General features: G+C 33.1%; 1 protein-coding gene across 1 annotated transcript; it reads left to right on the top strand.

Moving 5' to 3' along the window:
* The first annotated feature begins 22,575 nt into the window (after positions 1-22,575).
* GABRG1 (gamma-aminobutyric acid type A receptor subunit gamma1) lies at positions 22,576-63,922 on the top strand. Its single transcript, XM_037529247.2, has 9 exons — positions 22,576-22,808; positions 37,037-37,185; positions 41,501-41,568; positions 50,792-51,012; positions 51,855-51,937; positions 55,096-55,233; positions 55,357-55,509; positions 58,077-58,288; positions 63,442-63,922. The coding sequence occupies exons 1-9, from the start codon at positions 22,705-22,707 to the stop codon at positions 63,709-63,711; spliced, it is 1,398 nt and encodes a 465-aa protein (XP_037385144.1). The 5' UTR covers positions 22,576-22,704; the 3' UTR covers positions 63,712-63,922.
* Positions 63,923-72,089: the final 8,167 nt, after the last annotated feature.

Here is a 72,089-nt window from a genome sequence, read left to right as displayed (position 1 = left end):
TATATGACGTTTTGTTTTTCTTTCAAGTGCTTTACAGCTTTATGTTCTTTCTTTGTGCACAAATTCTTTTAATCATCTGGATTTTTTTTTTTTTTTAGAGATTTTGCTGTTTATTCCAGTGCTATTCATGAAATAAGCCATTTATTTAGTCATTGATTTTAAATGTCACCTTTATTATGTTCTAAATGTTGTCAGCAGTTTATTCTCTTTTTGAAATATCAGTTCTTTTTCACAGGTTGTCCACTTTTTTCTGACCAAAATAAAACATTTTACGTATCCATGACCTTAAACATATATGTAAACTCTTGGAAGAATAATGTGTGGTTGATTCTTGTTAATTCCTAATTTTCTTATGAAGTTCCAAGTGGTTATTTACATATTTTTTAGAATAAATTTGCTGAAATAAAAAATACAGTTGGAAAATAATGGAATCATAATATGATGTGCTAAATTAAAAATAATGTTCACTAAAACAATATTACATATTTTATTGAATCGTGATTCTGCTTTAGTTAATTCTATTTTATAGCCATTAGTAATTTTGCTGATACTTGAAGGAGGAAAGTTTTTAGCTGTACAAAGAGAGAGAACATTCTAAGTAGAGAGAGCTAATGAGCCAAGGCTTGAAAGTCTGAAAGTGCTAGATGAGTTTGAAGAATCATACAAAGCAGAATAAGATAGATTAATAAGTCAGAGTCACATCCTAGAGATGAATTTTAATAATTGTTATCCATTTGTAACTGAAAATTCAAAGAGCTAAGAGATGTATTTAGAAAAAATAAACTCTTAATTCATACTAATTGACTGATTTTTCTATTGAGGATACCATAACCTGAGATTTTCTTTACATTTGTAGAGTGGAAACTCATACATTTGTAGAGGCTTTAGTCTCTAACTCCTAAAACAAGCACAATGTTGTAAACCAGCATTACCTTGATAAAAATTTATTGTGTTGAAAAAATATTTTAAATTATTATGCTGAGATTATCTGAGGCCAGAAACTACAATAACAATGTTCAACCTATCTTGTCTTTCCTTTTTTCTACTTTAATTTATATGTCTCACGTCAGTATTGTGGAAATAATTATATTTTGAATAGGATAAAGTTGAACACTATGTACTAGTACTTAGCCCCTTGCATTTTTAACTTTTAACTAACCAAGATTATCTGATGATCAATAAACTTTTGTTTCCTGACCTAAAAATTATTCTGTTTAATTTCTGTCTCTTACAAGTATGACAAGTAGGCACAAAATAATTTTTGTCTAAATAGGTGACTGCAAAAAAAGTCTAGTGTACAGTAAATATCTAAGTTATATTATCAAGACTGCTGAGGATCAACCATAACAATAATTTCATTAGCAAAATTTTAAGAGAGAGCATAAATATTCATATTACTGCACTGGAAGATTAAGATTAGGACTTACTAGGCAAACTTTAATACAAACATTTGAACCTGAAAACTCTAGAGCTCTAGAGAAAGTTTCTATGTTGTTTCCTTTTACAGTTATAGTACAGTGTTCAACTTTATCCTATTCAAATACAGTTATTTCCATAACATTGACAACATGAGACATATAAATTAAAGTTGAAAAAAGGAAAGACAAGATAGGTTGAACATTGTTATTGTAAATTCTGACCTCAGATAATCTGGAATTATTGATTCATTACTTCAAAATTGTACTTTAAAATATGGATTTTTGGAGTGTTTTGAAATGTAATTTCTTTTTTAAAACAGCAATGAATTGTGTTTTGATATTAGACTCCTAGGCATAATTGTAACTTTTAAGATTTAGAAAGAACCACACAAATAGTCAGAGGTTTTGTCCTGATGAAACTAATAATAACTGAAAATTGCTTGAATAAGAGGAAAAACTATAGATATAAAAGAAACTTTCTTTTTCTACGTTTTTTAGTGAGAATTGCATTGGCTACTTTGGCATAAGTCAATATCTATAAAATTCTGAAAGCAGAAGGTATAGTACTCATTTCTTTGGAACAACTTGGGAAAAGTCATTTATTTGGGCATTTCTTCAAAGAATTGCCAAAAGTGTGGGGTAAAATCTTTAAATCCAAAAATTGATAGGTGGTTTTTTTTAAGTGACAAAGAGTCATTGCAGCAGTGTGGGTCATGTTTATCACACAAAGAATCCCAGGTGCTTCCTCAGCAGCTGGAAACCTGCATGAGCTATGAAATAAAATATAATGCTGAATGGATAAATTAAAAATGCAAGGGGTTGAGCACAGCACTGTGAAGCTATCCACAGCCTCTACAGCACAAGTTTGATCCCCGGCCGACCAGGGAGCTACCCACATGGCACAGCAGACCTCTCCTGTCTTGCCTGCTGCTCCTTCAGCAGTGTATTTCAGTCAATCTGCCTGTTCTGTTCCCTACTCTGTCTCTGGTGAATCCTCTCACCCCCTGCACCTCTGACCTGTACTCCAGTTCTTGTATGCATAAATAAATTAAATCTTTAAAAAAAAATAACCAAATATAAGATGGAATCTTTGGTAAAGAAGAGGGAGGAGAGATTAATATGCTTTAAATAGTCATCTTACTTATTCATTCATTTTATAAATAAGAAAATTTAAGTAGAGCTAGAAATGCTTCAACCACAAGTATGCATAGATGGATACATAATATATATTAATATAGATATGTAAAATCTATTATAAACACATATAATTATTAATATATAGCATATACATTATATTAATATAAATATGTTTATATACAAGTTAATATATAATGCCATATTATATATGTGAATATATAAAAATGTACATGTGTATTTGTGTATGCATCAATGTATCAGTCTCTCTGTTATCTGTCTGTATGCCATTCATATCTAAAAGATAGTTGATGCTAATTAGATATAAAACTTTTTCTTTTTTCTCTTATTGAGTCCTTTATTTGCCATGAATATTAAATAAAATCTTGAAATGAATTAATATTTAGCTCCCATAACAGCATAAGTTCATAATGTGATTTAAAGAGTACGACTTTTACTCTTTCTCCTCGCATATATTTTTATAAAGAAAATTGAGTTAACTTTCCCAATGACTGAGGGACTTTTGTGTCTCGAATATTATAACCATCTCACTTTTTTCAGAACATTTATTCTGAACAAGTACCTGCATTTCTCTATATTTCACAAATTACAATATAATATTTTTTGTATTATTTGAATTTGTATCTAGGGATGTTGAAAGGCCAAGAGCTTAAAAGAGGAATACAGTGAATCAAAGAGCTAAAGAGATATAAAATTTAAAGGAATATATTCATTTGATTATGCTAACCTTTCCCCACAGACCTCGAATAAAATTACTCTGGAAAGGAATGGATATTCAGAGGTTTTAGGTTGTGAAGAAAATGAGGTCAGTATATAAACCATAGTTAAATGCATGCATAAAAGTGATGACTTAAAATGCAGGTACACTTGCAGAAAGCATTTATCAAGTCTTACAGAAAATTTCTTTCTAAAATTTATAAGCATTTGATATTGTCTATTTGGAGAGTATTTGGTTGTATTCCCATGCTGAAATAACTCAATAAATTATTATGAAAATGTATTCTTTATAAGTAATCCAAATTCTTCACTATGACTCATGCTTATTTGAAGAGATTTGAAACATTTTCTTGTTAAATTCTGGGCCCAAAGATGAATCCAATTCATGTTTATTTTTCCAATAATAAGAATATTACAGATTTTTCTGAAGACAAGACCATTAGATAAAGTTTCTTTTTTTTAAAGATTTATTTATTTATGCATACAAGAACTGGGGTACAGGCCAGAGGTGGGAGCGGTGAGAGGAGTCACCAGAGACAGTGGGGAGCAGGCAGACTGACTGAATACAATGCTGAGGGGAGCAGCGGGTGAGTCAGAAGAGGTCTGCTGTGCCATGTGGGTTGCTCCCTGGCCTGCTGGGAAATCGAACTCATACTGCAGAGGCTGCGGACAGCTTGATAGGTTGCGTCCTAACCCCTTGCACCACCAGGGAGGCCCAGATAAAGTTTTTTTCTTGCACTAATTCCAAACTACTATTATGCCACGAGCCAGAAAATATAGAAATTTAAGTGTTTTTTTAATGTAGACTAGGAGTAAGAATTATTCTTATGAATGATAACAAAAAGTGTTAAAAATTATACAATGCTTTGAAATATCTTATTGTATGAACTTAAATAATGAAGAATTATTTTTAACCGCTCTCATATGCAAAACATTTCAAGTCAACTTGGAAAATCATTTCAAATATCTTTGTTGGTGTTCATTTATGTTACTCACATATATTTACTTCTACTCCTTCCCAAGATTGATATGGATGTATATCTTGGTTTACCTGTTTGAAAGCATGTTTTTTTCTGGATGGAAGCTTTAAAACCTGGTGTATGGTTAATTGTGATTTATTCCTACTGTACAGTAACCCTGAGAATATGGAAGGGTAGAGCCCACTGGCCCTGGTTTCTGAATTTCTACAAGGAGCAAAACTCTTTACTGACTTTATTGACGATGGAACATCCATCAGAAATGTACGTATTATCTAATTCTGGTATTGTTTCTGCAATATCATCTGGAATCTTATAACTGATATACTGCTACTTGAAAATATATTGGAGGTTTGGATATAAATAACATTTATGCTTATTTAAGAGCACAAAGTTGCTGATTAAAATGATTGCCAGTAGGTTTATCTAAAAAAAAAAAAAAACAAAAGCATAGACTTGTATGGTGCATTATACTACAAAACCTAGGAATATATTGTTTTTATAAATGATAACTAGGTTATTTATACCTGATAATTAAACATTTAGTATAGTACAGGGGGGGAAATAGGCACTTGATAAACATCTTTTCTTTTTTCTTTAAATTTTCTGGGTAAGGATCTTAACTATTTTATTTGAGCAATAATTTAGAACTTAGCAAAATAAATATTAAGCAAAAATTGAATTGCAAGGTTGTCCTAATTCAGTCCTTGGTTTCAAAAGGTTTTGATTTTAATTCACAAAATAAAGCCCTAAATTCTGAATAATACACTTTCTTTAATAAAAATTAATCATATAAGATAGATTTGTATATACTGATCACTCACAACATAATATAAATTCTAAATCATACCTGTGTATATATGCCATAAAGTGACTGGTACATCTGTGCAAACATGTATGTCAAGTTTTCTGCTACATGTTTATACATGTAGTGTTCAACACATATTCCCTAAATGCTTGATAAAGTGCCAGGTACTATGATCAGATTTAATTGCTGCTGTCCCATAAGTGTCATTTTTTTCTACTACATTTTCTACTACTGTATTTGTAAAAGAGGTCTCATTAATAATCACATATATTTTAATATTCAAACTAGTGCCTGATACATAGAAATGACAGAAAGAAGGTATAAACCTGGTTGGGTTTTAATTTAATTACATGTTATAATTTTCCAGTGATGAAATTGCACATTTACACCCAGGAAAAATCCAAAGTCTGACAAATTGCTGTTGACACTTTAACATTGAACTTCATCATTTCACAGAAATACCACACTATCGGTCCCCCTTTTTCCTATTAATTCTGAATTCAATCACAAGAGTAAATGTCTTGTCTCTATTCTGTACAAATAAGATAAAACAAAAACAATACCAGAACTCAGCTCTCCTAAGACTAGCCTAAAATATCCTTCGTATTTCTATACTCTAATATTGTGAATCAAATATTCTTATTTTACAAGTGGTCAGTTGTTCACCAGTACCTCTGCAAGTGTTTATTTTTCAATAGGTTCATCAAATTCTATATTAAGCAATATCATTCTTTCCTGAGACCCTGAAATGATTTTTTTGTTATAAACCTTATTTTGTATTTATCATTCATTACATAGTATTATGAATTCCTTGGTTTGTATCCACAAATTGTTTCTGTAACTAGATTTTAAGCTCATTGATAGTGTGTTTTGTATACAACCATAATAGTTAATGGATATATATCAATTGTCTTTAATAATTAATTCATTTAATTTACCTTTGAAAAAAAAGAATTGTCACTTTGATTTTGAGAATTACTTTCACGAATGATAAATAAAAGCAAGATTACTGAGTAAAAATATTCTGAGATTTTAAAAAACAGATTTTATATTATTTAATATGCAGAAACTTTTAGTTGCTTTCAACATTCCATTTTGGGAAAACTAGTTAAGTAAGAGAATCGCGCTCTCCTCTCCAATGCCCAGCCTGTAGTGAAAGCTTTGGTATTTATATAACATCACTAGAGCGAGGTTATTTCCATTTTGGCATGGTAATATTTTCTTAAAACAAAGGAGAGTAGTGCCTCCATGGTGGCGCAGGTGGTTAAACGCTGCCCTGTGAAGCTGTCTGCAGCCTCTGCACTGCGGTTTCCATCCCGGCCAGCCAGCGAGAATCCCACATGGCACTGCAGACCTCTCCTGTCTTGTCAGTTGCTCCCCTCAGCAGTGTATTTCATCAGTCTGCCTGTTCTGTTCCCTGCTCTGGCGCTGGTGAATCCTCTCACCTTCCTGTGCATCTGGCCTATACCCCGGTTCTTGTACAAATAAATCTTAAAAAAAAAAAAAAATAAAAAAAAGGAGAGTAAAAGATACATCAATATATATATATATATTTTTAAAAAGATATTATTCATTTATTTATACAAGAACTGGGGTATAGGCCAGATGTGCGGGAGGGTGAGAGGATTCACCAGAGACAGAGTGGGGAGCAGAACAGGCAGACTGACTAACTACACTGCTGAGGGGAGCAGCAGGCAAGACAGGAGAGGTCTGCTGCGCCATGTGGGTTGCTCTCTGGCTGGCCAGGGATCGAACTCGTGCTGCAGAGGCTGTAGATTTCTTTGTAGTGCTGTGCTTAACCCCTTGCGCCACCAGGGAAGCCCCATCAAAATATATTTTTGAAGAGAAATATGGTTTTAAAAGAAAGAAGAATGGCTGCTTCAGTAAGAGCAAGCTACAAAGATAAGGTGGTGAAAGACTGCATTTGTTAGAAAGCAAATAGAGCCTGCATGATGAAACAATGCAACATGTGGTTGCAAACTTTGACGCAAAATAAACAATGGAAAATTGACAACTTGGGGATTCAAGGAGCATTAATACAATTTCAAGTCAAAGTTTCACTGGTGTGTGTTTGGAGCTAAAAGTGCATTTTGGGGGAAAGCGTGTCTTTCCATCCATTTGCATAAAGATTGGAATTGAAATCAACTATGTTAAGAATAATAAATTCTCAAATGTTTTGTGGATAAAAGGGCCCTCTATTCATATCTCTAAAAGTAAAAATGTCAGTGGAAAGAAGAAAGAGAATTGTCATAGTTTGTAAATGTTAAGCTGAGCACTCTAGGTTGGTAGGTGGTGGTTTTGAAACCAAAGGAATTTACTTCCTTTTTTTTTTTTTTTTGTAGAATGACTGGGTGTAAGCCAGAGGTGCAGTGAAGTGAGAGGATTCCCCAGAGGCAGAATGGGGAATAAAACAGGTGGATCTACTGAAATATACTGCTGAAGGGCTGTGCCATGTGGGTCAGTTCCTTGGCTGGGAAACAAAATCAGGCTACAGTGGTGATAGTGCTGAGAATCCCTAGGCTAACAGGGAGTTCTTCCTTGCATTCTTATGAATCCTGTCTTGGAATATTCACAGGAAGAGTATATCTACAAGTCTGCTGGACAGAATCTTAAGAGTTTATAAAGATAATTACTAGGTTTCAGTAACATACAAGCCTGATATCTCAGCAATATATTGTTTTTTCAGGACTGTGTCCTTGAACATGGCTCTCACTGTGGAAACAGTGGGCAGGACATGGGATAGAAGGAGGAAACTCAGATTGCTCAAGCCCAGTTCTCAGGTCAAAGGCAGTCATATCCTCTGGATGATCTTACTCAACTACAAAGACCAACAATCCAATTGATTAAATGCTAAACATTAAAAGGTGAGTTTTATGGGGGACAAATATAGTTATGTTTGGTAATGAATGCAAACCAGACTTCTTGTGGTGATCATTGCACAGTATATACTGAAATCAAATCATTATATTATATACCTGAAACTAATATAACATTGTGTTAATTACATCTCAATTTAAATAAACAGACAGAGGAGAGGAGAGGAGACATGAGTGCTAGAAATCACATACTCCCCCCTCTTTTAAAAAATAATTTCAGGGCCTCCTTGGTGGCACAGGTGGTTGAGTGCAGCACTGTCAAGCTGTCTGCAGCCTCTGCAGTGTGGTTCAATCCTGGCCAGCTGGGGAGATACCCACATGGCGCGGCAGACCTCTCCTCTCTCACCCTCTACTCCCCTCAGCAGTGTATTTCAGTTGTCTGCCTGTTCTGTTCCCCACTGTCTTTGGTGAATCCTCTCACCCTCCCACACATCTGGCCTGTACTCAGCTCTTGTATAAATAAATAAATCTTAAAAAAATAATTTCAGATTGATATTTTGAAAGAAATTTTGAAATATTTGGTATTAGGAAGCTCGACCTAATTTTGAGGAGTTTAGAAAGATGATAGAACAAATTAGTTTCCATTAAAGAAAAAAGCTCACTACTAAATCTAGCACAGTAGGAAGTGCTTTCAGAGAAGGGTTATAAGGCGATTTGATCAACTTCCTTTCTCTTGACATTAACTAAGGACAAGTATCACCCTTGATAATTATCAGCTAACTGCTCAGATTCTCCCTTGCCCAGAACATATCAAACAAATGTCGTCCATCTTAGAGACTGTTCAGGCCTGAGGCTGTTACATCTTTAGACTTTGTAGATTGGATTCCTGATCTTCTTAGTGTTTGGAAGCCTAACCTGTACCTTTGCTTTACTTAATCACAGCAGATTAAATTTCTACTGTGCAGTTCTGCCTCTTTCACCTTACTTCCACTTCTACCAATTCACAAAACTTCTGAACTCTGACTGCTGTGTCTTAATGTTCAACTATCAATGCTCTTTCATACTGTGTCCCCAATCTCAAGATGATGGTGGTGCTTCAAACAACAACTGGTCTCCAGTCAAGTATCAAGTTTTATCACAGAAGACTAATGAAACAATCAGCAATTTGATTGCCCAAATAAAACTGTTCATGGTGCTTGATAACAGCACTGTTTTTGCTTTCTTTTAAATATAGAACAATTACTAGGAAAGCTCTCCATATTTTTTTTATTGTCATAATTCATATTTGATAAAACATAGTAGAATGTAATGATAGTGTCAGCAACAAGATTAGTGTTTAACATTAATACTGTATAAAAATTCCTATGGAAATGTGGCTTTAAATAGCTTTTCCATTGGGCCTACCTGGTGGCACAAGTGGTTAAGCACCACACTATGAAGCAATCTGTAGCCTCTGCAGCAGCATGAGTTTGATCCCCAGCCAGCCAGGGAGCTACCCACATGGCGAGGCAGACCTCTTCTGTCTTGCCTGCTGCTCCTTTCAGCAGTGTACTTCGGTCAGTCTGCCTGTTCTCTTCCCCATTCTGTCTCTGGTGAATCCTCTCACCCCCCACATCTCTGGCCTGAACCTGAGCTGTTGTATGCAAAAATAAATAAATCTTTTAAAAAAATAAATAGCTTTTCCATTTGCCTAAAAACAGAGATAATCCAGTTCACCAAGAAGGCTGGTCTCTAAAGGTGTGTGCATGTACTTGAATAGAATGCATTGAAGTTCCTATGTTTACAAAAAGTAGTATTGGAACTTAATAGTAAGCACTAAATGCAAGATGGTATGAAAAGAAGACTGCCCGAATCCTCTCCCACCAACTTGTCATTCTTGTGACACAAATTTTGTATTATATTCTCTCCCATCTGGCCACGTGTATCGATTCCTACTATTTGCAATGTAATTTCTCTCCCTTTTATTTTTATAATGCAAAAACATTGGCATTTATATATATTTTCAAAATGATGGGGGGTTCTTTGCCTAAGCATAACACCTGTGAATTATGTTTCATAGATCAATCCTAAACTTTCATCTCATTTAACTATTTCCCAGTCTCTGTATTACCATTATCATGTTACCTCTCTTTATTCTTCCTCAGTCTTAGATTCCCCACTTAGTTATAGGTCAATTTTTCACTTCTGCTATGTCTATGGGGGTCTGTCATATTGATATCTAAAATAATAAAGGCTAGTTTTTCCAGTAATCTGTTACCATTTTTTTATTTAAACAATATTAACTTTGCAAAAATACATCATTGGAATATGCAAGAGGTTTTCTGATTAAACTGTATTCTGTTTATTATATGTTTTTCTATTTTGTTCATGCATGTTTTTGAATGTGTCTTCTTTTAATTGTTTTAAGCATATCAGTCCCCTGCCTTTCACCATCTTCTGGCCCATACATGCCATGTACACCATTGCTTTTTTTTCCTTTTTGAAAACTCAGCTGATAGCTGACATAATTACCTATAGATTCCATGTTAGAACTCTTTTTTTTTTTTTTAAGAGTTTGTTTTTTTTTTTTTTATAGAGGCATTTTTATTTATTTATTTATTTGTTTGTTTGTTTGTTTATACATGCACTGGGTACAGTCAGAAGCGCGGGAGTGTGAGAGAATTCACCAGAGCCAGAGCGGGGAGCAGAGCAGGCAGAAGGACCGAAGTACACTGCTGAGGGGAGCAGCGGGCGGCAGGAGAAGTCTGCGCGCCTCCATGTTAGAACTCTTTACCTTTCCACAACTTAACCTGTAAAGAATATTAACAAATTTTCAAAATTTTGGCAGTTTAAATTGTGAAACACAGTATTTACTGTCAGTTTACATATGCCTCTTCTTATTACCTTTCAATTTGAGGGTATTTTTGTATATTTATAGGCTATATTATTAAATAGGTGAAATTCTGTTCTATTAACTTACTTAAAAACTAATTTAACTCTGTGTACATTCCATAATAATGCATTTCATATATTTTGACTTATAGTCTATCACTTGTGGTTTTATTTTGGTTAAAATTTCACATTATACATAAGAAGACCTCTTTAAAATACTTTGCTTGCTTTGCTGTGTATTCAAATTTATTCCTGTTGACTTACGTGTCCTTAATTAAAGAGTCATAATTGTCTTTTTAAAGTACCTACATATTTAAAAGTGTTTCCCTGGATTTGCTATAAATTTGTTGCCATTTTCTTTTATTTAACTTCATTTATGTTCTGTAGAAAGGCTGCTGACATTTAAACATCATTCCTTTGTCTGGCCACATGTATCGATTGCCTACTATTTGCAATGTAATTTCTAGTCTCTCAGTTCATCTTACAAGTAAACAGTCTTACTTTTTTTTTAAAAAAAGATTTATTTATTTATGCATACAAGAACTGGAATACAGGCCAGAGGTATGGTGGGGGGAGGGTGAGAGGTTTCACCAGAGACAGAACAGGGAACAGAACAGGCAGATTGATTGAAATACCCTGCCAAGGGGAGCAGTGGGCAAGGAGAGGTCTGCTGCACCATGTGGGTAGCTCCCTGGCCAGCCAGGGAATCAAAATCATGCTGCAGAGGCTGCGGATAGCTTCATGTGTGGTGCTTAACCCCTTGTACCACCAGGGCACAGTGCTGTGCTCAACCCCTTGCGCCACCAGGGAGGCCCCCGAACAGTCTTACTTTTAAGAAATTTACACATTAAGGCCTCTCTGGTGGCACAAGGGGTTAAGCACCACACTGTGAAGCAATCTGCAGCCTCTGCAGCATGAGTTTGATCCCCGGCCAGCCAGGGAGCAACCCACATGGTGAAGCAGACCTCTCCTGCCTTGCCCACTGCTCCCCTCAGCAGTATACTTTGGTCAATCTGCCTGTTCTGTTCCCCACTGTCTCTAGTGAATCCTCTCACCCCCCACATCTCTGGCCTGTACCTCTTGTATTAAAAAAAAGTTTAAATGTCAGCTCATGTGATTCATCTAATAACAGTTACAACTCTTCCTTTTCAATAGTTATAATGTGTATGATTATTTCCTGTCAAATACCTTCCACTTCACTTAAATTTCTCTGTGAATCTTATATTGTTCTATGAAATAAAGTTTTAAGGGAAACTTGTAGCATCGCATTGAACAGCAATATTATTGAGTCTATCCTTAAATTTCTTTCAGTTTAACATTCTTAAAAATATTAGAACAGCACAATTTAAAGCATAATTAAGGATATTGTTATTAACTGAATTTTTACTCTATATAGTCTCCATAAAACCAGGCTCTGTGTTTCATTTAATCTTCTACCTAAAGATTCTCCTGCTGTATGTGTAAGCACAGGACAAATATATGAAACTTATTCATTCAAAATAATTGTTATTATTCACTAATTACATAAAATAATTATACTACCAATCACAAGATGATTTTTATTTCTAATGTATAAAATATATGTTGGATTTAAACTGTACATATGAAACACAGAGGAGATTTTATTTCCTTGAAGTTAATAACTTTGAAAGAATGTTTACCTTCAATTTCCATAAAATTAAACAATGTTTTCAAATGTATTCATCACACCTTTTATTAATACAAAGGGCACTAATACAGAGGAACTCATGCATGACCTCATTCGAAGTAATTTCCAAATAAAACACCTTCTATATAATTTCTTAGTAATGGTAAAACTTTTACAGAAATTTAAAAGTAACTTTTCATTAATACTTTAAAGCTTTTTTGAAACAAAATATTTACTCTGCAACTTTTCTTTACACTCAATAAATTCAACTGGCAGTATAATATTTTGATGAGATTAAGAAAATTATAAAGCAGCCAAAGAGTAAATTGAGAGAATCCTTTAATATTGAATTAACTTTCTTATATACTTCCGAATAGCTACCACTAGGTTAGACACTGAAAAGATGTTACACTAAAAATGAGTCATATAGTTATAAGAATAAATTTGTTTAAAAACAAGTAGGAAAGGCGAACAATAGTTAAATCATAGTAAGTCAGGCAAGCTAAAAATAGAGAATAGTGTGTTATTTTAACTCAAATATTTTTTTATTTTAACTCAAATATCATAAAATATTTTGCAAGTTATAAAATGTATACCTTGTATACATATGTGTACATATATCAATAGTATTTTCATACCTACTCTCTGTTTAAAGATCATATAGTAGAATGGGTGGTGTTCAAACTGTGATCTTTGCAGCTCTTATTGAGATTGATTAAGAGTAACTATTAGATGGAATGGATTAAGAATATCAGCAGTGGAATTAACAGGTAGGGCTCCATACTCTGTGCCCCTAATTAATACAATTTAGTTCTATTTTTCATCTGGTTCACTTTCTGGGACTTGTGGTATGTTTTCATCTGAGAACAGACTCTATAACTGAAACCAACAACAAAAAAGTAAACTAAATATTTAAAAACAACTGATCTAATTCAAATTCTACATTATCAGTTAAAGGAACTCAAACCTTTAAACATCCTTTGATTAATCCCAATGTTACAACTTAAAACCAATTTCTAACCCAGGCTCCAGCTCTTTTGTGCAGTATCATACTTTGCCTCATTTTGTTAGTCTTTGATCATTCTACTCAATTCAGTTTGTTTCAGTAAAGCATATTGTGCCTCATTCTATATTCCATGTATAATATTAAGCACTGGTGACTGATTTCTACCCTTCCAGAATCACAGTTTATTTAGGTGACAAGCAGTGAACAGATTTTTCAGAGTATGAAAGTAAATGCTACTGTGATGGGTGGCATACCCAAATAAAACTGTTAAAGCAGAAGTATTAGCGAAAGTTCATCTTTAATCCCTTTTTATATATATATGTACATTGCAGTTACCTAAATCTTGAATCTAACATTCAGAAAATATCCACACAATCTAGATATCAATATGGAACAGTATCTGCATGTTTTCGCTCAAAAACTTTGAAGTGACAACAGAATTTATTAAGTACAACTAAAGCTATTCTCATTTACATTTATGAAAACTGAAACTACATGTTAATTACTATACCTCTTGTATACACAATGAAATATTCACTTTTGTTATAATTTTCTAGTTCTTCTTTACTTAATATTAAGTAATAACATTTAACTCATATAAAAAGAAGCTGTGGGTCAATCTGTTTCCTTCCTTCCCCTAGCATACACCATATTATTCGTTTTCATATCTGCCAGTCAGTGCTGAAATGTTTGTATTTCATTTCAAGGTCCTCATTACTAAATTTTTGCTCCCCTCCCCGCCGACTCTGTACTATGATGCTTGATCTCTGTCTTTAATCTGAATAATTATGTCTCTGGAGTCTCCTTTATTCATGTATCCAACATGTATCAATGCTCTTCCTCCTAGTAGTTGGAGATGGATTGTTCTTTATTCCTTTTGCTGAAAGATTTTCTCTATTCGACATAACATCAAGCTCCCATTTGCATAGATGATGTTCCTAGTAAATTATCAACAATGACTCAGGACCTGACAGTTTTGTCGTGTAGTAGTCAATATCACATTGGTCATGTGTGAACTAAAGCTCAAAGTAAGATTAAATTTTCAAAATTTGCTCCAGATTTCACTGAAAACAATGTCTTATTAGGAAAGATATTATAAACTAAATGAACTCTTCTCTGCTTTGAGTTACATGTAATGCTAGCTTCAAATATCTTTGAGATATTACCAAGTGTCTATTTTATTACCAGAGAGTGACTTAAAGCTTCAGAGACCATGGTTCATATTTGCTTATATGAATGATTTTTATTTTCTAGTATTTCTCTGTAGCCACATTTATGGCTTGTACTGCCACACCTGATAAATTATGTTACTTCTATAACATTCTGATTATTTAATCTTGTCTTTGAGTAAGCCTGTGATCTCTTTAATGAGAGGCTTTAATAAGTACACTTGAGCTGATATTTGTGAGATTGATTTTTCAATTAATAGATTCTGATACTCTGAGTATAATTTGTAATCACAATGTACCAGAATGTACCTATGCAGCTAATAAATTAGAAGGAAGAAAGAAAAATACTGTGGGGATATTCTAAAATTTAGGTAGGCAGAGTAGCGTTAGTTATTTTTGGTACACAATTGCAAGTTTCTTTTATGATCAAAAGCTCAAGTTTGTTTTTTTACCATTGAGATACAGTTTGAAATTTCATTCTTTGATGATTTGCTAGCATTATGTTACTTAAATGAAGCAAATATGCTCTTATCTTTAAGCAGCTGCTTAAATCCTTTTGAAGTATGGTGGAAAGCAGTAGGGTTTTGGAATTAGAAAGACTCAAGATTTAAATAATGACTAAGCCATTTAGTAGCTGTATAACCTTAGGCAAGTTATTTAACATCTCGGAGTTTCCACTATTCTATCCATAAAATAAATATAATAATATTAAGTGGAAGGTTTTATCTAAGTGTTGAAGAAAAGATAAATCCATGCAAATAGAAAAGAAATTGTTCATTTAGTACATGATAGAGTAGTATGAAATATGTCCACTGATATTTTCTTAAATTCAATAAATTGTTTTCATATACCAAGCATCTATTTTATTACCAGAAAGTGACTTAAAGCTGTAATTGGTTTAAGATAGACTTTTTTTTTTTAAATATCTCAAACTTTCTCAATTGTGAGAAATACACAGATATTTGACTAGGAAGTCAACCTCCTGAATAATAAAACAGGTCCTGAAACAGTAACTGGAAGACTGATTTTCGGGCCACCTGTCACCACTAAATGCCAGTAAAGTAGACACAGGAATTGAATCTTTAAAGTACACTTAAATCAGACAGCCAGGGGGAGGGGGTATAGTTAACACCCTAAAGAAATTGCCTTAACATTTCATTTCCAGCTGCCTTTTTATAATGAGTTGGACAAAGACAGTCCAGCAATAAGCAGGCCTTCACTGCTGCCAGGAGATTTTGATGTCCAGCTCCCAGAGATCCTATGGTCTTGGCCTCGTCCCACTGTGTTGAGGCTGGTCTTCAAATAGCACTGGCTCGCTGCACTCCTCCAGATGTGTCCTGGGGCTGGAAAATTAACTCAGGGCAGACAGGCCATAAACAATGTGTGTGTGCAGGGCCTCCCTGGTGGCACAAGGGATTAAGAAGCAACCTATGAAGCAATCCGCAGCCACTGCAGCACAATTTCCATCCATGGCTGGTCAGGGAGGTGACCCATATGGCACAGCAGACCTCTCTTGTCTTGCCAATTGCTCCCCTCAGCAGTGTATTTCATTAGATCTGCCTGTTCTTCTCCCCTTCTCTGTCTCTGGTGAATCCTCTCCCCCCCAACCCCCCCCCCACCTCTGATCTACACTTCAGTTCTTGTATGCATAAATAAATAAATCTTAAAAAAAAAAAAAGATGACTTTATCTTCTACCAGGGGGACACTGATCAATTCAATCTATACTGTCCTTGTATGGCTGACTAACCAACTTTAAATTCACACAGACTTCAATTACTGAACAGATTAAGGCAAAATGTACCACAAGGACACCAAAACCATGAACCTCTTCACCATGTCAGTCAGCAGCAAATTCTTGAAACACAATTATTTGAGCTATAAGTAGGGCTGATGAAATTATCTCAAAGTATCACTATCCTCAATTCCACTTAGGAAAAAATAAAATCTGTGAGGCTATTCCACATATAAGTTAATGCACAAAATAACATTATTTTACTTTGTTTCTTAATCATGCTATATTCTTTCCTTCCAAGAGTACAAAGGCTTATGGTAATAACACCGTGTTTAAAATTTAAATAATTTTGGTTGTGGGTATAGAGAAAAGATCAACATATATACAAATCAATGGTATATGAATAAGTACTTTAGAGAAGTATTATTTTTAACTTAACTTTTGAGGGAGATTACTAAGGATCTCTTATAGATGGTCAAATACTTGCTGAATCATTGAGACTGAAATGGAATGTCTTCCCAGAAAAATAAATGCATACAAAATTAATATATATTATTTGTGTAAAAAAGATTTTGAAGACTGTAATACAATCCATCCTTTCATTAGGAGGTCACAAAACACTAAGCAAAGGATCAGCATTATGGGAATAAATACATTAACTTATAAATTATAAATTGCTAAATTCTTGGAAATATTTTGATTTTACTAGAAAAGTGATAAATTTAGCAAAGTGGTAATATGAGTTCTCTTAAATATTTGCTGAGCAAATGTATATTGAAGGCCTTTTGCTATTGTATTTGGTATTAAAGTTTTCATATGTAGGTCTTCATACCCTTTACATAAATGTATTTCCTGAAAAAGCATTTAAAATATAAATTTTAAGATTTTTTAACCTACTGGAAAGCTGTTAAATTGACAAATTTGGAAATAACATTCAAAAATTAATGAGTCCTGGGTAATTTTTCAATGTTTATAAAAGCATAAAATTATCTAACATGTTCTTTAAATTAATTGTTCTTTCAGGAAAAAATTTTCATGTGATAAATTTATTCCTAAAGACCATGGCAGATAATTCCATGTCTTCATAACAATTTGAAACATTTGTTCCAGCAGAATAATTGAAAGGTACCTTTAGTAACAATAAAGGAAACATTACCAACTGAACTACCAGCTTCAAAGAATAATGCTGTACTACTAAAATAAAAGTTAGTTTGCAGAGAATAATACATAAGTGCTCATATTTCTTATGATGGGAAAAGAATTATTGAAATTAATTAGTTGTAAAAGCCCAAATGATTAATCAAATATTAATTACTAATCAAATTAACTGCTAATCATATACTCAATTTAGGGAAATATTTACAATATTATGCATATGTGATGTATAAATTTGTAGATGCTTTCCACTCTCCATCTACTCTACTTGCAAATTATTTTAATATGAATTTGAGCTCATTTATTTCTATATACCTGGCTTATATGGCTCATAATTTGTTTCAGAGATTGCCCATTTTCCTGTTCTTTTTCATTAACCTGGACATCCAGATAAATATATTCCTCTTTTTGCCCATGGGATGTGAACCAATTTCTCTAATTGTCTTTCAAGTTTTTTATTTTGAATAATATCAGTGCAATATTCCATACTTCTGAGGGGCTCAGCTTGTCCCAAATCCTTGTATGATGAGAAATATCGCCTGATATTAGCCCTTTTATATCCAAATCTGTACACCTAAATCTGAGACACCCAAATCTGTGTTTTTATGACTTATATGTAATTATTTCAATAGATAGATAATAGATATGTAATACACAAATTCACTTTTCTTCAGGACAGGGTATCCACTATTTCACAAAAACAAGAGTCTCTGCCATAGTGATTTGTCATTTAGGGATAAATAGCATCATGAAAAATACCAACTGCTATAAATGAAACACATGTACAGTATAGGCAAAGTACAGAACTTTAGATGCAGATATCATATGACAATTCCTTTATATATGTGGGATCTGTCCATAATAATTTAATATAAAAATAAAAATGTCATTGTAAATTAACAAATTAGATCTTATTTATTCTAAAACATTTAGATTCTAGTCATCTTGGAAACTAACTGACAGGACATTTCCAGAATAAAATATTTTAGGCTATATATGAAGTGAGTGAGTAATTGATATAATAAAGCTCCATGAAGACCTTTAGGGTTTTCATTAAATGTCAGGCATTGATAAATCTTCAAGTGCTGGACCTCTTGCCTGCAAGTGGCTAATGTCCTAAATAGGTTTAAATTCCTTTGAAACATAGCTGCTGAAGGGGAATTCTTCAGAAACTGTTCCCCACCTTGGCAGTTTTATGGAATGATACTTTAAAATAAAATATGAAAGGTTTTCATGACAATGATGCCCTAGTATGTAGTCACTGAAATAATCATGTTGGCTAGCCTGAGGGGAAAAAGGCATCCTTGAAAGAAATACCAACTATTTCCTCTAAAGCAGAGATGATAACTCATCTCTTATCTGAAAGACAATGTCACCCAGCAGATCAAAACATGGGCTCTGAAACCTGCCTCCCTAGCTTGAAATCCAAGGTTTGCCACTTATTTGCTGTGAAGTCCAGGAAAAATACTAAATACATTCTCTTTAGTTTTCTCAACTGTAATATAAATGAAATACAATAGAAGATTACCTCACAGGATTAGTGGAAGCTTTTAGTAACTTAAAATAGCCAAATCAATTACGGTATCTTATGTCAAGAAACTATCAGAACTATATAATTCAATATTCTATTTTCTATCATGCTTCTCTCTCCATTTCTTGGGAAAAGTTAAGTACTCCTTCGTCATCTCCATTCCAGAAAATAATTAATCTCCATTGCACTGACAACTTTCTTCAAGAAATTGTTTAAAGTGTTTTAATGAACTTTGCCACCTTTATTTTTCTCTGTGTAACCTTTAGAAAATATATGCTCCTAACCTCTTTATATGTAGGACCTTGTTGGAGACCCCTAAGGCATAAAAAGCTGAGACAAGGAAAATATCAGGGTCATGGCTGGAAGACTGGTCATGGCTGAAAGACTGGTCAGCACGGGTTGGAAGACTGGCCTGTGTATAGATCAGGATGTTGTTTCTCGTGCCAGTGAAACAGTGTGAGAAAAGAACAATTTGATAATGCAGAACCTTGATGGTGAATGTGTGCCAGAAATATGCTGAATACTTAGAAATAAGAAAATGAACCACTGTTCTGTGGTTCTCCCCATCCTGTAGCTTGCATTGTAACTTTGTTGTTTCTGCTAATAAAAGCTGTGGTGTGCTGAGAAGAGCAGGAGAGCAGAGCAGATCAAGAATCTCTCTCCCCAGCTGCCCTCCCAAGTTTCTCAAGACTCAATGCCCTTGTCCTTTTGCCTCTGGTATCTGTGACAGGACCTGATCCACTGTAAGGTAATCCCTGTTACATTCAACATGTCCCAAAATACACTCCATTTTGTTGATGCTGTTCAGATCAAACCTTGTAATTAGGAGAAAATAATGATGACGATTATGGACTATAAATCGCAGATGCTGTGATAAAAATTAATGTGATCCATAAAAAAAAAAGTTTGTGAATTCAGCCTGTGTAAGGAGGAAGGAGGGAAATGGAGCCTTCAATGACAACACAAGGAAATCATCAGCTGCAATGAACATGAATGCCTGTTCTTTTAATTCCTATCACAGGGCTTCTTAACTTTGACATTATTGACAGTTTGAGCTCTACAATGCTTTGTTGTGAGACACCATCTGTTGCATTTTAGAATGTATATTAGCAATTATGAACCCTACACAGAGATGCCAGTATCACCTCACTCCCCAAATTGTGACAAGTGAAAATACTTCCAGATGTTGATAAATGACCCAAGACATTTGTGTCAAATTGTGTCAAGTCAGAAACCATTGCCATAATGGAAGACAGAGAGCTTTCCCTATAACGACTACCCTAGAGCAACTTTTGGTCTTCTAATTATCTAAAATTGTAAGACTCCTGGTCTATTTTCCTTGAGCTTCCTCAGTGAGATACTATGTACTTCTGTGAGTACAATGTAACTTCTTGACTTTTTAAAGTACTCACAGTATGTATCAACAACAACACAAAAAACTTTTATTTAATCAAGTGAAACAGATTATTAAGGTGAAGGTATGACTAATATCCAAAATTACCATTTCTTCTTCAAGTTCTGGAAAGTTCAGATTCCTTTTACACAATTTATAGGGACTTAAAATTAAATATCATGGCAGAATAAGCTCAGTTTCCCAGAAGAAATTTATTATGAAAGGAGAAAAGTTCAAAAATAGAGACTGAGAAATGGCCAGATAAGAGTGCTTGTAAGAAATAAATAAGTTCAGAAATATTTCAGTACAAAATTACTCCAGTATGGAAATTACTCTAGTCCTTTTTCTTTCACAGGAGAAGATAGGCAAGATGTAACAACCCAAGGGTATATTCACCTTTCCTTTCCATTAATTTCCCTTAACTGTTCTTAGCATCTTTCAGTTACATATGAAAACAATAAGACCTTAGTGTTAACTATGATTGTCTAACACTAAGCAGCATCATGCCCCCATTTATATGAAAAATCTTACCTAATCTTAGCAAACTGTAAAGAGTAGCTGGGCAAGTATTTGTTATTCACTACATACTTCAAGCAAATTAATTCCTAGTTCACTGGCTAATCAGATCAGTGAATTAGCGTGTGCATCCAATGAAACACTTAAATTGCTATCCAAAGTACATTTTTAATTGAAACAGAGAAAAAACTACCCAGATTTATATTGATATCAATTTCTAAATATATTCACCAAAATTATTATAATGAAATTTTATTGTTATATAAATTATTTGATATGAGCTACTTGGACTAATATGCTTCATGGAAGAGAATACTGCTGTCTAGTTAAACTGTAGTAGGAAAATAAAAACAGGGACGTAAATGCGTATTTGCAGAGGAGACTAAAAAGATGGAGAATCAAAGAGGAAAGAAAAACCCAGCACTGCACCATCTGTTATTCTGGGCAAGAAAATATCAGTAACCTTGTTACCCCCATTCAGTTTCCTTAAGTGATTTCAGAAGGTAGGGTAGCAACAGTTACCTTATTGTTATGCAGAAACAGTTACTTCTGCTTTGAACTGTTCGCCTGGAGAAAGACTCTCAAGTAACTAGGAGGTAAATTGCAGTTCTCTCTTGAATCTGGTCAATTTCAGGTGATTGTGTGTTGATTAATGTGACAGCCAAAGACCCCAACCCCAGGCGACTTCGGTGGGAAGCAAGGATTTAGGAAGGCATAAAGGCAGAAGATGGCTGGGCAGAGCCAGCCGGCTTCCACCAGCACCACTGCCTTCCCCTGTACAGTTGTTCAAGCTGCCAGAGGCTTTCTGGTTGCCATAGTAACTGTTGGGCTGTGTTGCAAACTCAGAGCAGAGCCTCTGAAGTTAGGGACCAAACACTGGAGTGAAAAAAAAAAAAAGAAAAGAAAAGAAAAGAAAATGTAAAGGCAACTAGGGAGGGAAAAAACGTAAAGGATCACCTTTGTAATAGGTTAACAGCTCCTCTGGCTAAGAGAACCTTTTTAAAATCGGGTTTTTGTTTATGTTGTTGTGGAATGAGATAGTTCTTTCCCTGGTATTATTCATCAGTGTCGTCTTCTGGTGCCCGGAAAGAGACTGCAAATTCTCTCACTCATAAAGGCAGCAGAAGTGGGTTAGGGAACGTAATTACCAGGAATGCACCGAACCAGCTCATTCATTCATTCGATTATATATTCCGTGTCTCTTGAGAACTCGTTCGTGCCGGGCATTGAGAAATGACACACCGTCCCACACTCAAAATGAACGATAATTAACAAAAATTAGGAGAACCTTCACGTGTCTGGGCGAATCAATTACACATGCCAGCTTCCCGCGGTCTCTCTTAGAAGACAGATTCAGTATCCAAGGCGGGAGAGGAAAGAAGTAGCGGCTCCCTAGAGTTACCCCTGGGAGGGATGCTCAGAGAGGAGGGAGTCCGCCTGTCTTTCCTAGGGAAGGACTATGTCAAGGCCACTCAACCGTTTCCCCTCGCTGGGAGAAGAGGTTTGTTTTTCTTTCAGAAAGACGGAGCCCTTTTCCCTACTGGGCTAGATTGCTAGTAGGGGACAGCCCCGCCTCGTTGGCTCTTTGATTGGCCCAGTCCCTTTTTAGCTAATTTATGCCGGCACCCTCTAGCTGTGATTGGCTCCCCTGCTCAATTCTGCTGGGAGTCGCATCCTACCTGGTTGGGAGGTGCTTTGCTTTGCTACACTCCTTTTTCTCTCGTACTCACCGGGCTGCAGCTTAGGTGGGAGACAGACTTGCTTAGAGAACTGAGCAGAAAAACAATCCCGATGGGCTTTTGGAAAGCTTTTCTCTCCTCCCATTTTCTTCTGTGGAGTCAAAGTAGAGGGGTGAGGCTGATGTTCTTGCTACTGGCCCTGCATTTGGGCAACTGGTGAGTAAATTCAAAGACTTAAAACTATTCTTTGGCATCTACCCCCTTCCCAATAATTTCCCTTTCTTTTTAAAAACCTAAATTAAGTAATTTGCATTTTCTGGGGCACATGTGCAATATTTATCATCATTTTATTTTCTAATTAGATGTACTCATTTTCAGATAGAATGAAATCAGTCTTATCTGTGAAGCAGAAAGGAGAGTTCAATTGTTTTTGACTTGAAACACATTAGTAACTAACTAGTAAAGATTCAGTTACTGGGTTTGGGAAAGGGTAGAATTGATTTTAACCATCACTAAATCTGGTGAATGAATTGCCACTGATGAATTTCCAAATGATTCTGCATTTTAAAGACAAAGTTAATTTAGAAACTTGTTACACAGCCTGATATGTATAATGTTGTTTTGTATACTAATATTGCCTACTCCCACATCTTACCTTTTTGCTTTTCTGAAAAAAAGCAAACTTTTCAATAGGAATGATTATGAATATGGCTAAAACATCTGTGAAAATATGTTATATTTAAAGACAGAAATAATTGTATATATTTTATTGAGTCTAGTCTGAATGATTTTTCTTTTAATTGGCTGTATACAAGTAAATAAAAATTGTATGGTGATATGAATATATCCTAACTCTCTCTGTGTGTGTGTGTGTGTGTGTGTGTGTGTGAGAGAGAGAGAGAGAGAGAGAGAGAGAGCAATTTCTACCCCCAAGCCTACAATTTAGCAGGAACAAGACTTGGGCTGTAATATCTTTTAATTAAACTTCAAAATTATCCTGGTAGAAAAATAAAATGCTCAGGTATTGCATCTGGATATAGGAGTAGTGGGTGTGAATGGAGTTAAAATATATTGATGTGACATACACACTGATTAGGTCTTGGATGTACTACTTTATATCGTATAACTGTGCTTTATATAATTGTGCATTTAAGATTATATTATTGTGTTTTGTTATACTGCTTAACACTCAAGAGTGAAATGCAATCATATGAATAGAAACATGCCTTTATAACTATTTGCATTATTGCTAAAATGAATTATGAGGGTGATTATTTTAGTATATAGTTACTATGAATATTTTGCTTTTAATTCTGGTGGAACAAATGAAAGTATGCTAAGTAATATTAGACTTATAGCAGAAAATGTTTGACATTTGATGCATTTTAAAGAATACTTTTAATTTATTTACCATTTTGCCTTAGAAACTTAAATTTTCTGCTTATGCAGAAGCTTGATTTATTATTTCATATGTAAATAAAATATGTATATATCATATAGAGTCATAATGACTTATTTCTTTGAATGTATTATAAAAGCATAGAAAATATGTTGGTACAACATATATCAGTGTTCTCTTTCATCTTCATAATATTACAAATGAATCTGTGTTTTCATAAGTGAAAACTGTTTGACCCAGTGTTTTTGTGAAATAACAACCTGTATGCTTTCCTATCATCATAAGTACAAGTTTCCCATTTAAACAACAAATGGGCAAGCTGTTTAATGTAAGGCCTATCATTTATGTAAAGAAATATTTTGTTTTGCATAATCTTTTGTTTGAAGACATATCTTATGATCATTGTAACTGGATCCAGAACTGTCTTCAAGCTACTCAGAGTTAAAGACCTGAGTGGTATATAGTGGACAAAGATAGACTTTGGTAGACTCAAGACATGCTTCTATGACTTGAACTGAAACAAAATAACTCAATGATTGCTTCACTGACTTTTCTTGGTAGTTTTCAAGAAGGAAATTCTAATTGGGAATGCCATATACTTTTTCAAAAAACATGTGTGAGTGAATAAGAGAATGTGAAAATAATTATGCAGTTAAAAATAGATCATTTCATCATAGTACTATAGAAAACCTGAATTATTCCAGCTAGTAAATCTTTTTAAAAAGCTATATGTTGCTGTTATTATTAGCTCTTAGAGCTTCAATTATGAGAGTTTGTGTTCACTTTTTAAAGTAACTACAGATGTGATGAACTTTTCATCCTTTTTGTCATAGTTGGAATTAATTGATGTCAGCATGATAAACACTTCACATTCTTAATGCCTTATGCATGCCTCTTGAGGGACTATTCCCACACTAGCCACGGATGGTTCTGTTTATAAGAATTTTGATATGTGTTGTAGCTGGTTTCTAAAATAAATCTTAAAAGTCATCTCTTTGAGGGTATATCAATTTGGAAATTATTATTTCTATATCTACTCAGAAACAATGCCTTGTTTCATCATTAGTTTCCACTAAGCATAAAGGAGAGATACTACATTGATTTTTATATTGCTGAAATATGAAAACCTATTCTATTCTTGTCACTAAAAGCTATAGCCATTGTTCCTGTTTTTCATTCTCCAAAAGGTCCTATGGTATCTTTCCAAGTTTGTTGAAATTTCTTGAGCTTGATTTAACTTATTATACTGTTGAAAAAAATATGACTATAATCAAATTTTTAAAGTTTTAAAAGTGCCTTGAAATTTTAGCTGTGCTAAAACAATTTATAATAAACTTTTACTAAGAACTAGTAGCTTAGAAAACTCAAGAAACATGTTATTTTTAATAACAATTTCAGGACTCAATATTCATCTAGGCACTTGCCCAAATGAAAAATTTAAATATACTTACTTCAAAAAATATACTGCTTTCTAGTAATTTCAATAATATATTTTATGGAGGTGATAGTGAATGGATGATTTTTCTTTTGATATCTAGACTTTCTAATTGACATTTTAATAAAATGCTAAGAAAACCATGGAAACTTAAGGACAAAATAAGTAACTATTGATGTTCCCTGATAATTAAATATTCAAAGTTGAATTGAGAGGCAAAATTATTTTGAAACTCAACACAAATGCAATAATGAATAAATCCTTTTAAAATCAAGTCTATTAGGATTACCTTCCACCATTTTATTCTAATACCCCTCTTCCATTTTGTTTTAGTATATAATATTAGATTTTGACTAAACAGCATAAGGAAATGTTTCATATTTCATTTAAACATTGGACTAATATGTTTTATCTACACAAGGGTAATTAAAATTTATCTAAGAGTACAATAATGAAGGTGGGGTTCCAAAGAGAAGATATAAGACAGGGTGGAAAATTCAAAAAAACTTCAAAATATATGATATATGATATATAACTGCCATGGAGAAGAAGAGAAGGCATATAATGTATAGACCTCAGCAGGGTAATTCATATATGGTTGTCTTCCAAATGAGAACCCTGAACTTTACCATCAGATATAAATTATAGTTTCAGCTCTACCATTTCTCATTGGAGTGATTTCAGGTAAATCTTTGAGGTAGAGTATCCTCATTTGTGAAAAGCAGAAATGACATCTGCCTTTCAAAATTGTTTCAAGACCAAGATAGAAAAATGGTACAAACACCATGACACTTAAAATTTTAACTGGAAAGACATAATAACACATATTCTGTGAGTCAAAGTGATCCTAGTGTTATTTACCCTAATTAACTTGATTTAAGTTCGGTAGAGTGAAATTTTTCAATGCTTAAGTGTTATCAAGTATCTTTTGAATTTGGGAGAGGTCATTCATTTTTGATTCAACAAATCTGAAAACCTAAATAAAGGGATCAGGAAAAAGACTAATTATAATAAAGTAAAAATCAAAATCAATAGGCAACTATAAACCAGAGACACACTACAAGGGGGGAGAAGGGAGTAGGATCAAAACAAGGGTGGTGGGAATTATATGGGGACTATAACCAAGAGGAAAATGCATACATTGTGCAAAAATGAAAAATGATGTAAAAAATATCTAAAAAAAAAATATACTTGACATGTGCTATCCATAGTACAATATGCTGGGTGTATACAGAGGTGAAGAGGATAGACATGATTATTATCCTTACAGAATTCATAACACAGCTAAAACTTAGTTATGTTACTAATCAAAGAACCACATCTTGTAGTCAAAATAAGGACATATACCTTCAGAACTTCAAAGATAAACAGTAGAGTAAAATTTTAAGGACAGAGGGTTCTGATGGAACAGATGATAATTAAAAAAAGAATTAGAGAACTATGAAATTTCTCATCAGTACTACTAATATATGGGGAAAATGTGTACCAAATTCTAAAGACAAACTTTAAACCAAGAAGGATATACTTAGCCAAATTACCAATCAAACATAATGGGAGAATAAAGCCTACTTATTATTATTATTATTCTCATTTTATAGATCGGGAAAACTGGAGTACAGTAATATTTACAAATTTGCTAAATATTAGTTTGTTAAATTACAAAATATAATTACATTATATTAAATTATAAAATAAATGAATATTCTACCCTAGACTCAAATTCATGTTTTGTACTCAGAGTCTACATTCTTAACCACCATATCTCTCAGATTGCAAATACAGTATATATCAAAGCAATTAATATGAGTATGAATGAAGGAGAGTGAAAAGGGAAGGGAGTAAGGACAGGACAGGAAAAGAAAAGCAAAGCACTGCCATTATAAGTTTGTCAATAAAAGAACAGTATGTGGAAAAATCTCACAGAATTCTTGAAACAATATGTTCCGTGTTAGATTATTCTAGGGAGAACTTTGCCATATTAGAGTACTTGATCTAGAATAAAATTAAAAGCAAAAATTTGGAATTTAGGCAAATTTTGTTGAAGAATCAAATTATTACTATTTGAAAAAAGAAGATATATAAAATCATGAATTTATTACAGATGCATGTAAAAGGTAAATTATAACCAAGTAGTGAAAGGTATGTGAAGGCACATTTTCTTCCCAATACAAAAGCTCTCTAACAAAATAATGATGTCTTATCACTAAGTTTATTCAAGCAGAAACCTGTTAGAGTTCTTAAAGTCTGTGGGAGACAGATGAAATTTATGTTTCTTTGCCTTTTTAAAATCTCAGAATCTAATTCAATCAGTATTAGAATAGTTTAAGCAACTGAACCCCCATATTTTAGGAAATAGTCTTAGCCATTAATTCTTTCAATAAACATTTATTGAGCACCAGCATTCATTCCACAAACATTTACTCAGTGCTTACCATGTGCTAAAAAGAAGTCTGGGGACTAGAGATGCAGTGGTAGACAAGACAATCTTTGCCTTAAGACTTGCAGGGCATGTATGTGATGGTATGTTTGCTAGATTCACAGGACAATGAAGGTATATTCCCTGCTTCCAGTGAACTTAGACTTTAGTACTTTCTGTTAGATTGTTTCTAGATTCTAAAAAAGTAAGGATAATAAAATGACCTAATTGCTACTCAGAATTCTAGATGAACTGTAGCGGAGACACTAAGGAATCCAGCATTAATTCTGGCAAAAGATTGAATATTCTCAGCAGTCATGGATGTCAATTTGGGGCAATGTTAGTATGTTAGTGAAAAAGAGAGGAGAAGGAGCAAAGGGAAGGAGGGGTGGAGAGAGAGAGAGAAAGGGAGAGAGACAGAGAGAGAGAGAAAAGAATTGAGGAATTTAGTATTCCGTCATCAGCAACAAGGTCTCACAAGTTGGTAGGCCTTTTGAAAAGTATATTACTATGTCTTCTGGGAGATCCTTTACTCTATTCATCAAATAGGTACCATTAAAATGCAACGTTCTATTATAGGCTATACAAGTAATTTTAATAGTGAACTTATAAATGTTGCAATCTTTTCTTCATACATGCAATGTATTCAGAGATTTAACATTTCTCTTATTTTTAAATAAAATATTAATTAACAACCATACTAAGTAGTAGGAATATAGTAGTAAACTAAAGTAGGACCCTATTCTCCCAACATGTAGCTGGAAGGGCAAGTCAGAAAATCTGTTTAGAATATAGTGGGTTTAATATAGATATTTTAATGTTGAGCAAGATGTGATTTTTAACCTCCACATAGCTTTAAAGGTGCTAGAATTACAACTCCTGGCCAATAAGATAATTTTGGTTTAGATTTCTAGTTTACTTATGAATGCATGATGTGTGAATATACTTCTTAGCCATTTTAGAAATGGGTTATTAGAATAATTTTCCAACACATGTAGTAGAGTATCTTGTCCACAAAATATCCACATTAATTAGCACAGAATAGTCACATTGAATAGATAAGTTTAAGTGTAACTAAGAATATTTCCTGTTCCACCAGCTAAGTTGCCACTTCATGAAAATGATTTGAGTGTTTGTTTCAGTTATTTTCTTGTGATTCATTTCAAAAACTTTCAGATTGTAATAACTGGAATTGGGGGAAGGAATTTTTTTTTCTATTCTCAGTTTTTTTTCCTGTCCCTTCAAAGAAAATGTTATCTCTTACTTTATGTTCCCACAGCAGGAAAAATGGTGTATCTTTCTGCATTCAGAAGAACTCATTCCCTTTTTTCCTTCCATTTTATTTTTAAAAACATTAAATATATTTCATAATTTAATAAGTCTCAATATTATGTCTCCACTTTTTAAATTTTTTAGCTATCTTGTAGAATTTATCTAATATATAGGAGCATCAAACGCTTAGAAAATGTGAATGTCATGAAGAGTTACATTGTTTCTAAATTTAATTTATGTTCTGTTAAGTTTCATAGATATCACTGGAACAATTTGGAGCTTATTCTTTCAGATTTTTCATAAGTTTAGACTGATATTTATGTGTATATTTTTCATACGAGAGAAATCTAGCTTTTTTATGTCAGAGATATCTTTCTAGATTAGTGTACTTTAATGATGATGTTCTATTCTCAATTATAGAAGAAGTCTCATTTATCAAATTATTCCACAAGCGATTCTTCTCTTTTTCATTTTAAAGTATGATTTTTATATACATACATTAATGTGGACATACCTTTAGTGTCAGTATTTCATCGTGATTGCTAAATTATCATAAAGCAATTTACTTTTATAAAACTGTTCTCTGTCATTATTATATTCAGCACTAGTCACCATTCATCTTGTACTATTTTGTCAATGTGATGGCAAATACTCATCACATTTAAATTTTTTTTCGGACAGTATTAGCATGTTAGCTATTTATTGACTTTTCCCCCTCTGATTTCTTATATACCATTTATATTATCCGTCTAGATCTACCCTTTGTTTCTCATTATAGTCAAAAGTATTCTATGTCATCCATAAGTTATTTTCATTCCCAGGTTAATTGCATGTTGTTAAGAAAAATTTCCTTACCTTAAAAGTGAAGGAACATCTTCAATATGTTCTTTAATAATTTTAAATTTTATTTATTGTATATAGACATTTATTTAATATCTGCAATTAATTATATATGTAGGAATCTTATTTTTTTCTAAATGAGCATTTCAATATAATTTACTGAATTATTCATCTCTTCTAAACTGAGTAATTGCTTTTATCATATTTAACATTTCTTTAAAGATTTGATTTTGAATGATCAATTTTTTCTCATTAATTTAGCTGTATGTTGTTATAATATGGCTTTGATTTTAGTCACTTTATTTGGTTTTCTTCTTATTCTGGCAGAACAAATTGCAGCTAGTAATTCTTTTGCAGTAATTTCTTTCTTTCTTTCTTTTTTTTTTTTGAAAGAAACCTTTTCTTTTTTTTTAGATTTATTTGTTTTTATTTATTTATATAAGCACTGGGTACAGTCCGAAGCGCGGGAGGGTGAGAGAATTCACCAGAGCCAGAGTGGGGAGCAGAGCAGGCAGAAGGACAGAAGTACACTGCTGAGGGGAGCAGCGGGCGGCAGGAGAGGTCTGCGCGCCATGCGGGACCCTCCTCCGGTGGCCGGGGAGCAGCCAGGGATCGAACCGGCGCTACAAAGGCTGCGGGCAGCTTCGCAACCCAGCGCTCAACCGCTGCGCCACCGGGGAGGCCCTTTTTCAGTAATTTCTTATAAACTCTTTTATTGATTATTTTTCTTACCTATAATAATTAAGCCTGTTCATATGGACCATGGAATTTTCATTAAAACTTCACTAATTTATAAACTAATTTGGGAATGATATATTAACGACAGTGTTTTATAATCAAAAGCTGCCTTTTGTGCTTTTCTATTCTTTTATCTTCAATTAATTTTTAATTTTCTTCACATAAGAGTAAAACTTTTTCAGTTAAATTTCTTCTTAATCATTTTATAGGTTGTGTTGTCCCAGTAAAGGAAATCAGTTCTTTTTCCTATTTTTGTTTGTGATGGATCAGTACTATTAGCAGAAATCTACTGACTTTCCAATGTTAATTTTGTATTAGGTTATCTGTGATAAGTTCTTTTATTAAGGCCAACAGTACTAGTTTTTAATTGTTTCTTTTCTTGATTCATTGTACCAGCAAGATGAGCTACAATATGTTTTTCATTATTTATTTAATTACTGAATAATTTTTATTGGAGACCTAATATGTGTTAGGCATTGGAATAAATACCAGTGATAATATATTGAATAAATTAACCTTTTGTTTCAAGGGGAGCTTAGAGTCATAAATAAATAAAATGGCTTAAATTCTCTAATCCATCACAAACAGTAAATCTGTATTATTATAACTAAAAAAATAGTCCATTAAGATGCAATGGGATCAATTTCCTGATAGAGTTAAGCACTGGACAAATTAGAAGCAGACAATGCAAGTGCAAAATGCTTACCTAATATTCTAGGTTCAGTTAGCTTCCACTTCTCCCTCCTCAGATTTCCAAAACATTCCTCTCTATACGTGTTAGATGCCAGGTCACAGAATTGAATGGATTGCCATTCCACCTCTCTAAATTCTGAAAGTTCAAATCTTTAACTCTGCTATCTACCACTGTTACTATTTTGTTTCCCTACAAACTTTTATGAGCTATACACATGTTTAGAAGTACAACCCTACAAAGGAGATTTTGTGCAGAAGAATTTAGTAGCTTGACTATGTAAACAAAAAAGAATACTATCTTTTTTTTAAAAAAATTGACTTCTGTTTTCTTGACTTTCAGATCTAAAAAGCTAGCACTTGTAAGTTTTCATGTTAGACTGTATTCTACTTAGAAACATTAGGTGCTGCATGATTCTTTCCTGTAAATTTCCACTTGACTACAGTGCTTATAGAAACATATATAATGTTTATAAATAAAATCTATTTAATTTGTCATAAGCAATAGATCACAGATGAGGCTTCCAAGTTTCATTTGCACTGTCTTAACAGATTAATGAAAGATACTTCCCAGGTGTCAGAATCAGGACACTCACAGTCACATTTATATGAACTATATACAGGGTGATTGTATAATTTATCATCCAAATTAGGTCATTATGTGAATGAAAGAGGATGCTGTGAATAATTATTCCAGGACAACAGTTGTAAACCAAGGCCAACCCAGGCAAACCTCAATGAATGTTTACCTTATGTATAAAAATTAGTTTATGTTAATTTATTGATTTGATATGGAAATTTATTCTTTTCTCATGCTGGAAAATGAATATTCTTCATAATTATATGACAATACATAGTATGTATTGCCTTTATTTATTCTATTGCTTAGTGATATTTAGTGTAATAGAGAAAAACAAAAGAAAGGAACAGACAAAACTAAACCAAACAAACCCTGGGAATTTGTCTGTGGAATGAAGGCTATAGAAGGGGAAAACGAGGTGAGGGGAAAAGGAGCGAAGGGCAAAAGAACTATGGTGGAGGATCATGAAGACTTTGGTGGTGGGTGTGGGGTGGTAACATATATGTGAGGACATGTGAACCTACACCCCTGAATCATCTCCAGTGTTGAAACGATGTTACCTCAACCATAAAATAATACAATACTAAAAGAAAAAGAAAAAGGTGATGGGTTTTTATTATGTTTTGTTTGAGTTCCATTTCTGTTATCTCCTATGTAACTCCCATTATTTTTTGATCGAGGATTCTCCTGAGCTTAGTAGTTAGTACATGATAGTGTATGATGGGTTGGTTGTATGACATCTCGTCTCTGGTTCTAGACCACACTGTTACTTTTCTCTTCCTCCTCCTTGTTAACTAGGTGGTGGTGGCATCAACATTCATTGTTCTGTTGCTTTAGAATAATCCCTCTAGTATATTTTTAATGTGTAGCTTGGTGTTGATAAATTCTTTTAGTTTTTGCTTTTCAGTGAAACTCCTTACTCTTCTATCTTGATTGCTAATCTTGCTGGGTAAAGGATTCTTAGCTAGTCTTTTTCTTTTCTTTTTTTTTTCCCAAAGATTTATTTATTTATACAAGCACTGGGTACAGGTCAGAGGCACTGGAGGGTGAGCGAATTCACCAGAGACAGAGTTGGGAGCAGAACAGGCAGACGGACCGAAGACACTTCTGAGGGGAGCAGCAGGCGAGACATGAGAGGTCTGCTGCGTCATGTGGGTTTCTCCCTGGCCCTCTAGGAATCTAACCTGCAGAGGTTGCGGACAGCTTCACGGTGCGGCCTCAACCTGCTGCACCACCGGGGAGGCACTAGGCTAGTCTTTTTCTTAATAATTTAAATACCTCTTTCCAGTCCCTTCATGCTTATGTTTCTGCTGAAAAGTCTGTTGACAGTGTGATTGCTGTTCTTCTGTTGGCTATCCTTTATCTCTTCATATTTTTAATATTATTTTCTTGTTTAAAGTTCTTGACAACTTTATTACTAGTGTCTTCATGTAAGTCTGTCTGGTACTATTTTCTTGCAACTCTTTGGGCCTCTTGGATCATAACTTCTGGTCCATTTCCCATAGTGAGCTGGTTTTCAGATTACTTCTTTAAACAGGATTTCTATGCCTTTCTCCTTTTCTTCTTCTGGAATCCCCATGATCCCATATTATTTCTCTTTATGTTGTCCCAGAGAACTCTTATACTGTTTGCTTGTTTATATTCTTTTTTCTCTACCTTATTCTATTCTTGATTTATCCAGCCTTGTGTTTTGAGCTCATTAATTCTCTCCGTTGTTTCTAGTTGTCTGCTATTAAGGTCCTCAATTTTATTTTTTAAATCAGCGAGTGTTTCTTAACTATTATTTCTGAATGTAGCTGCCTCAATTGTCATCTTTATTCCATTGTTATGTCATATTTTCTATTTTTTTTTCTTTAAGTTCCATCAATATTTCCAAGAGTGTTGCCCTGAAGTCTTCTTATGTCATGCTCTACAACGCCACTGAATTTGGGCTCTTTGCAGTGTGATTTTTTTGTTCTGGCATTTGCATTGTGTTCTTCAGTCTCCTCATTTTTGATCTTGTATAAGTTTTTGTAGGGTTAAATTTTCAATTGTTTTTGCACCTATTGGAATAGTCAGAGAACTGACTCTACTGAGGGGTAGCAGGTATAAAAGAGGACTGCGGCAGCAGGCATCAAAGCAATACCTCCAGTAATCTCAGGTATTTGTACTACTGTTGTGAAACATTTCTTTGTGTGGTCAGTGACAAGTGTTGTGGATATTTCAGCCAGAGGTACAGCAATTTTGGATCGCTCAGTTAGGCTTCATTAGTAGCCTCTTGTAAAGAGAATTTCAGATACGCTGACCCTATTCAGGCTACAGCTGTAACACATTAAAGCCAGAAGTCCTTGTTCTGTTTCCTCATATCTGCAGCTCTCCAGCAATACACCCTCTGTCCCTGGATAACTACTCCTTCCTGCCCCTTATCCAGTACAGTGCCAGGTCTTAGGAAACCCAAATATGGAGTGCATGTGAGTCAGTATCTGTAGAGAACTCTGCCTCACAGCTGGTTCTCCCTCTTGCCATCTTGTGGGTTGTACTGCCCCATTATCACCCTCAACAGAGTTTGCTTAAAGTATTTGCTACCTGTATTCATGTGGCTGATGCTCTTAACGTGTGTCCGTTTTTCCTTTGGGTTTTCGGGCTTTGTTTTACATCAGTTCAGTGCATGTTTGGTGTAGGCAAGTCCAGCTTCTTCACTCTGCCACCATTTTGCCAGGCTCTCTCCTTAAAGTTATTATTATAACTTCCTAGAACTCAATGGCAGAGACTAAACACAGTGACATGCACAATCCAGGTGCAGTTCCTAATTAATTAATGATCATAAATATTGTGTTCCTATGTATTAAAAAAATTCCAAATACTCTGAATTGTTAAATAAAAATAAAATGTTTACTGAAGATAAATCATAAATAATGATAAAATGTGATGATACCATAGGAAGTTTAAGGAAAATAGAAAATGAGTCTTAAAATCAATCTTATTTTAAATACAGGCTGTATTATTTAATAGCATGTGACCTGGAAATTCTATAAACTTATATTACTTGACTATAAAATAGGAAAACTAATTTTTATTTCATGGAATTATTTCCTATTAAAGAACATATTAAATCTTGAACTCCGCGAAATAATTTCATGGTTACAGAAGGAACAGGCAGGATGGAGGGGAGAGCATGGCAGAGGGAGACAGGGTATATTGGCACAGGCAGTTTGGTGGAAGGTCAGTGGAACATGTGTAAAAATAGAAGAGCAAAAGTGTAATCCCAAAATTAAAATAAAAACTAAAAAGTTAAAAATAAAATGAAATAGCATGTGGAAGAAACCTAGTACATAGCAGCAGAAATATGGTAGATACTCAATGCTGCACTATAGACACTCAGTGGAAGACAATAAAAAGAACATCAATTGTTTAAATAAACAATTAGAAAAACTATACTCAGATGTCTAAATGTATTCATTTTAATGATAAAATTATATATATATTTGAATTATTTGAGGCAAGTGTTTGAGCATGTGTGTAGAAATTCTCAGAGTATTATCTAAGAAAATCATAATTCGTTACCCCCAAATAAATCATCACTCAACACTTATAAACTTTATAGAAATCTTCCACTCTATAAAAATATTGAGACATCAATTATGTTATACTACCCATTTTTAAGTTAAAACATTATTTTTAATCACCAAAATAATACTATTATGATATTCAAGTATTCTGAAGGTAATTTACAAATCTTGCCCAAAATGAAAAAAGATAACTTTGCAGTATCACTAAGGTCAATTTACATATTACCTCTGAAATGAACAGAAAAAGGAGGCTATAAATCACCATAAACATGTGCTCATTTGGATTACCAGAATGTAGCTACTATAAAAAATTCTATTATTCTAATTCTAAACAATTCTATTATTTTTTTCTGGGAACTTCTATTTGACTACAATCATATTTCAAAGAAATCTACCTCTGTGTGCAATAGCTTGCCTCTATCCATAAATGTTTTAGTTTATAAAACTAGGATTTAAAAAAAATAGATGCTCTAAAATTTGTGTTGTTTTCAAATGTCTCAGCAATTCTCATTAAGTAAGAAAAGTTTCCTGGAGAACACATCGGCAGGGATTCTTAATGCTTAAGTATTTTGAAAGTGTTAGTTTATGAATTATTGTATGTAAATATGTATGTTTATATTTTGAAATAAAATTAAATAAATTATAGCTTGCAGGAAGTCATATAACATTATTTTAGTAGTAATTTAACTTTTGGATATAACAAAACATAACAAAACATAACAAAACAATTACTACAAATGAACACAGCAGGTTTGTTAACTGAATGAGCCATAAGATTTCACATTGGAGGAAATATTGTATAGAATAAAAGTAAACTACCCCCAAATTTCAGTAGTATATAATATTAAATGCTAATTTCTCATTCAGGCTATATGTCCACTGGAGGTCAACTGTGGCTCTATCCTTTTTGCCTTCACTTAGGGATGCAGCAACGCAGTAGCATATATCTTAGTGTGACTGGTCTTCTGGAAGGACAGGGAAGATATGGGTTCTTCTGACTTAAAAGAAAGAAGCATAGATGCATTCAGTATTTTTCCTTTTCTTCCTAACCCTTTATTTACTTGTATTTCCAGAGTTATTTTCTGCATAAGAATTTTGACACATTTTCACCAGACTAATTATTGTGACTTTTCCTATATTTATTTACCTTCTGATTTTTGTTTATGGGTGTGGTGGTTTACAGTCACCATATAAGTTTATTTGGAGTGTGTACTGCAGGGATTAGGGCTGCCATTCCCATTTTCAGTGCATAATCACTGTGACCCTTTAATAAAAGTTGTGGAATGGTCAAGATTAATTTCATTATTTCAATATTGTATGTTATATTTGTATTGAATTTTAATTCTTGATAAGTTATATATCAGAACAGTTTATAAGATGGAGGTATTATGTCACTGAATATAAAATGTTTCTAATGCTTACCCCCTCCTTACTACTATTTACACTATGATAATAACCTTAAACCAAACTTTTAAGTACACAATTTAGGAGAACTTTCTTTCACATTTTTTCTTTAAATTAATTAGTGTTGATAAAGCAGATGATGAAGATGATGAGGATTTAACAGTGAACAAAACTTGGGTGTTGGCGCCAAAGATTCATGAAGGAGATATCACACAAATTCTTAATTCACTGCTTCAAGGCTATGACAATAAACTTCGCCCAGATATAGGAGGTAAGTATAAGCTATCCTTCTGGGATTTTGGTGACTCTGAAACTGTTTTTACTGACGTTATTTTAATCATGTATCTATTACTCCTTGAATGTCTGGTGTATGTCAGACTGCAGAGTTTGAGAAAAAACCCTGCATAGTCTGCTAAGTATATCTCAATATGATGGGAATAGAGCATCAAAAAAACATGATTAAAAGCTACTATGGGACTACCTTGATGGCAGGGGTCAAGTCTCAGCACTATGCAGCTATCCGCAGCCACTGCAACACAAGTATGATACCAGACCAGGGAGCTAATCCACATGGCACAGCAGACCTCTTCTGTCTTGCCAGCTATTCTCCTCAGCAGTGTACCTCAGTCAATCTGCCTATTCTGTTCCCTACCATGTCTCTGTGAATCCTCTCAACCTCTGGCTTGTACCGTAATTCTTGTATGCATAAATAAATAATTCTTTAAAAAAAAAGCTACTATGGACTTCAGTTGTGCCTTAGCTATGTGGAAACTGAATGGAAAAACTCCATTGATTTCCTCCTATTTTCTGGCCTTTATTGATTTGCTTAGAATATCTATTAGTTCTATATATTCACTTCCACTAGGAACCACTAGGAATTTACTTTGGTACTTACTTCCACTAGGAATTTACTTTGGTATATTCTGATTAAATACTTAAAGCAGAGTACTTAACATCACAACTCAGAAAGAGGCCTCACAAAAAAAATCCAGTGTTATCTATACGTGCCTTCCATCCATCAAAACCGTAATTTGCTGTGGCAGTGCATAGTTTTCTCAGTCATTGTTATAACATCACAAAAACAGATCTTTGATCTCTGTGGGTGTTGGCGAAGAAACATTCTGAAATGTGCCCGCATTCTGAAAAATTTAATGACCCTGGAAAGTCAATTCCTTTTTAGTTTCATTTTTCTAGTCTTAAATTAAAATTAATTTTACCTGCAAGTATTGTTCATAATATGAATCAATAAAAGGTGTAGTGATTCATTAAGGAACAAATACAGAATTTTTTGGTTTTCTTTATTGTGTTTTTTGAAGCATCTAATTATAGCTATAGTTTCAAAATTAATATGACATATTTTAGTTCAGTTTCAAATTGTAAAATAGGGTACAAAATAACAAAAACCCACATAGTTTGCAAATATGTGTTTATAATTTTTATCAAATGGTTTCATCAATAGCAATTTCTACATTGGACTTATTGATGTGATTCTTCTTTTGTTTGGTCCCGGATAAACTTGATTTATATTCATTATAAAATGGTTTGGTTCATGCCATCCTGGCAGAGTTAGTGCTTTTCTAAATGTGTATATCTCTGTTATAATTGTCTAAGAAAATGTTGGTATCAGGAAACCAGGAGTTATCACTTGTAATTATTTTACAATTATTACGTTGTAAATGTGAAAAGTATGTTCTGTAAATAAAGATGTCTTCAGGTATTATTGACTTCTGAGTGTAGGGAGTCTTCAGTTTTGAGTATGATGCAATAGAGATCAAGCAGTCTTTGCTGGTTAATTAGATGAACTGAAAAAACAAAAGGTCTAATTAAATAAGACTGGTAACTTTCACTTAACTTCTTATAACTGGTAATAAAAATAATTATAAATCAAACCAATAAAACTATTCTCTTATTAATTGACTTACATGAAAAGCATTCTGTAAATCTAGCTATAATAAGCTTAATGATATATTTATTGGCTACCACTTATGGGTAGTCAAAAATAAACAGTTAAAGCAACTCTCAGAAGTCATCAGTGTAAGATAAATTATAAGGCCTTTCTTATAATTTATTTTTGCTTAAGAATGCAATTGTTGTCTATCTGATCAAGTTATGTTTTTATCAATTGTGTGAGAAATCTGTTGTTTAGTATACGAAATCTGTTGTTTAGTATACTAAAATTACTACAAATGAATCTCCCTGTGGTCTAGTTAAGAAACCATGTATTTAAAACTTTTACTTGAGGACAGTAAACTTTATAAAGATTATTATATTTTCATAGACATAGGGTTTTTTAAACTGTAAAATACAAAACTATATTGTTTTAAAATTATGTAGACATGTTTTTTAAAATTCCTAAGTTTCCAATGAAGCTGGCTACCCTGGGGTCTCTTCCAGAATGGAGGGTACCAACACAGGGAGTCTTACGACTGGATGGAGACTCAGACAGACAGTGAGCTATTTATTAGAGAAGGAGGTGAGTTTTTTCAGGTCAAGTTTAATGTCTAAATTGTCAGAATTATAAATAATAGGTCAGAAAAGAAAGTCAGGAAAAAATTTGGAAAGGAGAAAAGAATAAATATTTTTAAAAATAAGCTACTTAAGTATGGAAACTTTCAATGTTTCTAGTGGGATTTTATGCTTGATTTCATTGTCTTATCTCTGTATAAACTTCAATGAGGTCTATGACAGATTTTCGTCTCAAATGGTTTTAACTTTCTTGTCTAGTTTCTGAACACATTACAAGCATTCCTCAATAAATACTTGCTTGAATCAATAAATGGAGCCTTTATGTCTTATTTGTTGGGAAAAGTGGGCAAAAACACCAAAAACTATGAAAATGTTTTTCATAGCAAACAAAAATGTTATAAATATAAATTATCATTATTATAGTAAATCTTTCATCATGAAAAACCAAAATTACCTAGCAAAAGCTGGAAGGTTAAATAGCAATCAAAAATGTCACTACTGTGGATATTCATTAGTCATGTCACTCAATAAACTATTGTGATATTTGTTGATTATATCATTTGATACCTCTATACATGTATTTTTAAAGATTTATTTTTAGTTATTTATGCATACAAGAACTGGGGTATGGGCCAGAGGGGTCTTGTAGCCCATATCATTTTATGATTCAAGATATTTCTTTTAATGGTGTACTACAGTTTATCTATCCATTTACTGAAGATATCTTTATACTTCCTGTTTGGGGAATTATAGATAAAACTGCTGTAAACATTCATAAGTGGGTATTTTTATGGACACACATATTAAACTCAGAGTAAATACTCAGGAAAGTAATTTTAGGAGCATATGCTATGATTGCTTTTAAATTTTTTTTAAGTTTTATTTTTATTTATGCATACAAGAACTGGGGTGTAGGCCAGAGGTGTGGGGGTGAGAGGATTCACCAGAGACAGAGTGGGGAGCAGAAGAAGCAGATCTACTGACATTTACTGCTGAGGGGAGCAGCAGGCAAGATGGGAGAGAAGTCTGCTGTGCCATGTGGGTTACCTCCCTGGCTGGGGATTGAACTCATGCTGCAGTGGCTGGCAATAGCTTGATAACATTGATACTTTAACCCCTGCACCACCAGGGAGGTCCAGATACATTTATTTTTTATAGAATATAAGAATAATGTATATACCTCTTAAGGCTAACTGGGAAAAAACAATGAATATGTACAAAATAAAACAGATGAATCCCATTATATTCTTTGAGAATTAGATTAAAAAGACACCTTACGCTGGAGTCAATGTTAAATAATGTAAATGAATGTTTTTAACAAGAAAAGAAGGAGGTATACAAATATTTATTAAGTTCTCATAAGAATCCGATCTGGAAATATTTGCTTTAGATGGAGGCTGCTGTTCAGGGAAGTAGGTAGGAATCATAAAATGTAACTGATAAAGGAAGAAGGACAAACAATGTATGACACAGCTTAAAACCTCAAGAATAAAAATATCTTGTTTAATCATCATAACTATGCTTCATGTTCTAGCGTCTGAGGGTTTATACTGGCTCACAACAGCTATTTGTTATACATTGTCTTATCTCTGTGTTCATGACTTCACATTATAATCAATCACCTATAAATGAGTCATTGTGAGAGTATTTACAGCATGGAAATCAGCAAAAGCTTCAACCTAGGGCTTTTGCCCCCTTCTGAGAGCAAGGTTTTCAAATATTTACCAACACACCATTGATTTGCATTAAGTAGGATTACATCATATTTAGACTCTAAAATCCATTCCAATCCTAAAATTCTATGACTATCACACAACAAATTATCCAGCAATTTTTTGGTTGAATTAATTTCCTTAGTTTTAATGGATGACTTAGATAGCCTAACCTTTTTGCATTGTATACTGGAAATTTTATTCAAAAGTGTAATTTTTCATTATGTAATTGGAAAAGATTTTTGTGTTTTTATAATGGGGCATGATTCTTCATATCATAATATAAAATGATTTATTATAGAAATAGTATAAGTATTATTAGCTATTAAGATTTCCTTAAAACTAAAATTGGTGTAAACACAACCTCTGATCCTATCTTTGACCATTCTTTGTCTTGATATTTTTCAGTGAGACCTACAGTCATTGAAACTGATGTTTATGTAAACAGCATTGGACCAGTTGACCCCATTAATATGGTGAGTAAAAAATATAAAAATAACTATCTGTCAGAGAATTCTTGAGTATATATGTCAATAATAGAATGGGTCTATGAGTAATAACTAATTCTGAATAAGTTTATGGCAACATGTGTAACTACTGTGTGCAATTATTTAATATTGTGTGATATAGGTAATGGAACTAAAATAGTCCATATCTAAGAGCTTGTTTTTGTCTTCGTTATTATATATTGAGCTAGAAAGACAATAATATAATTTAAGAAATATTAAGTAGGGATTTTTTTTAGGATTTAGTTATTCATTGGTTGTGTATTGGTATAGTGATGAAAAGATTTTGCAGATGGTAGAGTTTATATTTGTGATAGGGAATATAACCATATGGTCCCCAGATACTAATAGCAAATTCAATAGGAGCTGTCCAGAATCGATTAGGAGTTATTACGCAATCATGTACTGGTTACAAGATGATGGGAAGTAAATGGGAATTCAGGTTAATTTTTGAACTACTGTCTGGAGAAACTCAACTTAGAAAGGAATAATATGAGTATGGTGCTAAAGAGGGGAGAGAGAGAATAAGAGAAATACAGGAGGAAGAGAATATGAAAAAAAAATGTTGAAAGGGCTATTCAAGATGGTAAATGGTAAATGGTAAAATATGGTAACAAGCTTTATTTTTATACATACAACAAATTAGATTTTATTACTATTTGAAAAACATAATTAACACCTTTAATATATCTAAAGACATTATTAATTGTAAATTGTCAGTGTTCTTTTCCAAACCATAATAATCCTATTTATGAGACTCAACTATGGGGTTCCATTCAATGAGCCAATAATGTGCCTCCGTCTTTTCAAATTAGTTTTGTTATTTGTGTCAGTCTGGTTGGGCTGCTATCACAAAATCCACAGAATAGGTGACTCAAAAAACAGAAATTTATTTCTCCAATTCTGAAGGCTAGAATTCTAAGATCAGGTGTTAGCAAGTTTGGTTTCTTCTTAGGACTCTCTGCTGGTCTATATATGGCTGCCTCCTTACTCTGAGTGCCCTCCCTCATGCAGTGCATACTGCCCCTCACTCTGTCCCCCCACCCCTGTGCACTCTGTGTCCACTGGGATTATTTCTTCTAATAATACCAGTCAGATGGATTAGGGCCCACCCTAAGGACCTCGTTTTAACTTAATCTCACTTCTTTAAATACCGTGGCATTCTGATGTACTAGGGAGGAAAAGCTATACATTTATAACATAAATTTGAGGGGGAAATTTTGAGGTGCACTCTCTAGCCATAGCCCCATCCAAAGATATTTTTCTAACACTGTGTTCATGTTCTCACTCTATTTAATATTGCAAAAGTCAAATTGTTCCTTTATTGTATGCCTTAGTCGCTTTATACCTGGCTAACCATCATGTCTAACGATTGGCCATAAATGCTCATTTCTAAGGTGTTACATAGTCAGGCTCGGTTTCACTCTTACTCAGGTGATTGTCATTAACTTTCACAGCTGTCTTCATTGACTACTATACTGACTGCATTTTGCTCACATCATAACCAACATCTTTGTCTCCTGAATGCAAATGAATATGAATTGACTGGGAAAACAGAATTTGAGAATCTAAAATTAGGAGCTCACTCTCAGGAGAAAGTTGGGGCTGGAGCAAATATTTGCCAACAGTTAGCTAGAGCATTGTGGGGAAAAAATAGTTTTAAAGTAATGAAAGTAGAAGGAAATAATATTTGACTTTAAGGATACATTTCAGGACCTGAAAGATGAAGCTGAGATAGTAAATAAAATAAAAAGCTTGGCAAGAAAAGGAAGATAAAGCATTAGCAAAGAAATCAAGGAAAGAGAAAATTTCAGATTTTTAGTATTAGTCCTATCACAAATGAATTCCTTTAGAACTGCTTGATTTGGTAAGATAAAACATACCATATACTTGTGCGTTGACACTCCCTGGTGATCTAGTGGTTAGGAGTCAGCACATCATACTTGTGTATATTATTTAATGTTGAGCAAATATGAGATTTCATAAAGTAATGCACAACTACACTGCTAATATTCTCTTTAGAATCTTACAATGTTCAGGTGCTAATTAACCAGTGCTTGGAGAAGATAAGTCTGTTTAAATACATGAAAGCCCACATATTCCTGATTTATATGTTTTTGTTTTGGACTTCTGTTTTCAAATTTAATGAATTCATTAAAGAAAAAAATGTGATCATTAGAATAGAGAAAAATAGGACTCAAGACTGAATTGGCATTCTAGAAATATTTTGACAAGAATGACTACCAAGAAGCATTCATGAAGATCTTTGTCTATGAAAGTTTCTTGTATTAAAGATTTAGTTTTCCCAGAGAGACAAACTACATACTTGTAACCTTGGATAGTGTTAGTTTTTTAAAAAGTTAATGAAATGATATTGCTATTAAAACTAGTGATACTAAAACACATACAGGAAAAATTTGGAATACTTGATGGGGTTATTAAAAGAAAACCATTGTAATTTTAGGAATTACTAAAAACAATTTATATAGAAGGCTGTTTTAAGTAAACAATGCAGGAAAATTAGAATTGTTTTCATGAAAAGAGCAACAATGTTTTGAATGTGAGTGTAATCAAGAAAGCAGACTTGAGTGTAATTAAACAAGCAACAGGGTAGGGTTTTTTTCTCCCGTAATTATTCATAAAATTTAAGTTACTGGCAAGAAGCAAAATTAGAGTGTTGATCTGTTTTAAGTCTTTCAAACAGACAGAATTTGGTTTGCTTCAAAATAGTTGTTTCCTTTTAAGCTTGGTTATATGAAAAGGTTTTTCTGCAACTTACCAATAAAATAGTATCATTCTACAATACAATAAATTTCTTTTTTTCCCCAGGGTTAGATTAATAATTTCTGGTATTCCAAAATTGAAAACTCAATAATTGGATGTTAAATGAATGAATACAATAGTTAATAAATAATAGATTGCTTCTATAGCTTTTATTTTTAGAATTTAAGTCAAAGTGAATAAAATGCACTAATGCCAGATTGAAAAAAATAAGGAAACTGGGGAGAGGCTGTTCAACTATGAATGTACTAATAAAACTATTAGAAATATAAACTGAACAAAAATAGACAATTAAAACAAAGGCAAAAAGAATCAGTAGGGGCCTCCCTGGTGGTGCAAATGGTTAAGACACAACCTGTGAAGCTCTCTGCAGCCACTGCAGCACTAGTTCCATCCCCAGCCAGGGAGCTACCCACATGGCGCAGCAGACCTCTCCTGACTCGCCCGCTGCTACCCTCAGCAGTGTATGTCAGTCAATCTGCCTGTTCTATTCCCCACTCTGTCTCTTTTGAATTCCCTCACCCTCCACACCTTTGGCCTATACCCCAGTTCTGTTCTTGTATGCAAAAAAAAATTCTTTTTTTTAAAAAAAGAATCAATAGATGCTATTAGATGGGGACTAAAGAATTATATAACATAATTTTTCAGACTTTGGGGAGATGTTCTATTTTTACTCTTTTAAGTAAATATCTCAAAATATTGATGTGATAGCAGTTTACCTTCTGGCTGACTCGTACAATATGCAAGGGGTACAGCAATTCTCTGAATCAAGTCAAAAATTTCTAACACTTAATAACATTCTCATGATCAATAACATTCTCATGTTTGCCCAGTTTTGAGGCTACAAAGTTGCCTAGTGACCTGTTTCCCCAAGGAGTAAGAGTAAGTGGTCAGTGTTCTTCTGTATAGTCAGGTATTACCTGACTGTCCAACCAGCTTTCTTCATATTTTATCATAATTCTCTCTATAACACACTTTTGATGTATCAGCATTCATCATGTTGCTTATCTGAAAAATGTTTTAAAATAAGCATGTATTCAAAACACAAGGCCCTACCCATTATTTGATATATTTTTATTTGTTTCAATGAAGAGATTTAAAATAATATACTAAAAATTTAGATCTTAAATTGGAAATGAATTTGAACATCAGTGGCTTTGCAGTTTAATTACAATGCAAGAAAAAAAGTGTTTTTTCTCTTGACTTTTGGCATTTTGCTATGATAGAAATGGTGACAAGTTTCTATCATGGAAATTGTATAAATTGTGTGATAAACCTTAAATTATGTGGTAAGAGCACTCAGTTTTGTGATACACAGTGAAGTCCAGACAACTGAAACAAAAGTCAGTTCTTCCAACAGCAGTGGAAGCAGTGCTCTCCTGGCAGCATACTGACAATCTTAGAAAATTCTTTGTTTTTGGCTTTAAGAATATAGACAATGGTAAGAATCTATAGTGTCTCAATAATATAAATAATCTAAAATATGAGGCATACAAGCTCTTTCTTAATTTATCATTTCCAAATATAATATTCTGTCTTGCTTAGATAGGCAGTTTAATTCAGACAGCATGAAACATGTTTTCAGCTTTATTGAGATACAATAAACAAATAGAAATTGAATATAATTAAAGTATACGTCTTGATGTTTTGATATGTAGACATCTTGAGAAATGGACTTGTAATAAAAATGATTAATATATCTATCACCTCATGTTTCCATTTTCTTTATTTACACTTAGCAGCTATCCTCTTAGCAAAATTCAAGTATAATACGTAAGTTATATATTTTTAATACAGCACATTTATGGTTGCAGAAATTATTGCCACCACCTCAGATTATAGAGCAAATAATTTATATGGAGTTCTGAGCTGATCTATGGCAAATACTGCACATAGGCATGGAGAACACAGTAGTTTATTGCTGATGGGGCTTCTCTAGAAGGCAGAACCCTCACCTGAATCTCAAACACCTACTTCAGAAAATCTCCGCCACCCTCCCATGCTTTTTTATATAGATAAATTGTGGTGGGAAGTATAGTTTGATGCATGTTTGTGCTTGCTCTCATACTGTGTTATATTTGGAAAGCACACTCTACGCAGGTGATACTTTTCCATTTTCTTTCATACATGCACTCATTCATTCATCCATGTATCCTATAGTAATAACAAGAATACAAATGGCATCAACATTTAAAAAAATGATAGCAAAAGACAAGCATGAAACCAGTGACAAAAACTAGTAATTGTAAAAATAATGAATTTCATCTCTAGCATATATTTGTGTGTCTAATATGGATAACCTGGGATATAATGAAGTTAAAATTGTGGCATTTGGAGTCAGAATTCCTTGTATGCTGTGGAGTGTTAGAAAATTACCTCCTTGTATTTCAATTACAAGGGGGAAATAAGATGAGCTTTGAAAAAAAAGAGTACTGCGATGGAATTGCATTTAGCTTTCTCTACTTAAAGGGAGACTTTGTGTTTTTGATTTGAATTAAATAAAGGTTTGTGAAAATATTTCTATTTTACTAAAAATAATGTGCTGAAAATAAATTCCATATGCTTTTAAATAATGAATTCTAAAATTATTTCATGGGTATATGAAAACTATTGTCATAAACTCATTTCTTAAAATGATTATTATTTTGCCTAACTACTGGATATTAAAATAGTTATGCATGTCTTTTATATCTATACTCTGCCAAATATTAGTATCTTTTGCTAATAACATCTTTGGTTCAAGAAAATATTGATTTCTAGCAAAGACTTAATAAGTTTAAAATAAGTTTTAGAATGCATTTAAAATATAAGATGACCACACTTACATCTTAATTCTTTTTAATGACTCATTGCATATCCAAAACTAGTACCCTAAGGGTTTTTAGTATTCTGTATTTTTCTGAGCTCCTCTTAATAACTCTTAATGTCCTTGCTGCAAGTTACTTCTTCTAGAAGTCATGCTGTGTATTTATAAGTTCTCCATTTAGAATGTAACTTTCTTAAAAATTACACAAGTAACAATATTTGACATAAAGCTGTATAACTCTTTAATTTGTCATAGACCTGCAATATAAACTTAACCTGAATTTATGAGATTTTGTCCTAATTCTTACAGATTAGTTCATATTTATTATAGCCTCCAGGAAATAACTGACAACAACTTCTCTATTCTCTACATTAACATCTACTTTTTAAGTGTCTGTTTTATATCAGAAACTGTTTTTAAGAGTCGGGATTGCAGTACAAATAATCAAATACCCTTTACTCTCTTGGAGCTTACATTCTAGTAAGGAGACTGTAAAATTAGTGGCAGTAATCAATGCAATGGAGAAGTGGAGCAGAGTGCTAGTAGGGAGGATCAGGATTTAGTTAGGTTTTCATTATATAGTAGTCAAGGAAATTGTTACTTGTTAAGTGAAATTGAAGCAGAAATCTGATGTAGTGAAAGAACACTTCAGGTTGATAACTGGACAAAGAGTGATTTAGCTGTTAGAAATATCAAAAGAAAAGATTTTGACATAAAAAAATATACACTAAACAGCAGGGGGACTAGTGGGATTTTCAATAAAATTAACAGGAATTAAAAGAGATAGTTGAAGGTGGTATAATTAGGATCCAGATATCTGTGGTCCCAATTTAAAGAATAACAATTTTCTTTGCGTGAATATGGGAATGTGGTAGAAAAACATTGACTGAAGAAGTGATGGTCTGTAACATATTTTCAATCAGAACACCATCCTTCTGAGTGAAGAACAAACTACAGGAGGTCAATTGTGAAATTGTAGAGGCAAGTTATGAGTATACTTCAATAATCATGGAAAAGTTGATGACAGTGAAACTGGTGAGAATTTATCATATTCTGGAAATGATTTGAAAGTGGTGATGTCAGGATGGTCCAAAACACCAGATGTGGAGTATTAGAGAAAATGAAAGATAGATTTGGACTTTTAGTGGTGACTTTAATGTAGTATATGCACATGTTGATTCTCAATTATTATGAGTACCTAAAACTTGTATAATGTTGCAATGCAGTGTCTTTCAATAAAAAGTACTACTACTACTACTAATTAGAAAAAATAGTTTAAGATCTCTTGACTTGAAAATTTAAGAGGTTGGGTTTGTCATTCAATGATATAGAGAAGTTAGAAAAGAATTTTCTGAGCTTGATGAAAATCAAAATTTCCAATTTGGAATATTGAGGATGAAGTGTCTATTAAATTAACAAATGGCAACATTAAGAAGACAAGTAGACATATGTGTCGGGCTTTCAGTAGGGATTTGAGTTTGAAATATAGCTTTTGCATTGTTAGGCTAACTAGGTGATACTCAAGGTCATTAAGATTATTTTGGAAGTGAAAAAAAAGGGAATTAAGTGTTAATAAACACAGGATTCACTTAAGTGCTTAGAAATAAAACATCACAGAGGAACTGGCAAGGGAGACTGAGCATTTGCCACTGAGATAGGAGAAAAACAAGATCATCTCTTTACCACAAGTGATACATTATTGTATATTTGATTACATGCAATAATCTTAAAGTGGCTTTGGCATTTTAAAAATTACTTTGTAAATAATCATGTGTTATATTTGGGGAGTTCTCCAGCTAAAAAATATAATTCCAAATTACATTGCCTTTATGCAGTATCAAAATTGAATATGAGAACTTCTTAATAAATATCTGCATGGTAAAAGTGGTGATCTATATTTTCTGGGATGTATTTGGTATATTAAGGACCAACTAACAATTTCTGCATCTCCCCCTTTGTTTGGATTCTAATTCAGTGACAAATCAAGTTGGTTTACTTCTTCACCTTTATTCACTGCTATTTTGTCAGTTAACTTGGAAGGAGACAAAGTGAATCTCATAATTTACTTTGTATTTCAAATAACTCACTGTTCCTTCTTTCAAAATATTTATCCTAGGAGCTATTGTAGTTGTTATGAATGAATGGAAGTTCCTTTTTCATGTTTCTCTTGCCTATTTGTTATGAAAATAATTATAACCTCTAAATAGGAACATGAAGTATAAGAACACAGTTTGATCATTTTCTGGAAATTGCTCTAATACAAATGAATAAATGAAATTGGATTTTTTGATTACATATAAAATGGCACATGGGCCTCCCTGGTGGCACAAGGGGTTAAGACACAATATATGAAGCTAACCACAGCCACTGCAGCACGAGTTTGATCACCACCCAGGGAGCTGCCCACATGGCACAGCAGACCTCCTGACTCGCCCGCTGCTCCCCTCAGCGATATATTTCAATCAATCTGCCTGTTCTGCTTCCCACTCTGTCTCTGGTGAATCCTCTCACCACCACCACCCCACCTGCACCTCTGGCCTATACCCCAGTTCTTGTATGCATAAATAAATAAATCTTTAACAAAATAAAATAAAATGCCACATGCTTTAATGACCTTCTTATCTCAGTGAGACACTTGTTAAGGATTTGCAATTTTAAAAGCTTGGAAATATTAGCCTCTGCAAAGGGTTTGGGAAGGATAAATTATCAAGATATACATGCTGTTGTCTTTCTCTCCTTGCCCTTAGATTGAAGAAATAATTGTGGGAAGAAAAAAATTCATCTTTCCCCAAGACTCTTGGCTTGGTAGAATTTGACCTTTTGAAAATCATAACTCTTCCAATAGTGATTAGCTTTGCTATAAACAGGTATTCTAAAGAAGATCCTGTCAGCTGCTAAGCAGAATTCACAGCTGCTTGCTAAATCCCTCCCCTAGACAAGTTAATTCTCTAGTGTCATCTTTAGTGCCCTGTTAGGAAAACTGCAACCCAGTATGCTTGCCAAGTAGGATGAGGTTTTCTCTACTAACCAATGTTGGACATTGGGAAACAATAATCCTGGAGGATATGTAAGCAGTTTATCCTTTACCTTATGCTCATTATGCTGTTTGTTACTATACAAAAGTATGAAGTTTGGTACATAATGTTGGTTAAGTATCTTTTCAAGATTGAATATCTCTTTAATTAACATAAGTCTGATTCATTCTGCTTCCATTTACTATTATGATCAAAACATGCAATTTATACAATTTATACTATTAATTTCTAAATGGTTATTTGTTTCAGTTGAAGAGAAAACTGAAATATATCCTAATTTATTAAAAAAATAAGATATTTGATCTAATAAGCAGAAGGCCAGAATAAGGAACAAAGATAACAGTAGTAGTAGTAGTAGTAGTAGTGTCTAAGAATTTTCCACATAGTTTAAGAAAGAGGGACACCAGCAATATTGTATATAAGGGTCTATTGGTTCTCTTAAATTTATGTCCACATTATATATCACTCTGTTATTCTAACTCAATAGATGATTAAGCATGTACATAATAAATATGCTTTCTTATTATATATTATTACATATTGTAAATTGTTATTCTTCCTTGTCTTTTAGGAATATACAATAGACATAATTTTTGCTCAAACCTGGTTTGATAGTCGTTTAAAATTCAATAGTACCATGAAAGTGCTGATGCTTAATAGTAATATGGTTGGAAAAATTTGGATTCCTGACACTTTCTTCAGAAACTCAAGAAAATCTGATGCTCATTGGATAACAACGCCTAATCGCCTGCTTCGAATCTGGAATGATGGACGAGTTCTATATACTCTAAGGTAATATACATATACATTTAAACATATATATTTGAAAAGGTAGTTGCAATTTATTTCCCATACTAACATTTGATCAAATCTAAACATTTCCTTTTTCAAAATTGAAAAGTAAATTATAGAGAACTTATTTCACAAATTATATTCTAAAACGGTGGAATGTTTTGGAAATATGTACTTAAGCTCAGAGTAACCAGGATGTGAAAAGGACTAAAAACGAAGAGGAAAAACCCTTTGATTTCTTTCCCTTTGAAGAAGAGGCTGTGGCATGGAAATGTTTTTTAGTTTATATTGAAGATGATTGACTGCAATTTTCTATAGAAGTCTGTCTATCCTCCTATAAAACTTTAACATACTGTGATTTTCAGTGATGTAGGAAAACATCCCTAAGAAAAGATTAAATGAATATTATCATATAAAATTGAGAGGTTTTAAAACTCATTGTCTTCAAAATATTTGCATATTCAGAATCATTCTTACTGGAACAATATGTATAATCAACTAAGAGAAACATAGTCACTGTACTTAACCTCAACCTTTTGCACTCTAATAATTGTGTGTGTGCACGTGTGTTTATTGTTATACTGCAGTAAAAAAAATAATGTAAAGAGAATTCATACTGAAATGTATACAAAGATGGCTGAGATGGTAGAGAAGGAAATGTTAAATTTTCTTATAAATGTTATAATATTGTTATTTAAGGGTTTTAGACTGTAGAATTATTATTATTTCCTAGGGCATAAAAAGTCTTTGTAAGTCAAAATCATGTTTGAAAGTTAAACAAAAGATCTTAGTGTATCAAGTTATTACTCAGTATTTTGTATTTATTTTTTCTATTTAAATAGATTGACAATTAATGCAGAATGTTACCTTCAACTTCATAACTTTCCTATGGATGAACATTCCTGTCCATTGGAATTTTCAAGCTGTAAGTGATGAAATATTTAATAATTTCATAGAATTTTTGTATAATACTCTGTTTAGATTACAATGAAAAATAAAATGAGATAAAATACAGTTTATACAGTTTTTAGAGTATGGATAATATTCAGTTACCTTATATAAAATAATTACAAATAATCTATTTGTTTCTTGCTTTTGAATTAAAAAGTGACTAAACTGAATAATGATCTATATATTTTATTACATCATTCTTTACAAAATTTACATTTTATTCAAGTGTCCTTTTCCTATTTTAATTATTAGAGGAATATTGAAGATAGGTTTCTCTTCAAATGTTTTTATACTACCAAGAATAACATGTGAATTTAAATTTTATTCCTCTTCTTGGAGACAAGATTTAACTTTATCACATTGAAGTTTAAAATATGTTTTTAAGGATTGCATGAAAATTATTATTACCTGAATATCAAATATTTTAAAAAGCTTTATCGAGTTTGAAAAACAAAGATAGTATTGTTTATCTGAAATAGAAATTATTAGGACTAGATAATTTGAATATAAAAACCTAATATTCTGTTACAAGTTAATAGTTATATTTCCATATCAATATTAATTTTATTTCATATTTTCTAACATTTATACTCACATATAATGTATAAAGATATTTTTCTAGTTAACTCACAGTTGAGCAAGTCTTGAAAACGTATAAAACAACTTAAAAATGATATTGCTTATATCCACAAATTGTCTAATGCTACTTTCCTCCATTTCAGATTTAATATTGTTATATATCATATTCTAAAATCTATTTACAGTACATTATATGTAATCATAACAATTACCCTGCTTCTTCACTTACAAAACCCTCAAATATCTCTTGTTGCCTTTTTATTAGTTATTTTCTTGATTCTTCTTAGTGATTATTTTCCATGAATATGACTTTTTTAATTTATAGCCTCATATCTCACTGCCTTGATTTTCTAACCTTGATTTTTCAATGAATGAGACTATCAAATCACAACAAAGATTTGATTAATAGACACATTCATGGAATAGTTGATATTTAAAAATATGAAGATGTATCAATTATTGTACTCTTCTCTAGCTACTATGCCTTAAATTCTTAAAGCAATATCTCTTGGACTTTGAATGTCACTATTGGTAATTAATAATCTAGCCCAGTGAAAGTATTTTGGTATCATTGACATAAGAATAAAAATCATAGCTAACTTTTTCACACTCTCACTGGGTCCTGTAGAGAATTAAAATCAAGAGTGTACATCTATTATTTCACAACAAATATCTTAGAAGATTTCACTGCAGTTCCCATTCAAGTCAAAATTATGATATTTAGAGTGGTTAAACAATGAACTCACTGTTGTTATTAGTGCCCACACTCTTATAAACTATGACTGTACTCTGTTGCCTCTGTAAGAATAGTAACAAAGAATAGAAAATATGGAGATGAAACATGGCTAAAGATCTAGAGAAGAAGAGAGAGAAGTAGAAGAAAGGAAAGAAAACACATCAGTGATGGCAGCTATTTCATTGCAAGGCTGATGAGATCCTGGTGCTAATGATGTAATGTTGAGCAAGTCTTTAAAGTTGAGAGTAAATTATATTCTTGTATAATGACAAATAAACCCTTCTGTTGAAGAGAATTAAAAACTTTATTTTACTAAAATCTTCTCAAAAAAAGATAGATCACTGGGAAGGAATTGTCATCCGCAAAAATAGACATAAAATTTGAAGTGAGAAAGATAACAAGTTTTGTACACAATTTTGACCAGAGAACATTTAGCAAATGAGGTAAGTTTGAGCTTTGATTTTGACAGTCTTATGGACTAGAAATCTAATAGAAAATAATCTCAACTTGCATCTGAGTGTTAATGACTAGACATTTAAAGTAACATGAAGAAGTGTTCCGCACACAGTCACACAACTAAGAGCTAAAAGGAAAGTTGCTACTGCAATCAGCATAACAAAGTGATATAATTCCTTGACAAGAGGTAATCATAATCTGTCTCCCATTTGGATCTGCAGTCCAAAGTTCCTTCACTTAATTGGTCCAAAAAGCCCTTGTGGGTTTCCCTATACATAGCAGAAACATAAAAAATCCTCTTTGAAAGAATGCACCTCAGTTCTAGAAAGCTAGAGAGAAGGCAAAGACATTTTCAATACAAATAACTAATAAGTGCTAGTATTTAGAATATATAAATAATCAGACAGAAATAAAGAAAAAAGAATACCAAATAAATAATTGGAAATTTAATGCAGTCACCAAAGAAAACCCAATATTCTAATAAACATATGAAAAAAATGCTGTCATTCATAATTCAGAAGAATGTGAAATAAAATACAATCTATTCATTGGTAAAAAAGGAAGTAAGTAGACTGTCTACATCAAATTTAATGACAATATGGATCCACATGTACTGTCACACTCTAGCTGGTTAAAAAATAGAGTGGAATACTATTTATGGAAAAAAGATTGGCACTATTTCATAAAGTGCAAATTGAATATAACCTATGACACATTTTCAAGATCTAGATCTATATCCCAGAGAAACCTTTGCATATATAGGTTTTTGAGGCATGTACAATGATGTTAACAGCCAACAGAATACACTATAAATGTCTATACATTAGAAAAACAGAAAAAAGGATGAATAAAGATTGATACATCTTTATAGTGGAACAAAGTCACTAGAGTTACATATAGCAACATGAGCCACTATTACAAATAATGATATTAAAATAAATTAGAAAATGACATAGAACAAAAATCAAATAGAGTTTAAATGGACCAAAATAAACTACATTTTAAAAAATGCATGTCAAAGAATCTGTGACAAACAGACAAGGGAAGAATTATCACAGAAATCATGTTAGTGGTTCCCTCTAGTTGTAGAATACTATATTTGGGTGTGCATATGGGTTTTCTTGTATTTTAGCAAGGTTTGATTTCTACGTTTAAGTGTAGCTACATGGTTTATCATTATTTGATCATTGTATACTTTTTCTTTAAGCTACATACATATAGCTTATGCATTATGTTCTATATTTGTTGTAATAAAAAGTGAAGAAGAGTTAAAAAAATTGTCTTTGGATAAAGTTGGTATTGCAGGAGGAACAGATTTGAGTTGCTATAATGCATACATATGTATTTTATTCTTTATCTAGATGGATACCCTAAAAATGAAATTCAGTATAAGTGGAAAAAGCCTTCTGTAGAAGTGGCTGATCCTAAATACTGGAGATTATATCAGTTTGCGTTTGTAGGTTTACGGAACTCAACTGAGATCTCTCACACAATCTCTGGTAAGAAAGAAACACAAGTCAATGATTGCTGTTAGCATGAAATGGCATTTCTCTTGAAATGTATGGATTGGATTCTATATTTCTGTATTTTATACTCAAAATAAAACTTATTTGTCATTCCAGGGGATTACATTATCATGACAATTTTTTTTGACCTGAGCAGAAGAATGGGATATTTCACTATTCAGACCTACATTCCATGCATTCTGACGGTTGTCCTTTCTTGGGTATCTTTTTGGATCAATAAAGATGCAGTACCTGCAAGAACATCACTTGGTATGCCATCACTGGGTAACATTATGCTATAGTGTCATAAGACATTAAAAAAATGTTGTAATAAAAGTTGGTATTCTAGTATTTAAAAATATTTGTCTACATTAAAACTAGGCAGAAATTGATGGATATTCTCATGCAATATGGTGTGGAAATAATATGAAAACACGTAAGAAATAGTATTACAAAGTATTTGAAAGTTCCTGATATTTAATTTTTTTCTATTAATAGAGATCAAAGGAAGGATAAATACACAGCAATAATTAATACAGGAAAATCATACATAATCCCTGAATCTTACTTTGGCCTATTCACTCTTCATCAAGGTTTTATTTTTTAGCTGAATTACTAACAGCCAGCATGTATTGATTGGTATGTGTTTAGAAAACTTTGAAATTCCCTACTCTTACAATGGTGCTAATGAACAGTCAACCATCCCAAAGAGCAGGTCGCTGAAGAAGACAAGGAGCTTCCAGGCTTCTGATATCTAAAAAATGTGAAATTAGTCTGTGGATATTTTGAGAGTTGCCTGTACAATAATGTTGATTAAAAGGGTAATTTGTATTTCATACTTCAGAAAATAGACTTTAACATTTCCTTAGCAATTTATTGCAGTAACTAAAATCATATAAAAAAGTGTCTAATTGCTCTACATCTGCTTAAAAGAAAATGACAACCTATATTCATGTATGGATAATGCAAAGAAATCTTGTTGATCGATTTATTCATTCTCAAGATCTTTATAAGGCATGAATCACATTGCTAATAATTGGGCCTTAAATCATAAGAAAAGTTGGGACAGTTTCTGTTTTCAATAATTAAGAGATTTGTATGTGGCTTTTATAATAGCTGGTGAATAACTCTATTTAATAGAGTAAAATGCATATCACATAAAATGGGATGCTAAATCCACGGCACCTAACTACACCCGGAAAGGCAGTTCCGTTGAAGGTCAGAGCAGGCATGCTCATAGCTAATGGGCAAGACACACTATTCCTGAGTTTTCATACCATTATTTTAAATTCTTAGGTTAAAAAAACAAACTTCTCTATCTTCTCTATGATGACATTATATATATTTGCTCTGAGACAGTATATTATGTTTTTTTCATAAATATATATTCATATATATACATCTGCATTTATATAAAACTTATAAAATCTTCATGTTTGTGGCATTTATGTCTTAGTAAGATGCAGATAATATACAAATATGAAACATCATATAATATTATGGAGTAATAAAAGCTACAAAGAGAAGGCAAAATAAATGTTTAGATGATGGTAGGGGAGGTCGGTACATATGATGTTTGGTATTTTATCTCATAGAATCAGTGCAAACTTTTCTGAGGAGGTAACAAAGATCCAAAGGAGTATGACAGCTAGCCTGGTGGATATATGAAAACACTGTTCTAGTTTAACAAGTCATAGTGATTTAAATTAGATAAGAGTGTATTTGTTTTTCACGTAAAAGTCCAGAGGTAAGGGGCCTCCCCAGTGGCGCAGCGGTTGAGCGCTGGGTTGCGAAGCTGCCCGCGGCCTCTGCGGCGCCGGTTCGATCCCCGGCTGCTCCCCGGCCACCAGAGGAGGGTCCCACATGGAGCGCAGACCTCTCCTGCCACCCGCTGCTCCCCTCAGCAGTGTACTTCGGTCCTTCTGCCTGCTCTGCTCCCCGCTCTGGCTCTGGTGAATTCTCTCACCCTCCCGCGCTTCTGACTGTACCCGGTGCTTGTATAAATAAATAAATAAATAAATAAATAAATCTTTAAAAAAAAAAAAAAAAATTCAGAGGTAGGTGTCAAAGGGTGATATGTTGCATTGCAATACCAGAAACTCAGCTCCTAACTTTTTTCTGTATTGTGTGAGATTTTAATTCGCAGGATTATGTAATAGTCCAAGATGGCAGCTGACAATCTGGCTGTTGTCTTCCAGTAGAGAGCTATGAGGAAAAATGAAGACATTTCTTGTCTCTGTCATGCTAACTTTTGGACATTGCTTTCATTCTTGTCTTAGTTCTCCTGAGTTATATTTCAGTCTATGTCCTCACATAGCTGTGATAAAGTACAAAGAATGCTGTCCTTTAAACAAAATTATTTATGCATAGAAGAAATGGGGTGCAAGCCAGAGATTGTGGGGTGAGAGGATTCACCAGAGAAAAAGTGGGGAGCAGAACAGATGGATCTACTGAAATACACTGCTAAGGGGAGCAGCAGGTGAGACAGGAGAAGTCTGTTGCGCCATATGTGGGTTAGCTCCCTGGCCAGTATGGAACTCAGACTGTTGGGGTGATAGTGCTGAGACTTAACTCTGACACCATCAAGGATAGCTTATAAATGCAGGAAGTGCTGTGGTATCCTGGGGCACACATATTAGATGATTAGAACTTGCACAGTCACCAAGAACGCATTGAATATAAAGTAGCTATGGTTACCAGTAATCTTTTAGTAACTCACAAGTAATCATATCCTTTGGTTTCCATTGTTTATTTCCACTCAAAAAATTACCAAATCACATGGAAGAATAAAAATAGTCTGCTACATTTCATTTTCTGATTTTTCCTTTTCTCTGTAGGTATTACCACTGTTCTCACCATGACGACTCTGAGTACAATTGCCAGGAAGTCCTTACCTAAGGTTTCTTACGTGACTGCAATGGATCTGTTTGTTTCTGTTTGTTTCATTTTTGTATTTGCAGCCTTGATGGAATATGGTGCATTGCATTATTTTACCAGCAACAAAAAAGAAAATGCTCCTAGAGAAAAAAAGCTAAAAAACAAGGCCTCGGTATGTTAAAAATCTGCATTTTATAAGCAGTAACTTATTATTAGTGGTGTTGTTTTTGAATATTCATTTATATTTGTTTACACTAACATGGATGTTTCAGAAACCACCAGAAAAGATACTATAATAAAATTCTTACATTGCCCACCAAGCAAAGTGTATTCATAGCTCTTCTTAGAAAAGTCTCATGGATCATCTTTGTGAAGAGGGGTTTTATTATGCTGTGAAATTTCCAACAAGTGGTAAATTCTTTGTACCTAAGATTCTTAATATTACTTAAAAAACAGTTGTAAGTACATCTTTCATTGATTCTATTTTTATGTGACGATTTGCACTTCTAACAATGGGTGAGCTACAAAATTAACTTCCTTTTTGGAGGTAAAGATCTTTACTGTTAATTTTCATCTGTGTTTGAAAATTATAGCTCTAAAATTCTTTCTTTTTTTTTTTTTTTGGTTTTTGTACAGCTGTACTCTCTTACTCCCACTTCCCAGTCATATCTACATAGCATATCAAATCAAGTTGATTTATTTCTTTTACTTCTGAGATAATTAAACATGGATGATTGACTATAGTTTCTAGTTATAATTCTTTTGAATAAAAAAAGTAACTAGCTCTCCAACCTATTCTTTTTTACTTTCCTTTTCCTTTCTTTTATATTTTATCTTACCACAAATAATTATTATAGGTTAATTCTAAAAAGGTAAATTATACACTTAAATCCCTATTTCTAATTCATCACTGTGGCTCATTTTAATGTCCATCTAGTTAGTATTTTTTCAATAAAGCATTTTTTTCTTGCTTGAAAATTTTCATCATTTTCCCATGATATAAAAACATATTTCTTGGTCCTCCCCGGTGGCATAGTGGGTTGAGCCCAGCGCTGTGCCACAGCCTCTGCAGCATCAGATTCCAGGCCAGCTAGGGAGAGTCCCACATAGTGCAGCAGACCTCTCATGTTGTGCCCGCTGCTCCCCTTAGCAGTGTATTTTGGTCATCTGCCTGTTCTGCTCCCCGCTCTGTCTCTGGTGAATCCTCTCACCCTCTTGTGCCTCTGGCCTGTACCCCACCCAGCTCTTGTATAAAAGTAAATAAATCTTAAAAAAAAAATTTCTTAAGGATAAATACACATTCTGTTTCTTTTTTTTAAAGTTTAATTTATTTATTTATGCATTCAAGAACTGGGGTATAGGCTAATGGTGCAGGGGTTGAGAGGATTCACCAGAAACAGAGTGGGGAGCAGAACAGGCAAATCTACTGAAATACACTGCTAGTGGAGCAGTGGGAGAGACAGGAGAGGTCTGCTGCCCCATGTGGGTCAGCTCCCTGGCCAGGGATTGAATTCATGCCCCTGTGGCTACTGCCAGCTTGATAGTGCTGAGACTTAACCTCTGCACCACCAAGAAGGCCCGACATTCTAATTCTTAACCTCACTTATTTTCTCATTAGTTAATATTCCCAAGTTATATTCCTGGAAATTTTCTTGATTCTTTATTCTAATTGATTTATTTTTCTACTCTATAACTACTAAAGTGATTCTAGATGTGTTAGGTAAACTATTCATGTATTCCAGATTTTCTTTCTGACATATTTCCTATGTTTGCTTCCTCAAGATTTTATGTGATATCGTTTAATTTTTTTAAATTTACAATAACTTCTTGAATATCCGAGAGCTCTTTTTCACTATTCATCCTTTTTCCCTTACATGGATGCTACATTGACACAATATCTCTTCAAGAATTTCTGAGTTAACAAACTAGAAGGTTTAATATTCTCCTGTTTCCAGAATTATTATAGTTAGTAATTCAAGCTGTTCTTCTTCACTTTCTTCCTCTCTATTGTTGGTACATCTCAAGAGTTCATGGCAATTTCTTTCTAATTGACCTTGTAAGCTTAGCTTTTAGGTGTTGTGTTTGTAATTGCTATATTTCACTTTCCTCTGTGTGTGTGTGTATGTGTGTGTGTGTATGTAGCATGGCATCTGATAGCTTCCACTTTTACACTCTACATGATGATGAGAGCTAATAATGACATTCAATACTCATTTCAGCAGTCCTAATCCTCCCTCTGGAAGCACAAGGTTATTCATATTTCAGGAATTATAGAGTTCTAACTATGAGCGAACTCCAGCCTGTTAGCTGCTCTGACTCTCTGTGTACACAGTACATAAGCAGTAGCTCAAACTGGTGCAGCTATTCTGGAGATAGACATTTATCTAATGCAGTGTTTCCATACTGTTTATCACTGCCATTCCACCTACCTTAATGTGACTGTCTCTTAACAGTCTGTCTAATCACCTAATAATATTAATTATTCATTTTGCTAGTATTTAATAGCATTGGTAATACATATACAATTACAAATAATAATTACAAATTAAATATTCAAAATACAATCTGTGCCAAAATATTATTTTTTGTTAATATTTGATATTAGTATATTTTATACTGAAAATATATGCTGTATAGTTAACTATATTATTAATATGTAGGGAATGTAATACTTAACATTTAACCAGGCACATATATATCTTTAATAATGAATAGGTTTCATTTCTCAAAATGTTAAGTTCAGCTCTATTCTTAGTGAATTTTTAAAATAAAAAAATGGCATATTCTCAAAACTGTGTCATTTAAAGTAAAAATAAATTTTATTCAATTATGTTTTCTTTTTATATAACTTAAGCTGATTTTCCCCCCAGTGATTACTATTTAGGGGGCATCAGGACCTTTACTTGAGAAATTGTGAGTTAAGTGATTGCATTTCACATATAAAAGGCTGGGGTTGTGTATATCATTCCATTTAATCTTTCAGTGGTTTTCAGGTCACAAATCCATGTGTCAAAATATGTTATTTATTGATATGGTGTCCATTCTTTCAATATGTTTATCAGCACATATAAAGTCTTTCTTTTCACATCCCTCATTCATTGAAGTATAGTTTCTTTCAATTTATGAATTGTAATGTTTCATGGGGGCAGCAGGAAACTGGCAAATTGTCAATTTAGAGTGTCCAATAGAAGTTCTCCATGATTTTGACCACCAGAAATTTGGACATTTTTTAATGAAACACTACAGTTCTCCATGTTTGAGCAATTTCATATTTAATCAACCCTCTAATACACATTTGATGTCTGCCAACATACATACCATTTTTCTATTTATGAAAATGCTGAGTGATAAATGGAATGTATTTTATTCCAGGTAACCTTGAAATTGCCAACTAACAAACTTGTACTTTAATCACTTTTTTACTCAATAGCATTTGAGCATATGCTATTTAAATATTATGTGACAAGGAAATGAATACAACTTGTCCCATTTTTTTACATAATTTTATTGATCCACTAAAATTTAGGAGTCTAGACAAGTTTCTCCAAGTGTCAACCTCAAAAGATCTGTCATTAACATTTATAATAATATACTGCCTCTGCTTTTTATAATACATCAAGGCAAGCAGAGTCATGAATTTATTTGTACTTAGGGCATTGCTCCTTATCTTTAGGCTGCACATTTTGTTTCTAGTATGGTTATTATGATTTGTGTGATGCATTTATCTCTTAAAAATATCACTAAATGTGATTATTTGTTTTGCTCTGCATCTACTGAATTTTTAATATTTGGTAGATCACATTCTGTTTCTTTTAAGAAAATGAGTTGAACATGTCTGTTTTAAGAAATTTTCATTTATGTGTTTAATTTTAAAATATTTTTCATACAATATTTAATTTTATGACTTTGAGATGTATTTTAAACATTTAAGAGGAAAATCATTTATAAACACTTTTGTTTGTAATTAAGAATAGGTTAAAACAATTTTTATAATCCCAGCATCCTTTTTAGTGTTTAGATAATAAACTGATATTATAATACTTGTATGATTCATATGCAAACATTCAGAAGGATGAAGAATTACCAAAACTGCACTTTCCATTCATACTTTACTTGCCATTTTATTCAAGGGGGTCATTCATGGATCTTTTTCAGGTAATATATTGTGATGAGGCCCAAGTTTTTGCTGTTGCTTATGCTTGCTTTAGTACATACTAGAGCTAATTATGATTTATTCTCTTCAGAAATCAATACTAGCAATGACAATAACAATAATATTACCTCTTGGCAGCTGAACACACACTTACTTTTCAAAAATTTTGCTTGATGTTTATGTGAACCTCTCATTTAGTCATCAAATAGAGGTCTGTGTTGTTATTGTGACTTTTGTACTATCGAAGACATAGAGACAAATGGTAGTTGAGTTTCTTGTTCAAATTTGCACAAATACACTGGGCAGAGCTGGAGTTTCAGTTCAAGCATGTCTGACTCAAAATGTTTGCTTTAATGTTTTGTAATATCATGGACTTGCTTGATATTTTATATTTTTCAAAACTGTTTTCAGTATTTAAGTTTATTCAGAATCAATACCATAAAAAGTGTTTCCCAAATAATCCTGATAATAACAACAGCTATTATTACTGAGCAAAATAAAATACTAGCTTCATAAAAATGATGAAATCTACTCATTGTAGCTATCACAAAGTTTGAATGCTAATATAAATTTACTTATAAAGATAACTGCATTGGTAGAGTAAGCAGAATTTTGAACACCAGATCCCAGACCTGAGTTTTTAATTCCTGTACATTGTCTCTTCCAAATATGTATGATGCCTTGTGCTTATCCATTGCTACAAACCCAACATCTTTTATATTCATTCACAGCTCCCCTAATGCCTGTATCATCAAAATGTCATCTCTATTTGTTCTCACTATTAGAATAAACAAATTATATAACATAGTAGCAAACATATTTATAGCATTGTGCATTTTCTTTAAGTAAAATAACATACAAATACAAGGTTTATTCTTACCAGAATTGGATTCATGGTTAACAATAGTTTGGTAAGTGAACTTCAGTTTTCTAAAGGCATAAGGTATATTTCATTTTTGAGGGGTGATTTTCAGCATAACTTATGGAATGTAAAATAATATGTTACTTATTATAAATTGATCTAAAAACATGTTAGAATAAAATGCCTATTTGGTTTATGGGAAGCAACATTATTTTTGTTGCAGAGCAGTCTCTTAGTTTGCCTTGGGAGGACAAATTGATCGATCTTTATACTATTTTTTGCTGAAAAACTCATTTATTATTTTACTCAGGTATCCCCTGGAGTCCAACCTGGATCTACTCTGATTCCAATGAACAGCATTTCTATGCCGCAGGGAGAAGATGATTATGGATATCAGTGTTTGGAGGGCAAAGATTGTGCCAGTTTCTTCTGTTGCTTTGAGGACTGCAGAACAGGATCTTGGAGGGAAGGAAGGATACACATACGCATTGCCAAAATTGATTCCTATTCTCGAATATTTTTCCCAACAGCTTTTGCTCTGTTCAATCTGGTTTATTGGGTTGGTTATCTTTACTTATAAATTCTATTTACTAGCCAAAAATCATAAGAAGCCTGACTAAATCCAAAATAATCTTCTGTACTTAAGTACATGAAGTTTAAATTTAAAATGTAAAAGAACAAATGGATAAAATGTGAATAGTATTTTAATTATTTTAAGAGTTTCATAGGTAAACAGCTTTTAGATTAATTTACCTAAATTTATGTAAAACAGACTAGTTGCAAAATTCAGTATATTAAAATACAATTATATATTTTTAATTTAATTTTTCTTTATTTTCTTATATGCTGTTAGGGTTTTAAATTTATCATTTCTGTGATTCATATTCTTAGATAGACTAATACATATTTTATTTAAATATTATATATTATTTTTAATGGAAGCATAATACATATGTAGTAATATTTTGCATAGCTGATATTTTAATCTGATTTTTGTTCTTGGTTTTTATTTCTCTGCTCTATTTGAACCAGAGCTAGATAAAAACATAAAGCCATGATTTCCTTGGACTTACTTCCTAGAGATTTTACTCCCAAGAAGGAATTAAATTTTAAATTCTTTATTAATTAAAGAAGAAGAGGCCAACTTACCTGTTTTTATCCAGTTCAATTCTTCACTCAACAGTAAATAGAATAATGCTAACATTTTATTCTTCACCTCATAATATTTGGAAGTATGATAAGACTGACACTGAAATGCTTGACTATACCAACACTGACATTAAATATAAAAAGAACTGATTTTTCCTTGATGCTTTACAAAAGTATTATATTCCCTGAGTTACATATTTATTGAAGAACAGTGCTTGTATTTATGCATTGTGGCTAAAGAATTATTATTTAGTATATTAAAGTTTTTATTGAGGATATCTTCTTAAATATGTACTGTTAACATTTTTCAGATTAGAAAAATTCTGGAAAAACCGTTTGTTTTTACATTTTTGTTGTACATTACATTTTTAGCTCCTAAGTTTGGACCTGGTCAGTTTTACAACCTCATTGATACATTATGATACTCTCTTTCTAGGATGTGGAACAGGTTCAAAAATCTTGTTAAAGATGGAGCTTTGTTAGAGGTACTGCTAATATGAATCTCTTGGCTAACAGTTTCTAAAATGTCTCTCCTGCTAAGAAGAGAGTTAAATTTAAGCTCTATTTTGGTATATCAATTGTTTATAACAATTCCATGTAATTCATCATCATCTAATTTTCTGAAAAATTATCAGAATGAACTTGGAGATAAACTTTAAAAACCATTTCCATTGTCAAGAGCAACTATACCTAATACTTTGATCTAGATCTATCTTAAGGAATGTGAACGAAACGATCTACTGTGCATTTGAACTTTTGTTTTTAATACATTAATTTCCCCTTGTGAGTAGTGAATATATGAGTTATTTGAATGTGTCCCAAATAATCTGGTGTAGCTATACTCATGTTTTTCAGATATTTTTTAATTTAAAAGATGTTTCAGGATATGTTCCCTCACAAAATCTGTTTTTTTTTTTTCACTTTGCTTACAAACCTCTGAAAAAATTAAGTATGAATTTAAAAGATAATTCCCTAATATCCACCGACACTGCTTTTTTTGAATGGTGAGCCAAATTGAATTTGGCATGTATATATTCACTTAAAATTATTCATGTATTTACTATTTTAAGAATGAATATTGATGGGAATAAGTAAGGTGAACATTCATTGATGGGTAAATGGAAAATGAAGTACCTATGAAGAGTGAAACACTTCACTAAAATGTGTTAGGACTATTTCCATGTTTTAAGCTATACTCTGCTTGTTACCACAAGGGCAATTTAAATTCTGTGATTCTTTCAAGTCAATCTGAGTGTGCTATATTTTGAAATACTTAAAAAAGCTTAATACAAATATTTTTGGTTTTTTATTGTTTTTTCATTAAATTGACATTAAGTGTTGACAATATTTACAAGTAGAAATAAATTTAATAAAATATGAATGATGCTTTTTTACATATGTTCATTGTATATACCATCAAAATAATAGCTTGTTTTCAAAGCCAGTGGTATTTTGAGTAGTTGTACTAAAATATAATACTAGAAAGAGAGATATACAAATCTTATTTTAAAAATGCATATGAAAAGATGGAAAGACAGTTATACTCTTTTTACAAGAAATCAAATAGAATTGATACTTAAAGGAAATACGGTATGATTCCTCTTCCTTTTTACTAGTTTTGTCATCTTTAGAAATTGTTTTTAAAATAATTATTCCCTTTCTCCAGGTGAATTTTATCTTGATTTATCGAATTCACTGGAACTTGTGTTTTTTTTGATGGTTTTAAATGTTTTTAACAGTCACATAAAACACATAAGTTGATAGAGAGGATCGAAAGGATAATTGGAGAATTAGAATCATCCAATTAGAGGATTAGAGCTATTTGGGGAAATTGTTAATTCATATAGACCAATCTTCTATATACGTGACCAGAACCTAAAAGTTCCAATGAGGGGAAATGTTACCGGCACATTTTTATTCTGAAATTACACAAATAAATGTAGATTTACTTGAAATTAATTCTTAAATCCCAAGTAATTTCTGAAAAAAAAACTTAGCTTAGAATTCAATATGAAAGGATAAAATTCCTTTGTAAATCTAACTAAAGTTTCAGTGTAAATAGGAACAAGATAATTCACTGAATACATTTTATTTAAATTAAAGCTATTTCATAAAGGAGTTCCTAAAACTATTTTAGGTTAACCACAGTAAATATGTGTAATATACAATAACCAGGGATTTTATCTCCATTGTGTTTCTCGATTCTGACATCAACACTTAATCATGAAATATACTTTACTTTTACTTAACAACAATGACAAAATAGAGGAATGCATTCTCCACAAAAATTTAGCATGAAAGGGCCTCTCTGGTGGCACAGGGGTTAAGTCTCAGCACTATTAAGCCATTGCCAGCCACTACGGCATGAGTTTGATCCCTGGCCAGGGGGCTTACCCATATGGCTCTGTAGACATTTCCTGTCTCACCCGCTACTACCCTCAGCAGTGTATTTCAATCTGCCTGTTCTGTTCCCCACTCTGTCTCTGGTGAATCCTCTCACCCACCGCACCTCTGGCCTACACCCCAGTTCTTGTATGCATAAATAAGTAAAATCTTTAAAATAAAAAGATTCACATGAAAAATAAAAACTAATTGTTCTTTCAAATCAAGGAAACCATGATTATAAAATGCAAAATTGTATTCCAAGTCAATATGCTGTGATTAAGTGAACCTTGTGTTTTAGTTATATAAGAGATGAGCTTTAGATAGGATGACTTATTTGAGTAAAACTGAAATAAGTTAATAACTAATTATTGAATAAACACATAAAATGAATAAATGAATATATAAAATTATCAAATTACTATACCAGTGCCTATTTTCACTCTGAAAAAATTTCCTCTGCTAAGATAGCACATTGCATTTATTTCATTGATCTTAGTACTGGCTGTGCAGTTATTCAATAAACACTTAATGATTTTGTGTTGTCCTACTAAGTGCATCTTGAAGATAATTTCTGAACAAGCTGTGTTTCTTACATCGTTGTATTAACCCCTCAATGCTGTACCTTATAAAGACCAGGCATGCTTGGTATTATGTTTCTATTGATCATTGCTGCTTTTCACTGTTCAGAAGCCTCAGAGAGGCCATTGTAAAGACACAGAAACCATTACCAAGTTTGTATCAAAGATGTTCCAAAATGGAGTTCCTAAATGCTGTTGACAACATTGCTCTGCCTTTTTTTGTGTTTGAATTTTGGACGTGACATAATGTAATACAAATATTTATGCACCACTTCCATGTATAAAGGACAGATTTAAATACAATTGGGAATATATAAAAGCAAACTGTCAAGGACATGTAATATAATCAGAAGATTGTACAGTTTAATGGAAGGAGATTAACACTGGGAAGGTTTCTTGGAGCAGGCTATGTGTTTAGAGATGGGAGCCTGAGAATTCGATATGTCAATAGGTAGGGTTAACAGATATCACCCTTTCTTGTTGAGTAAACAGCTTAAATAAAGAAACAGAAGCTTAAGCACAAATAAGAAATCCATTTTAATTGAAAGTTAAGATTCATAAAGAGACAATCAAAGATGAAACTTGAAAGATTAGTCAATCCCTGTGGTGGAGAAGCAGGAAATCGAATTTCAGGAGACTGGGTCATGTTATAAATTCATGGGAAGTTCACAAAGATACTTGAGTACAAGAGAGTCATTATTAGAATGCAGAGTTTTCATCTTATTGGTGTGTGATGTTGGAATAAGAAAAGTCAATTAGAAAGCTACTATAACAGGAACCTCCCCAGTGGCACAGCGGGTTGAGCGCTATGCTGTGAAGCTGTCCGCAGCCTCTGCAGTGCCGGTTTGATTCCCGGCTGACCAGGGAGAAACCCACATGGCGTGGCAGACCTCTCCTGCTCGCCCACTGCTCCCCTCAGCAGTGTCTCCGGTCTGTCTGCCTGTTCTGCTCCCTGCTCTGTCTTTGGTGAATTTTCTCACGCTCCTGCACCTCTGGTCTATACCCCAGTTCTTGTATAAATAAATAAATCTTAAAAAAAAAGCTACTGTAACACATGAGGTAAGAGAGAATTAATTCTGAAAATACTTCAATGGAGTATGGGGGAAAATAGTCCCTGAATAAGAAAGAAAAAGTGGCAGACTTTGAGCTGTGATTTATAGGCAAAGTTACCTGAATGACTGAGTGTGTATAAGGAGGAAGTACAGTATTGAACCATTTGTATTTGTGTATAAATAGATCCTAAAACACTCCAAAGAGATTAGGAATGTATTACAATCTTATTTGCTCTTAGAATGAACATTTTAATGAAATGGTTTCCTTTTCCTGTTGATCTATTTTTTCATATTAGCAATGAAGAAAAGGAATAATCCTATAAAGTACAAATCATAAGGCATATCTGTCCAGATTATCATTTTTTTAAAAAAAAAATCAGCTCTTCATTAAAAGGGTTTTCTCTTCAAATAGTTTTCTCTCTGAGGAAAAAAAATAGAGTATATTTGAGTGAATAGAGAGAAGAATGGAGAATTGTGAATTGAAATAGCTGGTCAGAACCAGACAAGTCCAGGAAGTTGATTTTTGATTCTCAAAGAAATTCTGAACTATTTGTCTCACAATACTTTAGTTATTGTTATTGTTGGACAAAAAAAAATCTATCTGGGTCCTTTGAATTTGTGAATAATTAAAGTGAGCCTGTGATAACTATAACAGAGGTAAAGAGAAAGGGCTAAGTAAGGGACATTTAAGACATGGTAAATGAAAATGACATGGCTAAATGAAAATAGCTTGAACCTCAATAAATTACTGTGAGAACAGTTATTTCCATCATTAAGTGTATGTAGTCACTTTGTGTAATAAAGTTTTATGGCTGTGATTGTAATATCATATGCTGTCTACTTCTGCCTTATTTGGAGAATATTTTGTGACTGTGACAAAGTTGTCTCAATTTTTAAAAGTATTGTGACTTTCAAGAGTCTAAGTACAAAATAAACTGAGTGACTTGTTATGAAATAAATGGTTACATTCTCTGAAAATGTGTCTTTTGGTAATTTTCATGTAGATATTGCCCTTTGTTTTTAGACCATGTAATCGTGACTTTAAAACTGAAGTTAATTTGTGGTCATTATTATTTCATTTAAAAAATAATGTTTTGTCCAATTAAAAAATAAATTTAAGAGTTTCTATTTGACAGTTATGAAAATGAATTGAATTATAAAATGCTAAGTAAAGCTAGTTCATGTTTACACATACTTTTTGCTACAAAGCCTGAATTTCTGGATTATACTAATAACTGTCATTTCATCCTAATATGAACTGCCTGAAACTCTTCCCCAGTTGAGTAAAGCGAGCAATATATACTAACCAGGATTAATACTCAGGTTATTTCATATATCCTGCTTTATGTAAAAGTCTTAGTTCATTTGAAGAAACAATTAATAAAGAAAAATTAGAGGCCTCCCCAGTGGCGCAGTGCTTGAGCCCTGGGCTGCGAAGCTGCCTGCAGCCTCTGTAGCGCCGGTTCGATCCCCAGCTGCCGGGCCAGGGTCCCACATGGAGCGCAGACCTCTCCTGCCGCCCGCTGCTCCCCTCAGCAGTGTACTTCTGCACTCTTGCCTGTTGGACTCTCCGCTCTGGCTCTGGTGAAGTCCCTCACCCTCCCGCACTTCTGACTGTACCCAGTGCTTGAATCAATCAATCAATCAATCAATCTTTAAAAAAAAAGAAAGAAAAATTAAAAACATATGCAGGAATCATGAAAGAAGATGTCTTCTGTCCCACCATCCCAGTTCTCTCTGCCCTGCCACCACAGTGCAATATTTAAAAAAAAAAAAAGTTTGTGAGTCTTCCTTTAGATGTAATAAAAGCTGAAGAATATGGGAGAAGATTTATTGTTTCTTGAGCACTTACCATGTCTGGAACTGTAAATGTATTACGTTATTAATAATTTAGTCTTCCAAGCAAAGCTTTTGTGTAACAGATGGGAAAAACAAGGCTCAGTATATTAGATACATTCTCTTAGTTCAACTGAACTTAAGTTTAAATTTAAGTAAACAAATTAGTTGTAGAGTTGCCTATCTTCTAATTAAACTAAACAATGCTGATGGTAAAGCAAATGCTCATAGTCTAACACTAGAACAGCTTCGTTACACAAAAGAGAAGTTCAGACTTGAAGAAAAAACCTGTTCAATTCTGTTTAAAGCATGAAACACCATATTATTCAGCCAGAAAATTATCTTAGTTATCTTTTTGCTTGCTTGTTCCAATAAGGATTTAAATTCAGCTGAAACATTTTTAAATGCATACTCAAAGTATGATTAAAAATTACTTCTGCTATCCAATCAAGCATAATACAAATTACTGACATTTTAGAAAAGGGTCAGCAAACTATGGGGCAAACAGTGAACAGTGGGACACACTTACCTCCATTCACTTATCTATTATTTTTGGACGCTTTCGCAAAGTTGAGTAGGTGCAACAGAAATCAAGTGGCTCATAAAGAATAAATATTTACTCTGACACTATAAAAAGTTTCCCAACTCCTGTTTCAGAGTAATTTAAATGGTACCATTTAAAAAGACATATTATTTCAAATATATTTTCTTTTTTTAATTTTAGTTTTAAAATAAAATGATGATTGAAGAGAGCTCTATGTGAAATAATGCAATAAATTATTCTCCACTGTATTTATAGGCTCAATTTCTCTCAAAAGACATTAAGCAAAGCTATGTTTGCTTTCTTATACTCAGTAAAAAAAATTGTGAATCTATTTTATTACTGAAAATACATGCTTCTTTATTTCAATGTTATTTTTTGAGTAGATTAATCTGGAGAGATTACTGTTTTATCACCAACATTGACACAAGATGCCTTAAGTAAAATAAAAGTGATAAATGCAAATATTAACACATTAAAATAATTTTAATATTTTCCCCTTGAGACAGCATAAAGGATATTTCCTCATTAAAATTTGTTTGTGTCAATATAAAATCTTGCTTATAATATTATTCACAGTACTAAAATCCAAGCGGCCTTTTCTGAATAATTTCACTGGGATAAATATTTAATTCATTTTGCACATTACTCATGTGCTTTTCCTCTGTGTTTTAAGATGTGCACTTCAATTATTAAAAGTTACATTTCAAATAGTCACTAAAAGTAGTTTGTTAAAAAGTGTACAATCTGAATAAAATAGCAGAGAACCTTTAAGATGATAAACACCACAGTGATGTCACTTCCCTTTTCCCTCCTGTCTTCTGCTACTACTCCCACTGGTGAACCCTAAAGATAGAAAAGGTCAAGAAAGCCTTTGAAAACCCAGACCGGTCAGATTTCTGGGTCTCAACACAGAAGACAATTGACATAGGAGAAGAATTAGAGGGAAAAAGAAAACTGCCCAAAACAATGTTTGAGGGCACCACTTGAAAATAAAAAACTGATTACAGGGCCTCCCTGGTGGCGCAGCGGTTGAGCACTGGGTTGCGAAGCTGCCCGCAGTCTCTGCAGCCTCTGCAGCCTCTGCAGCGCAGGTTTGATCCCCGGCTGTGATCCCCGGCCACCCGGCGAGGGTCCCACATGGCCGGCAGACCTCTCCTGCTGCCCACTGCCCCCCTCAGCAGTATACTTCATCAGTCTGCCTGTTCTGCTCCCTGCTCTGGCTCTGGTGAATTCTCTCACCCTCCCGTGCTTCTGACTGTACCCAGTGCTTGTGTAAATAAATAAATCTTTAAAAAAAAAAAAATAAAGAACTGATTACAATTAATGCATTTTGCGGTTCCATTATTTACTTTTTCATACCTGGAAAAGAACTAGCACCAGTCCTAGTAATTCTGAGCTAAGTGCTTCTCAATTA

This window comes from Talpa occidentalis, unplaced genomic scaffold (assembly GCF_014898055.3).
Source record: "Talpa occidentalis isolate TD23 unplaced genomic scaffold, MPIMG_talOcc4v2.1 talOcc4.6, whole genome shotgun sequence".
Taxonomy (NCBI): domain Eukaryota; kingdom Metazoa; phylum Chordata; class Mammalia; order Eulipotyphla; family Talpidae; genus Talpa; species Talpa occidentalis.
This window is presented reverse-complemented; position numbering and strand designations above follow the sequence as displayed.

What these genes read in the sequence shown, in the direction of transcription:
- GABRG1 (XM_037529247.2), top strand. Translation starts at nt 22,705, where the DNA reads ATGGGCTTTTGGAAAGCTTTTCTCTCCTCCCATTTTCTTCTGTGGAGT. An exon ending in GCCCTGCATTTGGGCAACTG is followed by an intron (nt 22,809 to 37,036) that starts GTGAGTAAATTC and finishes TAAATTAATTAG; the next exon opens with TGTTGATAAAGCAGATGATG. An exon ending in GATCTCTCACACAATCTCTG is followed by an intron (nt 55,234 to 55,356) that starts GTAAGAAAGAAA and finishes TTGTCATTCCAG; the next exon opens with GGGATTACATTATCATGACA.